The sequence below is a fragment of the Macaca nemestrina genome, chromosome 9, assembly GCF_043159975.1.
Source record: "Macaca nemestrina isolate mMacNem1 chromosome 9, mMacNem.hap1, whole genome shotgun sequence".
NCBI classification, from domain to species: Eukaryota; Metazoa; Chordata; class Mammalia; order Primates; family Cercopithecidae; genus Macaca; species Macaca nemestrina.
In genome coordinates, this window is record NC_092133.1 from 15758573 (window position 1) to 15830661 (window position 72089).

At 41.8% G+C, this 72089-nt stretch overlaps 1 long non-coding RNA gene across 5 annotated transcripts; it reads left to right on the plus strand.

Annotated features, from left to right (window-relative positions):
• The first annotated feature begins 13827 nt into the window (after positions 1-13827).
• On the plus strand, positions 13828-53579 carry LOC105467524 (uncharacterized). Of its 5 annotated transcripts, XR_011607611.1 has the most exons (10): positions 13828-15258; positions 18229-19960; positions 23717-23810; positions 32583-32965; positions 33077-33139; positions 33890-33963; positions 35938-36055; positions 44424-44546; positions 48193-48295; positions 52803-53579. It is a non-coding gene; the product is annotated as an uncharacterized lncRNA (long non-coding RNA). The 5 variants fall into 5 exon arrangements; XR_011607610.1 differs by lacking the exon at positions 18229-19960 and having other exon boundaries at positions 13830-14813; positions 15189-15258; positions 32583-33139; XR_011607607.1 differs by lacking the exon at positions 48193-48295 and having other exon boundaries at positions 32583-33139.
• Positions 53580-72089: the final 18510 nt, after the last annotated feature.

A 72089-nucleotide genomic window follows, 5' to 3' on the forward strand; every position in this document is an offset into this window, starting at 1 on the left:
AGTCTATACTTGGGATGAGTTCATATACTGTGTAGAGGAAAGGTGTGCTACCTGTATGGTGTACAGAGCACAACCCCTCCTGGTGCCCTTGGGAAAGGGGGTGGTTATCCATGGGAACTTCTACATGACTTGCAATGAATTCAGCCTAAGCCAAAGCCATGGAATACAGAATCTTTCTCATGACATAAAATCTAGGAAAGTACTGAAATCTAAAGACAAAATTCTGAATTCACTGTCTCAAGAGAAAAAAAGGAAAAAAAGAATAGAAGGGAGGAAGGAAAGGAGAAAGGGTGGAAGAAAGAGAAACAGAAATGAAGGAAGGAAAGAAGGAAGGGAGAAAGAGAGAGAAGAAGGAAAAGAAGAAAGAAAAAGAAAGAAAGAGAAAAAGAAAAGAAAGAAAGAGAAAGAAAAAAAGAAAGAAAGAAGTGAGAGGAGAAGAGAGAAGAGGGGAGAGGAGAAGGGAATGGAAGGGAAGGGAAGGGAAGGGAGGGGAAGGGAAGAAGAGCCCTAGCCTTTTGCTCATGTGTTTCCATAAGCTACATCTGTACTCTACCAGGTTCAAAAGCTTAGAGATGGCTTTAGTAAAAAAGTACATAATAATTCTCCTTGGTACTTGAGAAGCCAATCCAACAGTGCCTACCATGTGCTGAGAGACACACATCAGAGGTACGCACCTGCACACTCTTAACTTTGCTTGCTTTGTAACTTCAAGCAAACTCCGTATCTTAATTTCAAGGAACATAAAATAACTGGTTCCCATATGATTTTTTTCCTCCACAGTCTTATACCACTGACCCTTTCTAGCTATTAGAAAGATGCTGACTCTCAACATCATCAGAGATGAGGATCCTCAATCTTATTTTTAAGGAAAGAGGAGAGAGGAAGCCACTGTGAGGCCTTTAAGAAACCAGCATATGAGAAACAAAATAACCCTTTAAAATTCAACACAATACCCTGAATTCCTGTTAGTCATTTTTGAGTAGAAAAACAGGCATTGGTTACACAAAGATAAGGCCAAGATGCTTAACAGCAAGTAATTGAGATGCTCTGTAGCAAGTGGAAGGAGGAAATGGCAGGGAAGGCAGTGGGGGCAGGTGTCTAAAGATGACTTTCGATTCTGCCAGAGGGAAACATGTAATGTCCATCCAGCATGCATTCTGGGTTGTCCCTCTGTCGCCATCAATTTAAACAAACTCTTTAGTGTCCTTGTGAATTGGCATCATGAGATGTTAGGAAAGAATAGTGCTTCAGTGTATTCATGAGCAAGTGGTCAGGTCACCTCTGCAAGCAAATACTTCAAAAAATAATACAACCGTGACTCTGCCTCTGCCCTGAAGCAAGCACGCATTAACTCCTTCAGAGCAGGGACTGAAAAGCTTACATTCAGGATACATTAATCTGGAAACAAGTGTACTTTTGTGTCTGGGGAGGATTCTTTTCATTGCCATCAATTTAGTACATCGATAGACTGAGATTCTAGCTTCACTATCAGGTTGCCCTCCAAGCTGAGACCCCTCCATAGGCCACCCTACTTAATTTAGGCTAATCTGAAACTGAGTGGAGCTGTGTATCCGCTCCGGTTTCTCCCTGCCATCAGGAACAGTCTTATTGCCCTTCCCCTCATGACCCACTCTGAGTTTCTTGGCAGGAAGAAGTGACCTCCAGGTAACATGAACAGATATTCAACTCTGTTGATAGTATGTTAACTGAGGTTGAAAGAAACACACACGCATACCCACACACACGTGTGTACACATTCATAACAATTAAAAGCATGTAGCCTCTTTTGCACATCCTGATATAGTATTACAGATTTTGGCATTCTGGAAGTGACGGGCACTTGCCAGCCTATACCCTTTCCATGCTGCTGTGAGTTTTCTGAATATGCTACAATACGTTGAGCTAAATTCTGCTGAAATTGGGGGGAAAATGATTTTTTGAATGTGTACTCTTTGGGTGCTCAGAACCCTGAATGGCTATCCAGGACTGAATCTGGTTTTTAAATGTTTTGTTTTGATTTTGTTTTGATTTAATGCCTTTGTCTTTTTGGTAGCTAAAGGAGTTGGGAATTAGAAGTTATCTACAACAGTCCTGGCGTGGTGGCTCATGCCTAAAAACCCACCACTTTGGGAAGCCTAGGTGGGAGGATCTCTTGAGGTCAGGAGTTCAAAATCAGCGTAGGCAATATAGTAAAACCATGTCTCTAAAAGAATTTTAACTGGGCATGGTACACACACCTGTAGTCCCAGCTACCTGTGAGGCTGAAGCAGGAGGATTGCTTGAACCTTGGAGCTGGAGGCTGTATTGAGCTATGATTGCACCACTGCACTCCAGCTTGGGTGAAAGAATACGACATTGTTTTTTTTTCTTTTTTTTAAGAAGTATCTACATAGAAATTTCTGGCTGGGTGCAGTGGCTCATGCCTGTAATCCCAGCACTTTGGGAGGCCGAGGCAGGCAGATTGCCTGAGCTCAGGAGTTCGCGACCAGCCTGGGGAACACGGTGAAACTCCATCTCTACTAAAATACAAAAAATTAGTCGGGCATGTGGTGTGTGCCTGCAGTCCCAGCCACTTGGGAGGCTGAGGCAGGAGGATTGATTGAACTCAGGAGGCAGAGGTTGCAGTGAGCCGAGATCGTGCCACTGCACTCTAGCCTGGGCAACAGAGCGAGACTCCGTCTCAAAAACAAAAAAAGAAATTTCTACCTCTTATATTTGTAATATTGTGACAATCACATGCTTCTACTGTGTTATCATTAATAACAATACTAAAATAATAATATTATTGGATTGAGTATTTACCATGACTACAGGGCTAGTCACTTTACCTATGTTAGTGCTAATCCACTTGGTAGTCCAAGTTTTCAGAGGTGAAGAAAGGCAGGGCAGGAAGTTTGCTGGCCTGTTCAGGGTGAGCTCCTCCGGCCATGTACACAGCTTCAAAACTACATCCTGCCCACTGCACGTCATTACCCAAAGGGGACTGTGAAAGCGTCCACAATGTTTCATCATCCAGATGCCCTTCAAGCTCATGATTCAAAAAGAAGGATTTAAAATTATTTGTTCCCATTCTCTTGGGTTTTAGTTCTGTTTTTAAAAAAGCATAACAAGTTTGAAGTGAATTATGTAGTTAATTTCAAGTCTTTGTTTGAAACAACTATTTTCTTCTGAAATTATTCATATTTCCAAATCCAAGTTCTGGAAAACTCAAAGAAGTCAATCAAAGACGAGATTATCAGTTTAGGGTGTGCTGTGGTTCGAACTGTCCCCCTTTACTTTTAGAAGACATCAATGGTGTAAATGGACACCTCTGAGTGGGCCCCAGTCCTATCTAATGCAACCCCTCTGTTTCCCCCAGATGAGAAGTTGAGGGTCAAGGTTACTGACTGAGTTGGAGACAAAGCCAGAACTTGGACTGGGCATCCTGCCTCCCTCTCCTCCATTATCGGGATTGTTTGGGGACCACTCCTCAAAGGTCCTTGCCTCCCTCTGTCCATCTCAACTGAACCATCCTTCCCTTGCTTCAGTCTGTGATGTCCTCTGCCTGGCCCTTGCTCATCTCTGCCATGCAACTGAGGTACTGTTGGGAGCTTTCCTCATTGGCGAGGACCCCTGAGGACCCCACCAACCACAGACAGTAAGCCTGTCCCTCTACATCAGCCCGCCTTCTCAGGACTGGAAATCGAGTGTTTGAAGCACTTTGCAAGTCTTGTTTAGTAAGCCGCATAGTAGCTGGGAATGGAGGTCATTACTAATTCCCCCATTTCATTCCTCAAGTGAGGAAACCAAGAAGTTGAAAGATTCAATGGTTTCCTGGGATCGCTGGGTGCTGGGAGCCCTGGGTTCAGAAGCTTCAGGTGAGCATTTTCCTCTCCCAGCCCTGAGGAAATGAAGGCTGGAGAGGCGTATGAGAGCCAGCCTTCCGCTGCTACCTTCAGTACCTCCCCACCCTGGGTCCCCCAGGATGAGCTGGCATCTGCTCCCCTGGCTCACAGGAAAGTGAACTGAGGAGTAAATTCCTCCCTATCACCGCTCAGCGGACTTCCTGGGCTTTGGTTCATTTATTCAATAAATATTTGCAGAGTGTCTTCCAAGTACCAGGCATTGTGGTAAATGTTGAGGATGTAATGGGAGACATGCCCGTCACCCTCGTGTGTTTTATGAAGCTCCTCTCAGAGCGCTGGCCATTTATTCTTTCATTAATCCAGTCCTTCAGTTACACCCCAGTCACTCCTTGGGCACCTAATCTTTGATTTTCAAAGACAGCTGAAGGAAGGAGGAGGAGGTACGTTTATATTTTCACATGCACAATTTTCTCCAGTGCTGGGATGTATTTTAGGCATTGGGGAAGGATCCCCTTTGTCCTCCCCAACCCAACCCCTGCAAAATTATTTTCCTTGCCTTTTCTAATCTAGGTGATAAGTAATTTGGAGATGATTTAAAGTATGGGTGACAATATACTTCGGTTCTATGCCAATGTCTCAATATCTCTCAGCAGCAGGTTCACACCCATTCCCACGACCTGCCCAGGATAATTTCCTGCTGTTTTAGTCTGTTCAGGCTTCTATAACAAAGTACCACAGACTGGATGGCTTACAAATGACAGAAACTTATTTTTCACGGTCCTGGATGCAGAGAGTCTGAGATTGGGGTGCCTGCATGGCTGGGTTCTGGTTAAAGCCCTCATCCTGGCTGCAGACTGCAACATGGCCAAAAGATGTGAGAGCTCTCTGGGGTTCCTTTTATAAGAGAATTAATCCCATTCATGGGATTCTACCCTCATGACCTAATCACCTCTCAAAGCCTCCATCTCCTAATATTATCACAGTGGTGGTTTGGGTTTCAACATATAAATTTTGGGGGGGGACAAAAGTAGTAGCACCTGCCATTTAATTTAATCCAGCCAACACTGTATGCCTTCTGTATACAAGCCAGTTCTGTACATGGCATTCTTCTGCTCAGCTCACTTGTTCACAGCAAGATGGAACTGCACACTGAGCCCTGACCACTTGTCCAACTGCCCATTGTCAATCCACCAGTATGCGTGGACTGAGGCCCTAGGATACACTGTCCTAGGCACAGAGGGAACAGCAGTGAACAAGACAGACGCAGTCTAACTAGCTGTGCACAGTTAAAAGTCCAGGCCTCCAGGATCTTTGATTTTACCCAAAACAGTCACTAGGAAGTGGGAAGCACTTAACAAAACTACCAAAGGTACAGTCAGCTCTCATATCCATGGGTTCCACATCCATGATTCAACCAACTGCATATCAAAAATTTTTGAAAGATATTGCATCTGTACTCAACATGTACAGACTGTTTTTCTTGTCATTATTCTCTCAACAATGCAGTTTAGCAACTGTTTACATAGCATTTACATTTTATTATGTATTCTAAGTAATCTAGAAATGGTTTAAGGTATAGGCGAGGAGCACGTAGATTCTATGCCAATACGATGCCATTTTATATAAGGGACTTGAGCATCCTTAGATTTTGGTATCTGCAGAGGTTCTGGAACCAATCACCCATGGATACTGACGAACGACTGTACTTTCTCTTAAAAAAATTAAAAACGTCTCACTATAAAAGTAATGTGGTTCAATAGATTTTTGAAAAAGAGATGTAGAAAGAGAAAACACAATCTGCTCTAGTAATACCTCTGTTCTTTCCAGTCTATTTTCTGTGTACTTTTATGTAGCTGTGCTCATAATACCAACAACTTTTATTTTTAACCCTGTTTTTTAGAGACCATTGTAGCGTGATCATTTTTTTTCCCTGTGGTTACAAAGTCTCGTTGAATATTTTCAATGACACACAATATTCCAGGACTTCTCTCAAGGTTCTTACAGTCTATCTCCATTTCCTGTAGCTGCTGTAACAAATCACCACAGACTCGGTGGCTGGAAACAACAGAAATTTACTCTGTCAGAATTCTGGAAGTCAGAAGTCCAAAGTCACTATCACAGGGCTGAAATCAATGTATCAGCAGAGCTGTGCTTCCCCACAGAGCCTCTAGGGAAAATCAGTTCCTTACCTCTCCCAGATTCTGGTGGCTGGCAACAATCCTTGGCTCCTAGTTGTATCACGCCAATCCTCAAGGCAGAGTCTTCAAATCTCTCCCTGTTCCTTCTTCACATCACTTTCCCCTTTTTTGTGTACCAAATCTTCCTCTACCTCTCTCTTATAAGGGAACTATGATTAAAATTAGGGCCCACTTGGATAATCCAGGATACTTTCCCCATCTCAAGACCCTTAACTTGATCATGTTTGCGAAGACCACTTTTTCTAATAAAGTAACATTTTCAGGTCCTGGAAATTAGGACATGATACCTTTGGGGGCCATTATTCAGTCTACTGTGCAGGCATATGAGGAGACAAAACCAATAGAAGAAAAAGTAAACTACATGGTGTGAAGGTAATTAACCAAGGGAAATGAAACTCAAAGAAGGTGGGGATCGGGTGAGCTAAACTCCAGAGGTCAGTAAGGTCTTTATGGCACAGATGGCAGGAACAGAGGATTCAAGCTGAACCCCGATGAATGAGAAATAGTAATACCCCATTCTCTTAGCTTCTTAGAAACCTGCAGTGTGCTTTCATAATTATTTCTTCATCTTGTAGGTATTCCAGGTTGTTTATGGACTCAGACCTTGGTGGTAAGAGTATCAGGCTTCCCATCATAGCAACGCCACATCTTACTGGATAACTGTGGTAGGCAGAATTCTAAGATGCTCCAAGATTCCTGTCCCTTGATGGCCATGCCCTGCATAATTCCCTCCACTTGTATGTGGGCAGCACTTGTGAATGTGATGGGATTTCACCAGGCTGAAGAGGTGACGTAGACTTTTCATTGACAGTTCTAGCTGAGTTCAGCCTTGCAGCCATTTCCTCCAAGGCACCAGGTATGTGAGTTGAAGTTGTTTTGGACACACAGACCAGACCAGCCTCCCACTTAATATACCAACTAACCTCAGTCAATCCCAGGTAAGTGGAAGAATTGCCTACTTGAGCCTTACCCCAAATCTTGATCCACAAAATCATGATACTTAATAAAATGACTTGTTTTAAGCCACTAGGTTTTGGAGTAATTTGTCATATGGGAATAGATGACTGGTACGGTAGTGGTTCTGGAGCTTGGGTGGGAGTTTTCTAGTTCCTTTAGGGTTCCTTCCACTAGAACATGTTGGCTGGGAGTTGGAAAAGCAAAGGGCAAGCAAGAGAGTGCTCTAAGTAAATGGAGACTAAATAATTCAAGGCCTTGGGTTCAGAATGGAAATACTGGGGTCATGGAATAGGAGGAGCTGAGATGACTAGAGAAAGGGAGGAAGAGGCTGGCAAGGTTGGCTGGGCAGTTGGAGGCCAGGGAATGCAGGGACTTAAAAGGGACGGGGAAGTGTGACTTGATGAAGTGATCAACAGAGTCATTGTAGAATCTTGAACAGGAGGAGGAGAGATGAGCTTGTCCCTGGAAAATGAACCCGGCAGCAGGGCAGCAGTGAGAGGAACTGCAAGGATGCCTTGGTAATCCATGTATGAGGGAAGAGGAGCCTCGCTTTGGGTGTGGCCATGAGAACAGAACGGAGGAGAAAGTGATGGAGAAAGGATGACATGCAGCAATAGCGTAGGAAGAGACCTGGAAATAACAAGGATTTTAGGCCCTGAGACTGAAAGAATGGAAAGGTATAGAAAAAAGATGATCTGGAACTAACGCCTACTTAAACCAAAATATAAAAATAGCAGGAGATGCAAGGAGTGCTTAAGACCTCAGAGAAAACACACAAAAGTGAACCAGAAACCACAATTGTGGTTTCTTAACCATTGCTGATCAAGGGGAAAAAGGCTTTGGCTAATGCTTTTAATTAGAATGAGCAGTAGGAAGCAGCCATTGCTGAAGGTCCTGACACAATATTAAAAGAACTTCCCAAGCAGCTCGACCTGCAGGTTGACCTGACTGTTGGGTTTGCTGCGACTCATGAAATAATGACCACACAATAAATTCCAGTTTGTCCCACGCATCTTTCCAATGGGCATATTATTCAATGACTAACACAAAACACAGTTCTACCTCCTGTTTGTGGTAAAGCTACTCATGGGTTTTCCTGTGAATTCATCACCATATAAATTGTGATAATTTTAGGCCGGTTTTAATGTTAATTATGACTTTCAAGAGAACAGCTAAAAGTTTGCAGTATGAAATGTGGCCCCTGCACCAGCAGGAACTGCAGTTAAGTTGGCTTTCCTTTGAAGTCGGCACAAATGATAACTGTAAAACAGTCAGTTTCTCTGGCAGCTCTAATTTGGGATGTATATTAAATAGGAGGTACATTTAAAGAATAACAACTTCCATTCTATATAAAGGCTTAATAGCTTTCTCTAGTCATTAGATTCAGTCCTTACAATGCAATTTAAAACCCAGTAATAACTTTAATGAGGTTTATATTAGAAATCATTTTCTTTTTACTCTGTATGCACATGAGCTCATAAACCAGGAAGTCTTGTGTTTCAAACTCTTTCCCCAGTTTCATGGTTTTGTTGGAAAGAAAGGGTAAAGATTAGCAATCCTACTTCAGTACACTTTCATTGGGAGCCAGCTCGTGCCCAGGGGTGGGATGGGAAGATGAAGTTGGAAAGCTGCCCTCCGGCAGTTCAAAGGAGGGGTCCCGCAGGTGGGCTGCAGTGGCAGGTCGTGAAAGGCACAAGGCCAGGGGAAGCCCTGACGAGGGAGGGCATTCACTTTCCCAGTGTGAAGACAGCATTTATGTCCTTTTCTAATTACTGAGGCAGTTTTTCTTCGTGGTTAAGTTCACACTGGACTCTGAACCCTGACTATTGCTGGTCATGGTGGCTCACACCTGTAATCCCAACACCTGGGGAGGCCAAGGAGGGTGGATCACTTGAGCCTAGAAGTTCAAGACCAGCCTGGGCAACATGATGAAACCCCCTCTCTGAAAAAAAAAAAATTGCAAAAATTAGTTGAGCATGGCAGTGCATGCCTGTAGCTCCAGCTACTTGGGAGTCTGAGATGGGAGGATTGCTTGAGCCTGGAAGGTGGAGGTTACAGTGATTCAAGACTGCACCACTGCACTGTAGCCTGGATAACAGAGTGAGACACAATCAAAAAAAGAAAGAAAGCAAGACAGAGAGAAAGAGAGAGAGAAAAGGAAGGAAGGAAAGAAGGAAGGAAGGAAGGAAGGGAGGGAGGAAGGAAGGAAGGAAGGAAGGAAGGAAGGAAGGAAGGAAGAAAGAAAGAAAGAAAGAAAGAAAGAAAGAAAGAAAGAAAGAAAGAAAGAAGAAAGAAAAAAGAAAGAAAGAAAGGAAAAGAAAAGAAGGAAGGAAGGAAGGAAGGAAGGAGTTAAAAAAAAGACTGGCATTACCACACACAAGCTGTATGACTTGGGCAAGTTACTTGCCCATTATGTGTCCCAGTTCCTCATTTTAAAACTGAGCATAATAATAGTGCTGATTTTGGGTACAAAGGTGTAGTTAGTTAGAAGAAATAAGACCTCGTGTTTGACAGATCAGTAGAGTGACCCACAGTTAACAATAATCTATTGTACTTTACAAAAGAGCTAGAAGAGAATAATTCAAATGTTCCTAGCATAAAGAAAAGACAAATATTTAAGATGATGGCTATCCCAATTACCCTAATTTTATCTTTACACATTATTTGAATGTATCAAAATATCACAGAACCTCCAAAATATGTACATATATTATACATCAGTAAAAAATATAATCCCTCCAAAATACTACTGATGTCATAAAATATTACTTGCAAGGCTCAAATGAGTCACTTTACAGAAAGCACCTAGACCACAGAAGTAGCACCTCCTATGTTTCAGCCATGATTGCTCCTCTGATCAGACCATGCATGCTCGTTGAAATCAATGCAAAAGGTTCAGTAAAGGATGAGGGTAGAAAGTGAAAATTGCCTTCATTCCCTCTCCCCTGAGATAACACTCTTCCTATATGATGCCAGTCTTTTATTCATGTCTTAGTGAAGATAAATATGCCCAGAAATATAATTTTATGTTAATGGATATTATATGCTTTTCTTTTTTTAATCAGTCATTTTAAAAAAATAATTTATTTTTGGGTTATTTCTCTCTCTGTCCCCAACCCTCATCCACCCCTGTACCCAGGTCATCAGTGCTAAGAATCCAGTGTGCATCCTTCCACATCTTTCTGGACGTTTCTGTAGTTTATGCAAACCTGTGAGGCACGGCTTGCAAAACTCACTCTTTTGGTAAAATATGGTCACACTTTTCACATTTCTCTGCGTGTGAGTGTATAGGTTTTCTTTTCCCTTATTAATAACAGGTACCAACAAGCAATCCCTCCAGATCAGCTTGTAATAGATCTAACTCACTCTTTTTAGTGATTGTATAATATTTTGTGCTTCTACCATGAGTTCATCCATTCTGCCATTGATCAGCACTCAGTTGCCTTGTTTCCACGTGTATATGTGTGCATACAATCTTATATGCACAGAGCTCTCATTTTAGGTATAGTTTTTCAGGAATGAGATTGTGGGTCAGTGTGTGTATTTTTACCTTTATGGAGAGCTTGGGGAGGTGGCTCAAGGGGCCTTGGAAAACAGTCAAAGACATAGACACTATCCCAAGAAGGAATGAGATCAACCCATCCAGCTTTTCAAATCTGTAAACTTTGAAATCAGCCTACCTGGGAAGAGTGACTTATTTTATGTCACATATCCAGTGAATGGCAGAGCTGGACTTGAGGCTAGGGCTTCTGGTTTGTGGTCCATTGCTCTTTCCACATGGACAGAGGAAGTGACATTTGAACTCAGTCTTGAAGGATGACCAGAATATAAAAGGTAGAGAAGAGGGCAAGTGCATCTCAAGTAGAGCAAAAAGTATGGGCAAAGGCCAGGCCGGTATAAAAGAGCATGGTGCAGGAAGGAATGGTGGGTCTTACTGCTTAAGCCTAGGGATCTAGCTTAAGATGGTGGTGCCAGCTACGGGGAAACATCAGAGTTTTAAACTGATTTTATCATGAGTGTGTGTTTTGATTTTCCTTTTGTCTGTTTGTTTGCTTGTTTTTGAGACAGAGTGTTGCTCTGTTGCTCAGGCTGGAGTGCGGCGGCACGATCACAGCTCGCTGCAGCCTCTGCCTCCTGGGCTCAAGCAGTCCTTCTGCGTCACCCTCATGAGTAGCTGGGACCACAGGTGCACACCACCTTGCCTGGGTAATTAAACAATTTTTTTGTTTTTTTTCTTTGTAGAGACAAGGCCTCACCGTGTTGTCCAGCTTGGTCTTAAACTCCTGGCCTCAAGTGATCTTCCCACCTCAGCCTCCCAAAGTGCTGGGATTACAGGTATGAACCACCGTGCTCAATCTCACATATGTGGTTGAGAGAGATCGCTCTGGTGGCAGGTAGCAGCCAGGAGGCTTAATTTACCAGAGCAATTGAAGCTGCAAGTCAAGGAGTCCAGGCAGGAAATTGGAGTAGAGAAATCAAGACATTTTAGGGTAAAAGCCCAAGGACATGTTGACTAAACGCCTATGACATTGATTGTCTTGAGCACATGGTAGGCTCTCAGTAAATATTGCAGGAAAGAATCTCACAAGGGAAGCTGGTGATGATGGGGAAGGGTCAAATACGGACACTGAGGCTGAGTGAGTCATTGCCAAATTGCTGTGCCTTTCTTGAAGCAGTCACCCAAAGAAAGAGATACCATGGTGGCCCTTAGCCCCAGCACTTTGGAAATGTCTCCCCAAATTCTAAAGGATTACCCTGATCTCATGTTTATGAAGTAGGATCTGTTACATGAAGGACTATCTTTTACAGTCCCATGATCTTGGCAATGAACAAACATCTCAAATTGCCAAGAAGAAAGCCATGGTTCTATTATGAAATTAATTTTCCACTGATCCAGGACCAGAAGGCTGTTTGAAAGATAAGCGTTGATTGATGTGAGCATGAAGACTTCCATCCAGCTTTGCAAAATATGAGATCTGCAAATCTGCAAGTGGAAATAGAGTCTCTCTGGAAAAAATATTAATACTGTACCTTGGTGTTACTGGGTGATTGCTTTTCAACACCTGGTAGGACTTTTAAATGAACAATTCCTATTTATATCTTCCCCCAAATAGCGTTGGAACTCCCAGGCATCTTATAAAAGTTTGGAACAGGCCTGTGTTGCCAAGGTCATAACTTGATTAATCATACAGCAAGCGCAAGCCCAGGCATATTACAATTATAGAAGGATCATGTCGCAAATGATCCAGGCACCTGAATTGAGTGAATGTCTAAGTCCCAGGAGGCATTCTGAAAACAAAAATGCAAGGAATGAATCCAGAGGATGGTCATGAAATCTACAGCAGTTGGCGAGTTTAAGAAAGAATTGGGAAATGACAGAAAAGAAAGATAGAGGCAGGACCCTGAGAATGCATTTCCATGGCAGCTGTCAACTAGTGGGAGAGAGAGTGAACAGAACAGAATACTGAGATGACAACGGAGTGCAAACTTGCACGTTGCAGACTCTGGAGAAGGGGAAAACTGAACGAGGCTTTGGAGGCACCCAGAAAATCCTTTTTGCCTTCCCATCTTATACAAAGGAGAAAACCCAGTTTCGATCCTGAAAACCAACCCAAAGCCTGCTTACCAGGATTTGATTTGATTTCACCAGGCTGCTCTTCATGCGGCCCCAGCCTGATTCTATGCCTATGCCAGGGGCTGTGCAGGGAATTAGGTGAACACAGATTCTGTTTCCATTTGCCCAAACATTAAAATAAGACTAGTGGTTCTGTGGAACATTGAGGCACAAATAGTGATTCAAGAACAAAGCGACAGCTTTTCAGACAGATGCAGGAGGTTTTCTTTTGGTGTTTTACAAACTGGCTTGGGAAGACATGAGAGGGAGCAGAACTCACTGTGATGGGCAAAATAATAGACACATCCCAAAGACAGCCACATCCTAATCCTCCTAGTCTGTGAATATGTTACCTTATATGACAAAAGGGACTTTGCAAATGTGATTAAGGTTAAGGACCTTGGGATAGGAGATGATCGTGGATTATCCATTTGGTGCCAATGCCATCGCAAGGGTCCTGGTAAGCAGAGAATCTTTCCTGGCTGCAGAGAATCAGAGAGACAGCAGCCTGAGAGACACCTGGCCCAATGCTGCTGGCCTTGAAGGTAGAGGAAGAGCCATGAGCCAAGGAATGCAGATGTCCTCTAGAAGCTGGAAAAGGCAAGGAAATGGATTCTCCCGTAGACCCTCCAGAAGGAACACAGTCTTGCTGACACCTTGGTTTGAGATTAGTGAGATTCCTGTCAGACCCTGAGCTCCAGAACAGTAACATGATGAGTTTGTATTGTTTAAAACACTAAGTTTGTGGAATTACTTTTAGCAGTCACAGAAAATTAAGCCACTCATCAGGCTGGTGGAGAGAAAAGGCCCCCAAGATGAGAAGATCTCCCCCCAAATAGAAAGAAGCAGAGTTCTGCCAAGATTTAATCTCAAGATTTGCCTTAGTCAGCTTGGGCTGCTATAACAAAATATAACATGATATAACAACATACCACAGACTGGATGGCTTAAACCACAGACATTTATTTCTAACGGTTCTGGAGGCTGAGAGGTCCACGACCAAGGTGAGGGCAGATTCAGTTCCTGGTGAGGGTCCTCTTCCTTATTCTCAGGTGGCTGCCTTCTTGCTGTGCCCCCACATGGCAGAGAGAGAGACAGAGCAAAAGAGAGAGAGAGAGAGAGAGAGAGAGAGAGAGAGAGAGACAAAGACAGAGAGACAGAGAGAGAGAGAGAGAGAGAGAGAGAGCGTTCTGGCCTCTTCCTCTTCTTCTAAGAGCACTAACCTTGCCATGGGGGCCTCACTGTCACAACCTCATGTAAACCTAATCACTTCCCAAAGGCCTCGTCTCCAAACACCACCACATCTCATGTTAGGGATTCAACATGCACATTTTAGAGGGGCACAGACCTTCAGTCCATAGTAAGATTCTTAAAAACATCGATGGGCAAGAATGAAAAGCAAAACAAAATAGAATATTTATCTAAATCTACAAGCAGGTTAATTTTCCTCAGGGGTAGACATTAAATGTTGATTATGACTGGTATAGTAAACTCTCTGAGATATTTCTTTTCACGTTGGGTGTACCTTGAACTTGTTTGTCATTGGAGAGGCGTGTATATCCTGGACAAGCTCACAACTATCATGGCTGGAAGCGCACAAGACTATGTGAAGCCTGTGTGGCCGCTCATTGCGATGGAGGAGGCACAAGGAGAGAAACTCGACCTGACCCAGGGAGGTTCCAGCCGGGTCGTCCTGTTGGTTTTTGTGTTCATCAAAGTAAATAAGTAAAGCAACCCTGAATTTCAGTCAACATAAGTCAGTTTCTCAACTCAATAACAATCCTGTCAGTTAACAAACTGTCGGTTTGGCAGTTGACATTCTACATAATGGCTCAGGGACCCAGGCTCCTTCCCTCTTGTATCTCTGTCCTTTCCTAGGGCCTTGATAAACTTTATTCCTGGCCAGTGGATGAGGAAAGATGGTGGAGAAGACCCACCTGCTTCTCCTGTGTCCCAAAGTTTTTTACTTTTACTCACATTCCACTGGTGAGCCACTGGTGAGACTCAATCATGTTGTCTTACCTGGATACAGGGGAGGTAGGGGCCTGTCTCTGCACTAAAGAAGGAGACACAGAAACCTTTGGGGCAGCTGGCAGTCTCTGCCATAGAGTTAAACACATTTGGAATTACTTTTAGCAGCCGCAGAAAACTAAGCCACCCATCAGGCTGGTGGAGAGAGAAGGCCCCCAAGATGAGAAGGTGGGGTTTGTTTTTGTTTTTGTTTGTTTTCGAGACAGGGCCTCACTCTGTCACCTGGGCTGGAGTGCAGTGGCGTAATCCTGGCTCACCACAGCCTCCATCTCCTGGGCTCAAGCGATAGCATCTAGTAGGATGTTGCCCAGGCTGGCCTCGGGCTCCTGATCTCAAGCGATCCTCTTTCCTTGGCTTCCCAACGTGCTGGGATTACAAGCATGAATCACCATGCCTGGCCAGATACTAAGTATTTTTAAGAGTCAGGGATCTAGACCCTGGGAAATGTACTGATATTGAATGATAATGTCTGATTTAACTGTCCAGCTATGAGCTGCAGAGAAGATCACTCTTTTGTGGGTAGCGTGTGTGTTTTTCCATCAGGGAATGAATATTGACAAACTCAATCACCCTGGAAGGAGCTACTCCGGGAAGAGGAAGGAAGACTGGAGAGGTGAGACCAAGAGCTAAGAGTCAGAAAAACTTCTTTCTTTCTCTGGACCTCCCTGGTTGGGACTGGACTCTGAGGTGCAGAAGTAATTTTGATTTCAATGGCATAAGAGAGTGGTTGGTCACTGCCAAGTATAGACAGGTTGGGTGTTTTTCGTCTGTTTGTTTTTTGAGATGGAGTCTTGCTCTGTTGCCCAGGCTGGAGTGCAATGGCACAGTCTCGGCTCACTGCAACCTCAGCCTCCCGGGTTCAAGCAATTCTCCTGCTTCAGCCCCCAAGTAGCTGGGATTAGAGGTGCCCACCACCAAGTCCGGCTAATTTTTGTATTTTTAGTAGAAACAGGGTTTCACCATGTTGGCAAGGATGGTCGTGAACTCCCAGCCTCAGGTAATCTGCCTATCTCGACCTCCCAAAGTGCTGGGATTACAGGCATGAGCCACCACACCCGACCACGGTGGGTGTTAAGCAAGCTAATGTCCTTTCAAGTGGCCAGGGGATTTGGTCTAGACTTGCAACTTTTGAGAGCACCTCTGTGCAGAAGTAGTTGTAGCGGTGCTTTCTTCCATATTCTCCAAACGATTAGTAAAGCCCTCTTAAAAAGTGTGCAATGGTAGCAGTTCTGCTGTGAAAATTAAAAGAAGGGCTTGTGTTATGTGCTGCCTTGTGTCCCGCACCAATTCATATATTGAAGTCCTAACCTCCAGCACCCAGAATGTGCCTTTATTTGAAAATAGGTGCTTTAAGGAAGTAATTCAGTTAAAATGAGGTCATTAGGGTACGCCCCAACCTAACATGCCTGGCGTCCTTGTAAAAAGTGGAGATTAGGACACAGACATGCAGAATGAAGACCAGAGGACTAAGCAAGAAGGCAGCCACCTACAAGTCAAGGAAAGAGGCCTCAAGGGAAACCAACCCTGCTGACACCTTGAGGCCAGACTCCTGGCCCTCAGAATTGTGAGAAGACACACTTGAGTTGTTTAAACCACCTAATCTTCGGTCTAACAGTCCTAGCAAATCAGTATAGCCTGGTTCACACTTGGGGCAGAAGAGTGAAGAGGGCAGGCAACCCTCCCCAGGCCACAGTGCTGGTGTTAGGAGAAGTCACTGGCAGAGGCAGTGTATTAGTCTGTTTTCACGCTGCCAAGGCTGGGTAATTTACAAAGGAAAGAGGTTTAATTGACTCACAGTTTCATATGTCTGGGGAGGCCTCACAATCATGGTAGAAAAGCAAGGGATGTCTTACACAGTGGCAGGCAAGAGAGAAAGCAAGAATCAAGCAAAAGGGGAAACCCGTTATCAAACCATCAGTTCTCATGAGACTTATTCGCTACCATGAGAATAGTATGGGGAAACCGCACCTATGATTCAATTGTCTCCCACTGGGTCTCTCCTACAATACGTGGGAATTATGGGAGCTACAATTCAAGATGAGATTTGGGTGGGGACACAGCCAAGCCGTATCAGGCAGCCATGCCCAGTGTGCAGTAGCAGAAGTGGCGAGGTACTGGGCCAGGGGGCCAGGCAGGGGGACATGGGTGGATCTGCTCTTGAGAACACATAGAACTCATGGAACTTACTGGGCGACCAAGTTTTCCCATGGCCTGGTGGGCTGGAAGTCTTCATACATCCTATTAGTGGATATATGACCTCTTCTGGAAGTTTCCAGTTGGTAAAGCCAAGCCTGGTATGGGCTGCAAGAGAATGCTTGTTCTCAGACTAAACCATTCAAAGGAACTGACGGTGTGATTTGAATCCCCAACTCCCTCTCTTTCTGTGTGTTCTTTACTTAACCTCCATGAACTTGGCTTTCTCATCTGTAAAACACTGATGGCCGGGTGCAGTGGCTCATGTCTGTAATCCCAGCACTTTGGGAGGCCAAGGCAGGCAGATCACGAGGTCAAGAGATTAAGACCATCCTGGCCAACATGGTGAAACCCCGTCTCTACTAAAAAAAATACAAAAATCAGCTGGGCATGGTGGCGTGTACCTGTAGTCCCAGCTACTCGGGAGGCTGAGGCAGGAGAATTGTTTGAACCCGGGAGATGGAGGTTGCAGTGAGCTGAGACTGCATCACTGCACTCCAGCCTGGGCAACAGAGCGAGACTCCATCTCAAAAAAAAAAAAAAAAAAAGTTTATACTGACAGTTTTTGCTTATAATATAATATATAATATAACAGTCCTGCCATTCGACCTAATGACCATGACATAAGGTTTTTAGTATTGGGCTTGGCACATACCATGTGCTTAATAAATGGCAGCTGCTGTGTTTATTATAGGAAAATATCACTTGTGAGAGGAACAGAGTCCCTGGAGCCTGGGTTCCTTCCTCATGAGCAGAATGGATTACTATGAAGGCTGTTGGCCATTTGTGTGCTGGGGAGATATCAGCCCACTCTGACAACTTCCAGCATGGTGACCAGATTCCCTGTGGAATGAAAATGTCCTCAGAAAGGAGCAAGAAGACTGAACTACACAAAGATCTGTAGTTCTTTTCTGTTTCGAAAGCTAATTCTATTGCCACAGGGCCAGGTTCAAGCACATCGTCCCACCAGAGTCATGTGCCTGTGCTCACCTGAATTCTCTTTCTCACAGCTTTGATCATTTCTAAAGGAGGCCCTCTATGTCTCAGCATAAGCGTGTTAGCCATTACCAGAAAGGAGGTTCGTGAAGCCAGATCACAGAGGAAAGTTGTCCACGTGTTTAGCCTTTATACTGTGTTGGCTGTGTTTAGGATACACGGTGATGCATAGATACATAGGAACCAGAGTGGATTTTCTTTTTGGAAGGGGCAGTATTTAGTCCCTGTGCTATTAGAATATTTCACCTCTGAGCACGGAGATGAAATACTCTAATCCATATTAAATATGGATTATAAATTCAGCGGGTATTTGATTTCTTGATGGAGCTCCTGTCATCTCCCACCGTTTTCTTGACCCTAAAGACCTTCAGTGCTGTTTCCTTTCGCTTTTCAGACTGATAGAATTCAAGAAACTGTAGGAAACTTTGGAACAGAATGCTTGCCACGCACACTGCCCTGGTCTGCGCCTGATTACACACAGGCAGCTGCACCTCGCAAAGGCTGCCGGGATCACATCATCCTGTTATGAAATCGGACTTTTAAGGAGCTGGAGTTAAGTGGCAACTTTAGTGGCTGTCAAAACAGCCTCAGTTAAGGCCTGAGAGAGTGTAGTTTACTGGGCGAGGTTGTTCTGGGTAGCCATCAAAGGGCCTGGAATTGGTGGGTGAAGGAAGGAGGACGAGGGCAGGGAAGGAACCAGGAAGCCGGGAAGCTGCAGCACGAAGTTCCCCCATCTTGCTCTGTTGGTGCTAACCCCAGTGTCTCGGCTTCCAGTCTCCATTTGCTCCCTAAGCTCCTGCTGTGCTCATCTCTGGTCTGCTCAGGACTGGGTCTCTCTTTTATTTCCTCAAGCTGTGCTCCTAAACCTTGGGGCAGAAGGGATAGGGAGTCAATCAAATTAGGCCAGGATTAGAAAATCAGCTACTGAGTTGAGGGCCGCAAGAAGCCACACAGTAATTACATTACAAATGTCCTATCTCATCAACTCTGAGAGTGGGCATGATTTTTATCTTCATTCTGTAGATAAGTAAACTGAGGCTGATAGAGGCTACATGAATTACCCAAGGTCACACAGTCCACAGATGGTGAAAATTCAAATGCAGAACTTTTGGGGACCCAGGCTTATTTTGTTTCCTATACCACACTGATCCTCCATTCAAAAAGGAAAAATATGAGAATTCTTGGAGGTGGTGTTTCAGGGAATTTCTAATGTGGTGGTGTGTGTGCTTGCGCACCTGTGCGTGCCTGTGTGTGTGAGGGACAGAGGGAGGAAGGAGGAGATCCTGCTGGAAAGACAGAGAAGGATGAAACTGAGGAGGACTTTCAGTGTCAAGGGGAAGAGTTTGCGTTTCATTCTGAGAGAAGTGACTGCACAGGAGGGACGTCCTGAAGGCTTGTGAGGAGAGGAGGGGCCTACAGTATGGTGAGCCCACTGTTTCACTTATCAGGGATGGACTTGGGTGGGGACAAGAGGCAGCGAAACCACATGGTGTGCATCCACAGAGCCCCTGAGATGCTGCTGCTTATGGAACCACTCATTCCGTCAGCCAATACGAGGCTCTCCATGTGTGAGTTTCCAACTTCCATCTGGATTGTTAATTATTGGATGGCAAAAACTGCCTCGCACAGTTTTGATTTCCCACAAAACCTAGAATAATGCTGAGCACACAGCCAGAGCAAACTAACACATGTGTTAATTGTTCTTCCCTTTCGAATAAATCCTAAGCTATTGTCATACATCTATGTGTTACATATGAATCCCAAGAGAAAGGGTGCAATAACTCTTTTCATAGGGAAAATTTCCTCCCCCACCATTGTAGATCTTTTAGCAAATATGTTCTAAGTTGCTTTGGAAATTTCCCAGTCCTCAAAATAAGAAATGACAGAGAAGTCTTACTGAAAAGTCTTGTTTTGTTTTTTCTGGTATTTTTTTAATTTAATACTTTATGAAGATCTTCAATAAATACTGTGAAAACCCAGTGAGATCTCGACTCCTTACCCCAACTCTGCTGGATTCACTGGAATTTTCTGTCAAACACACCGCTGAATTCATGCATAAATGACAAACTCTAGAATCTGCTTACTATCTCTGATGGGCTGCTTCTTACTGATCACAAAACAAAAAGGTAAAAGAGGCATTTCCTTGGCTCTGCCCTCCCTTTCAGTTGGAGGGATTTACAGTGACCAAGGGCTTCACCTCATGCTGTGAGCTGATTTAAGCAAGTCAGCTATCAGAGCTGATTGGCACTTGATGAACCAGCAGGCTAAACACTTGAGGGGAGTTTTTTTGTTTGTTTGTTTTTTCTGAGATGGAGAATTGCTTTATCGCCCAGGCTAGAGTACAATGGTGCGATCTCAGCTTACTGCAACCTCTCCCTCCCAGGCTCAAGCGAGATCCTCCCACCTCAGCTTCCCAAGTAGCTGGGACGACAGGCGCACCAGCACACCCAGCTAATTTTTGTATGTTTAGTAGAGATGGGGTTTCATCATGTTGGCCAGGCTGGTCTTTAACTTCTGACCTCAGGTGATACTCCTGCCTCAGCCTCCTAAAGTGCTGGGATCACAGGTGTGAGCCACTGTGCCCAGCCAGGGATGACTTTTAAACAATGGGACTCAGCTTCCTGGGAACTTTGTTATCTCAAAGATTTATTATATTTATGCTTTTATTATTATCTGTAATTGACATAGTAATTGTATATGTTTATGGGGTACAGTGTGATATTTTGATATATATGTATACAGCATTAGTGATCAAATCAGGGTAATTAGCAAATCCATCACCTCAAACATTTATTATTTCTTTATGCTGGGAACATTCAAGATATGCTCTACTAGCTATTTGAAAATATACATAAATTGTTGTTAACTGTAATCACCGTATCCTGCTATAGAATGCTAGAACTTATTCCTCCTGCCTAGCTGTACTTGGTATTTGCTAACCGACCCTCGGCTATCCCTCCTCCCTCAACCCTTCCCTGTCTCTAGAAACCACTATTCTACTCTCTACTTCTATGAGTTCAACCTTTTTTGGCTTCCACATATGAGTGGGAACATGCAATACTGGTCTTTCTGTGCCTGGCGTATTTCACTTAACATAATGTTCTCCAGGTTTATTTATGTTGCCTCAAATGACAGAATTTTCTTCTTTTTTATGACTAAATAGAATTCCATTGTATATATCTACCACATTTTCTTTATCTATTCATCTGTTGATGAATAGTTAGGTCAATTTTATATCTTGGCTATTGTCAAACACGTATTTATTATGTATAGTCATGTATTCCTTAATTATGAGTATACGTTTTAATGAATGCATCATTAGGAGATTTTGTTCTTGTGCAAACATTAAAGAGTGCCCTTACACAAACCCAGATGGATTAGCCTACCACTCACCTAGGTTATATGATCTGGCTTATTGCTCCTAGGCTACAAGCCTGTATAGCATGGTACTGCACTAAATACTATAGGCAATTGGAACACAAGCATGACAGGGTATATCTTTGTTATTTAAATAAATATAACCATAGAACAGGTATAGTACAAATACCTATACAAGATAAGAAACAGTACACCTGTATAGGGTACTTACATGAATGACACTTGCAGGACCGGTAAGTTGCTTTAGGTGAGTCAGGGAGTGAGTGGTGAGTGAATGCGAAGGCCTAGGACATGACCCTACACTACCATAGCCTTTATAAACATGTGAACTTAGGTTACACTAAATTTGTTTATTTCTAAATGATTGTGCTATGACATTTTAATGGCTATGATGTTGAATTTTTCAACTTCATTATAATCTTACTGATACACCATTGTGTATCAGTCCCTAACAACCAAAACCTAATTATGCAGTGCATAACTGTAATTCAACTTACTTATAACCCAAATCATCCTGTCAAGGATTTGAGAGCTTATGGCAAAAACACATAGAATGAACTGGTAACCTCAAAATCAAATTAAAAAATCAGATCCAGGGAAAATGGAAATTAAAGGAGGAAGTCAAACTCAGGGAGGAAAATTGAATGCAAATATCTGGGCCCCACAAGAGATTTCAAAATGGCAGCACATAAGCAAACTCAGCTGAAGTGGCATTTTGTTTGGCCCACATCGTGTTTTTTAAGTTTTTTATCCTGTTTTACAATCCAGTGAGAGGAGAGACTGTTATAGGACAAAAGCAAATGAAGAGGTGTAACTAATAAATGCAATGTGTAGGCCTTGTTTAGTCCAACTGCAAAACTAACATTGGTTTTGAATTTGGAAGATTTGAATGTGGATCAAATATTAGAGGATATTAAGAATTATCGTTAATTCTCATAAGTATGATAATGATATATGTGCCAGTAAAACCACAAAACATCCGAGATGTATTTTTAAATATATAAAATAAAATATGTTTTAAAATATATAAAATTAAAAACAAAGTGGGGTAGGTAAATAAGATTAACAAAATGTTGACAATTTCTGAATCCAAATGACAAGTTTATGAAGGTTCATTCCACCTCTCTGTTTTTATATATGTTTGAAAATTTCCATAATGAGTACTTTTTTTTTTTTTTTTTCGAAACAGAGTCTCGTTCTGTTGCCCAGGCTGGAGTGCAGTGGTGAGATCTCAGTTCACTGCAAGCTCTGCCTTCCAGGTTCACGCCATTCTCCTGCCTCAGCCTCCCGAGTAGCTGGGACTATACAGGTGCCCACCACCATGCCAGCCAATATTTTTGTATTTTTAGTAGAGACGGGGTTTCACCATGTTAGCCAGGATGGTCTCTATCTCCTGACCTCGTGATCTGCCCGCCTTCGTCTCCCAAAGTGCTGGGATTACAGGCGTGAATGAATACATATTTTTTAAATGTAGGTATAAACGTCTTGAGATAGGTTATATGCTTCCTAGTGTCATAGAGTCTCCAGGCCTCCAACATTCCCCCTGCCCAGACTCAGTCTCTTAAATTAATTACTGGCTTGGGCTACATTATTATATAATTAAGATTCTTAGAGTCAGATAGAAAAGGGAGACATGGTCAGTTGTTGAAGAGCAATAAACATAGTTTTCTTAACTGGGAAGGACTTAACTAGTACTTAACAGCAAAATAAATGTCTTTCAAGGAGCTTCACAAGGGACCAGAGTAATGTTGCTGGTGTCCTTTGCAGTAGCACTTCTCAACCCACTTTGGTGAAGGATCCTCATCTTTGGGGACTGGTGAACATGCAGTTTGAGGAATGACATCCATCTGTGGGCCACACTTGGAGTAACACTCCTCCACTTCAGCACCCCTCAGCAAGAATCAGTCGAAACTGATCGAAATCCCTTTCTCAGGAAAGCCTTTCTGGGAGGATCCAAAGCAAGAAGGCCTGGGGATGCAGCTTTTGATGGTCTTGCTGAACCTAAAGACAAAATATGAACTATCTGAGACTTGAGGAGAATGGGCAGAAGACATTTCTTCAAATAGCCCTCCATAAACATTTCTCATTGCTGTGGGTTACACTGTAGTCCCTCTCAAAATATGGTCAAGTCCTAGCCCCCAGCACCTGTGAATGGGATGTTGTTTGGCAGTAAGATCTTTGCAGATGTAATCAAGATGAAGTTTGTGATTATTAACGTTATGTGTTAACTTGACTGGGCCGCAGGATGCCCAGATAGCTAGTTAAACATTGTTTCTAGGTGTGTCTGTGAGAGTGTTTCTGGAAAAGATTAGCATTTAAATAGATGGACTAAGTAAAGCAGATGGCCCTCCTCAATTTAGGTGGGTGTCAGGAAACTCATTGAGGGCCTAAATGGAACGAAAAGGCAGTGGGAGGTTTGAATTATGTTTCTTTGCCTGACTGCTTGGGCTTCTCCTGCCCGTATAGCATGACTTACTTTTACCATTGGCACACCTGTTTCTCAGGCCTTTGGATTCAGACTGGCTCTCCACCACCAGCTCTCCTCAGTCTCCAACTTGCTGACTGCAGATCTTGGAACCTCTCAGTCTCCATAATCATGTAAGCCTATTCCTCATTTTGTGTGTGTGTGTATGTGTGTGTGTGTGCTATATATATATAAAGACAGACAGGCTGTGTATGTATAGATTTATACATATATATAGAGAGAGAGACCAATAGGCTATATATGTAGGGGACACAGTTGACATGTACTAAAATGATGGGTCTGAGGTTACGATGGGAAACCCACAGCTCCCACCATAGGGTCTGTGGTAGGCTGAATAATGCCCTGCAGGAGACCAACATAAATAGCCTATTGGGGTGTGTGTGTGTGTGTATATATATATATATACACACACACACATACATATATACACACACACCCACACACACACACATATATGTCTATACATAATATATATTAGTCTACTGTCTATTATATAATAGTCATATTATATATAGACTAATATATACATCTATATATAGAGATTAATAGGCTATAGATATATATAGAGAGATATATATGCTAGTCCATTAGTTTGTATCTATTATATAATTTTATATATATGCGCCTACATATAGGCTATATATGTAGTCTAGTATATATTTTAAACTATATATAGTATATAGTTATATATAACATATACAAACTAATATATATGAGTATATTATATATAATATATACGTCTATATATTAGTCTATTATAGTCTATATATATTTTATATATAGACTTATATATTAGACTATAATATAGATTAATATATATTAGACTGATATATAAACTATATATAACATAAACTAATATATATTAGATTATATATATTATATATATATTATAATAGACTCTACATACAGAGAGAGAGCCTATTAGTCTGTTTTGCTGGGAAACCCCCATTGGCTAATACAAAGTCACACTAGGTTACATTTGGCTTTAGTTGATCACTGGTGTCTTTATAAGGAGAGGTAAATTTTGGCACAGAGACACAGACACACAGGGAGAAAAACACGTGGCGATGGACGCACAGATTCTAGTGATGCATCTAGAAGTCAGAGAACACCAAGGATCACCAGTAACCACCACTAGCTAAGAAAGAAGCATGGAACAGCCTCTCTCTCAGAGCTTCCCAGCGGAATTAACCCTGCCAGCACCTTGTCGGTAGACTTCTGACCTCCAGAACTGCGAGAGAATAGATTTCTGTGGTTTTAGACCACCAGTTGGTAGTAATCTGTTACAGCAGTGTCAGGAAGCTAATACATTCCTCTCAATCAGGCTTTTGGTAAGTTTGGATCTCAAACAATTCTTTCCTGAGGTGAGTTTCTTGAGAACAGGCATCCTGTGCACTTGCTGAGGGCAGCTCCCTGCTGTTTGCTGTTCGAGAGAGTGGGTAGACACAGGTTGCCCCCATTCAGGGGAATGAAGCTGCCCACCTAGACCGTGTTAGGGAACAATTTGTCTGCAGGTAGTGCCTGCAAGCTCCAAGCCATGATTTTTTCTGGAACAAACTGTGAAGGATCCACTTTAGAATGAGAAAACTGAGGGGAGTGGGAGAAGCCTTTTGGAACGCCCTCAATGTCTCATAAACGTTAGTGTGCATGAGACCTGGAAATCATATTTCTAACTCAGATTCCCGTGGCTCTCTCTAGAGATTCAGAGGCCAAGGTGGGACCCGAGAATTTCTGGGTTTCCAAAAGCTGCTGGTGATGCTGATGAAGGGGTTTGGGGAATGGTGCTTTTAGAAACACAGACCCAGGTGAATCGGTTTTGCTTGAAGTACTTGTTCCTGGAACAGACCGGCTGACATCACCCCCTGAAGAGACAGCAACCTATTTTGGCTTTGTTTTCTCCTGGACAGACAGAGAATAATGAAATGCAGAAGATGAAAATGGCAGTAATTTAATTCTCTGAACAAGGTGTGGCTTAGGTAGTTTTATTTTATTTTTTTTAAGTAAAAATTCCCCAAGAACTGTGAAAATATCAATGGTATGAGAAAAGGATAGAGGCAGACACTGGACGGTTGCGGTTTTTTGTTTTTTAATCTGTCACTTAGCAACAACATATGTATGGCTGACAGTTGGACTAATCTTTGAGTTGGCAACACCGAATTGTTAGGAAGTTTAAAATTGTGTTTTATCATTGTTAGCGGTGTTTTAGCAAATCGTGTAAGGTACAATATGTGCTTTCTGCTGTTTTGGAAGGCAGACATTTTAAGCCAGAAATATTTGACTATAAACATATTTTGTACTGATCCCTATTTTCCTTCTACATACAAGAAAAACCAAAGCTTACCTAAGCACAGTAAGAAACCCAGTTAATCACTGCTATAGGATTAGGGGGAAATGTGCTTCAAAAATAGTTTATGAAAGTTTTAATTACACACACAATCATAAAATGTTCAGTAATTGCTGCATATTGATTCCGTTTTTTTTTTCTTCTGGAAATGCTAAAACTATTTCAATATACACAGAATCAATAAACATAATTAAAATATGAGCTCATCAAAACAGTAATTAAATGTACTTAACAGCTTTTGTGGCTTTTCCCCATATGGTTACTGTGGGAGTGTGAATCTGGCGCGCTAGATAAATGTAACAAAATAAAGTGAAAGCCTCAGCAAAGATTACTGTCGTATCATAATACAATAAAACCCAGCTCTGCAGCAACTCGTGCTAAATCAAAAAGTTGACAAAAGGAGTGGTGTATGCAATTATTATACATTTTGGGGCTGTTTTCTATTTATAGGAGATTAACACTATCATGGTCTGCATTCAGAAGGAACAGTAAAATCCTCCAACATGAAAGGAATTTGGGAACAGCACCCTGAGCTCTGAATAGGAAAATTCCTTTTTTAGGATCTTGCCGGCAAAGAGTTTGATCTTCAACCTCTTATCCCCCTAGACTAGGTCTGACTTTCAGGGGCCGAGTCACATGACTCCAGAGGCCCTAAACCATGTGGTTCTCAGAGTCATCTTTTGGTTTTGCCCTTTCCTTAATTCATTTCAGCAGACCCTGGCAATGGAAAGGTAAATTAGCTACGGCCCTTGCCGTGAAGGGGTGTGTACAACCCATGCTGCCTGAAAATGGGGTTGAATCAGAAGGTAAGAACATGAGCTGTGTCTGAGGTTGGTTTCCTCCAGGAGGAGATCTTGAGACAGGCTTTCACTGCAAGTAGTTTATGTGGGAGTCCATCCTTGGAAACATGGCCAAGGGACAAGAAAGTCCAGGAAGGAGAGGAAGCAATTAACGTGCATCACCAAGCAGGCTACCATGGTGGGCAGCCAGAGCTCTACCCCAAAAGAGAACTCCGAGAGATGGTACAGAATATCTCTGAGCTGATCTATGTGAACTGGGATATTTATCCTCCAATTTCCATATGCCTTTGCCAGAACTAAGTATATGCCTTTGCACTAACTCCCTGGTCCTCTGACCTGATTCTGGCGGCAGCTGAGGGCCAACACCACATGGAGAATCTTAAGCACTTGCAGGGACACCACTGGCATGTACAGAGGGTTGGGGGGAGGTTCCCTGTGGTGGAACCCACAGCTTCCATCATAGGGTCTATGATAAGCTGAATCATGCCCTGCCAGAGATGTCCATGTTCTAATCCCTAAAACTTATGACTGTTACATTACATGGCAAAACTTTGAGGATGTGATTCCATTGAGGATCTTGAATGAAGATTTTACCCTGGATTATCTAGATGAGAAATAAATGCAATCACAAATGTCCTTATAAAAGGGAGGCAGAGGGAGATTTCAAGCAGAAGAGGAAAAGGCATTGTGACCTCAGAGGCAGAAGGTCAAGTGATGTTATCATAAGCCAAAGAACACCAGCAGCCACCAAAAGTTGAAAGAGGCGAGGAATGAACTCTTCCCATGAGCCACTGAAGAGGGTGTGGCCTTGTTGACACCTTGTTTTGGCCTGAAGATATTGATTGGGACTTCTGGCTCCAGAACCAGAAAAGAAGACATTTATGATGTTTTAAATCACCAAGTTTGTGATAATTCATTACAATAGTTACAGGAAAACAATACAGGGTTGTAGAAAGGAAAGATTCTTTTGAAGGGGAAGGATAATGGTAGATAGAGAAGAACCAAAGTCAGCAATCATGTAATTATCAATAGGTAATTGAATCTGACAGGGTATTTTTTGTTGTTTGTTTGTTTTGGAGATGGGGTTTCACCATGTTGCCCAGGCTGGTCTTGAACTCCTGGGCTCAAGCAACCTGCCTGCCTCTGCCTCTCAAAGTGCTAGGATTACAGGCATGAGCCACTTCGCCTGGCCTGCATCTGAAACTGAGATTGATTTCAACGTAATCCCAATTTCCTGTTCTCTCTCTCTCCCAATACCCTACTTCCTGACAAATATCCTGCAGAATGTTTTTTTGTTTTCGTTTTTTTGTTTGTTTGTTTTGTTTTCTTAGCAAGTTCATCTACACTTGATGGCTGGACCTAGTTCTTTCTTAAACTGAAATGTCTAAAATTAAGCCATTCTTATTCTGTATTTTCCTGTATCTTGGCCATGGAGGGTTATCCACATGGGCTGTCTTTTTCTGAATCATCTGGAGGCTTTCTACCAACACCTGTGGAACATGTTCTCTATGTGTTTTCCTGCATCCCTCAGCACACCTGTTGTAGAATTCTACCCAGGTGATAAATGAGTGGGATCACTCGACTCTGAAGCCATACATGAAATTTCCCCAGACTGTTTGGAAAAAACAAACTGTACACTGTGATTCCTCCAAAGAGCCTGCAATTAGACCTGGTTTTTAAAGTTGAAAAATACCTAATCTATGAAAATTAAAGAAGATGAAGGAAGAAAAATGCATGAAAAAATAAACTCTAAAACCTCTTGATTATTTTGGACTTGGGATACAGATGGGAGTTCCTCTTTGTGCCAAAAAAATCCATTGAACAACACCAGCTGTGGGGGTAAAGACAATCTGAAAGGATCACACATGGCCATTCACGGAAGGAGCTGTATTAAGGAAGGAGGGAAAAGTTTTGCAGATCAGTTGATTTCTCAGCGCATCATGTGGCCAGATGAAAAGCCTAAGACTACATCTGCAGGCGGATTGTACTATTATTAATATTCATGCAGAGACAATCTAGAAAGCTGTTTCCTCTGCATTTTTAGCAGTATGGTAGGTCTGGAGGAAAAGCGTTTCTTTTGTGTTAAGGAGTTCGTGCTGCATTACTTTAGAGCTTTATGAAGATTAATTTTAAAAGCATTGGGAGTGAAAATATTAGGCCTTATGCAAGGGTAATATTCAAAATATTATACAGTCAGCAAAACCAGGCTGACCGGTCAGATGCTGTCCTGGAGCCCCTGCTGGGGTATTAACCTTTCTTCACTTCCCGGATCCTGGGGAGGTCTGGGGATTTCTGGTGGCCCAGAGACTGGGAGAGGGTGCCAGGGGACATGCAGGGGCTCAGAGGAGCAACTATGTACAGCATGGCCATACCAGTATGCACCAGCTAAGTGTGAACCCTCACCATACCATGTATAAAAATACCAGGCCCTCCTCTCACCTCTTCTCAACAGGGAGAGGTAAGAGCAGGCATTAGAGAATCAGTTCTTTAGTGAATGTTATTTGTGCTTACTATGTGCTAGGCATCATGCTGAGCGCTAGTTATAAAAGCGCTTGCCAACTGAGGAGCAAGGGGGGAAGTGTCATTGTTATGATTCATTTGAGATGTCCAAACACTTGTCTTCTTTGGGGTTTCTTTAGCTGCAAAGTGGTGAGAAACTTGATGCTGGCTGCCTTCAGTAGAACAGGAAAAGGGAAGGGGATTGGGTGGCTCAAATGATGGAAATGTTCAGAGGCAGTTGCTGCTGGGCCCAGGGGATCGTGAATGTGTGTGTGAGTGTTAGTGTGTGTAAGTGCCTGTGTGTGAGAGTGTATGTGTGTGTGTGTGAGTGCTTGTGTGTGTGAATGTGTGGGGGTGTGTGTGTGAGTACATATATGTATGTGTATGTGTGTGAGTGCATGTGTGTGTTTGAGTGTGTGCGCTTGTATCTGTTTTCCCACTTTCCTTCTACTGGCTAATATACCGTTTGAGTTTCCTTGAAAGCAGAGCTTGAGACAATAACTTGGGAGCAAATAGTTTATTTGGGAAGAGATTCCCAAGAGGCAGAAGCAAGGGAGAGGGAAAGGGACAAGGCAGGAAGAAAAGCCACCACGTGCTAGGGTAATGAGCTGAACACATGAGCAACTGGGGCTCAGCCCTGCTGGGGCACCTCTGAGGAACCACAAAGAATTCAGAATTTCTACAGAACTGTCCAAAATGGAAGATGGGAGAGGCTAGGACATTTATCTACAGATCTTTGTCTCCCATTGGTGGAGGGTTGCTCCTGGGGACATTAAGTCCCTGTACTTCTGGGCTGTACCTGCTCATGCCTGGTACAGGTGGCACACTTGACACGGGACACCCCACAGTAGGGGTGTGAGTGTCCACTCCAGTTGTCTTCGAAGTGGGTAGACCAAGGAGATGTGGCACGGTGCTTCAGATACATCTGCCCAGCTGGGCTTTCCTCAGTGTTTCTGCCAGTCCCAAACTCCACGTGGCTGCCCCCATCACATAATACCAAATGTAGCAGCCTTGGTGGGAACAGGCGCTTCCTGGATCCTTGGAAAGACCAGCTGAGCAAGCCCTCTTCTCTCTGGTGTTCACAGAGGTTATTTAGCATAGAATCTAAACTCTGAGCTCCTACATAACAATTTCAGAATGTCACCCTGAGGTTAAACTTAGAACCATCTCATCATCCATGTTCTGGATTTGTTTCACTTTATCTTAAATGTGGGTAAAATTCCCCAGGCCTTTACTGATTGCCCACCAGGCACCTTGAGAGTTCCATTGGTGAATTCCCGCAATCTATGAAGATAGCAAGTTAGGCGCCCAAGAAATGGTGATCAGGCTTCCTATCTATAATTAGGTAACTATAAATCAACTTGACTCTAAATCTCCAAGCTCAGCCTCTTAGTAGCCCCCTTTGAAAAATACTTGCTGTGCTGCATTTGTGTTCCCTTAATATTGTTTTGTATGGTTTAAATGTCATGTTATGTTGGCACTTTAGCTATATATTGGAAAAGAATGAAGTGAAAATTGTGGAGTTTTGCCTCTCATTGAAGCTTCATTTGCTAGGCAGGGATATCTACCTGGCTCCAAGGCATAACGTGACTCTTCCAACCTGATTCAATTTTAAAGTTGACCTTACTCATGGTGAAGTTCCCTGTGGGGTGTCAGCCATTTCCATTAGGTTCCAGTCAACCACTCAGCAATGCAATTCTTGTAACCTTTAGGTCCCTAGATCATGATCCCCGAGGCCGTTTTCCCTAGAGTTTCTGGTGAGGTCAACTGATGTAGATGGTGTGAATTATTCTAGTCAACTTTTTTTTTCCTTACGAGCAACATTTTCATCTGCAGGGGTCTGTTTTGGTCAGAATTCAGGGAGGCGTGTTGGACTTGAATGATCTTAGCAACTGTCTTCACTCTTCACTGTGTTTGGTCTCTGTTGACAAAACCTGCTGATACTCGTAAGGACTTTGAGGTCAAAATAGTTGCTTTCTGCCTCTTACCTTTGTGAGCCTGATCGCGTTTGAAAAATAGATTTTCCAGATGGACTGCAGGTCGCAGAGCCTCATGGTTGTGGAAGGGACACTTAAACTGTTTTACCTGCTGCCAAAAGCCAATAACAGAGCGCAGCTTTTTTCCTCCTGCGGGAGAAGGTGATGGGCTACAAGAGCCCATGCCTCTCACTCTGCATTAGGGCATTCCTGAAGACCATATGTGCAACGTCGTTCCTCTTTCACTCCAAAGTCATTCAAGGTGGAGGGTACTTCCTCTAAAAACTCTTGAATTAATCTCTTGGTACCAATACCTTTTCAAATTTGTTTCTGGACTTTTATTAACTTTCACTTCAAACGCAATAGTCTAAGGGCTATGAAAACCCACAGAGAAACTTGAGTGAACACCTACTATATCTTGGAGTGGTTCTAATTTATATCCTGTGAGGAATGGCCTGCTGAAAGTGCGTATTCATTTCCATTTCTAGGTTGGCTTTTTGGCTGATCTAATTCTTTATCACCATTTAGCTTATGAAACACCTATTGGTGCAGCCTGAGTTGACCTTCTGCATTCCTACTGACAGTTGAGACATAGATAGGCATAAATTAGAATATAGAAGTTTCCTTTTTGGATATCAGTGGCTTTTAACCCTTCAGAGATTAAGTAAGCAACTAAAATAAATAATCTTTCCTTAACATTTTTTCTCATGCCCTAGTGTGATATTTATTGGTGTTTTAGGTAGTGCTTTTTATATAATGTAGTATTGGTTAATGCTTTCTCTGACTATACTAGTAAAGAGCTGCTAACATAGGCAACAGCTGTCGTGTCCTCGTGCCCTGTTGGGTTGAAGGAGGATGTCACAAGGAGAAATTTTTGATGACAATTTCATGAATTGTTTATTTATTTAAAGTGGTTGACAGCACATAGTCTGAAGTTAGACCTCCTGGTTTTGAATCCTGATGGCTTTACTTACTATGCATGTGACTTTGAGCAAGTTACTTGAATTCTTCGTCCCTCACTTTCCCAATCTGTGAATAGGAATAGTACCTGCCCTACATAGTTGTTGGGAGGGCTAAATAATAGTATATCTCAAGAGCTGAGAACAGTACCTGGCACACAGTCAGTGCTAGATATGTTTTTAAGCTCTGTCTGTTATTTTAAAATCACTTTTAATATTATTATTGTGTGCCATATACTGTTTGAGGCTCTAAAGATACAATGGTAAGCATGACACAAACTTATTAATTAAACAAATATATTTCAAGATCCTAACATAGGAGCTGGATGCTGGGGACACAGCAGTGCGTCAAAGAAGATCCCTCTTCCTCCCTGCAATCTAGCAGGGTAGACAGAGAATAAAAAAATCAGAAAAAGAAAAGAAAAGAAATGGAAATGCTAAGAAGAGGAAAGTAGGATACCAGGATGGAGAGGGAAGGGTGTGTGAATCACAGGCTTCTCTAATGCATGATGTTTAAGCAGAAGGAAGTGTGGGACTCTTGTGGATATCGGGGCCAAGATTCTTCTGGATAGAGCAAAAGCAAAGTACAAAGCTCTGATCTGCAAGCAAACCAGGGTGCCCGGAGCACAGTGGTAAAGGGGAGATGGCAGAAGATGAGGGCAGGAAGGTGCGAAACCAGACCAAGAACTGGTGAGTGATGATAAGGACGTGGGTATTGACTCTGCTGCATAAGGGAGCATGAGGCAGGGGCAGGAGATGTTGAGTAGAGGAGCGGCTTGATCTAACTCATACTTTTACAAGGTCCCTCTGGATACCATGAGGAGAGAAGGGGGCAGCAGTGGAAGCAGAGAGAGCAGCGAGGAGGTGAGCGCAATCATCCGGGTGAGGGGTGCTGCTAGCTTGGGCTCCGATGAGGGCTAGGTGGTGGGAAGCAGTGGCTATCCACAGGATACATCTAAAAGTGGCTCTCAGGGATTAACTAATGTTGGATGTGGCACTCACATTCTAGTAGGAGGTGCCAGAGACTAAACACGCACAAACAAAAATAAATAAGATAATACAGATAGTGACAAGTGCCAAGTAGAAATGAGAGAGGACCGTGGGATAGTGGGAGCCAAGGAGACCTCTCAGAGAAGAAACCATTTGAATCAGACTTCAGTGGCAGCCAGGTGTTGTAAGCTCACTGTTGGCAAGGGAGGGATTCCCACCCGAGGATGATGGAGATAGGCAGCTACGTGACACTGGGCCCTGGGCAGGTGAGATGGCATTTTATTAGTCACACATATTCACAGCCTGGGACAGGGGGGCACCACATACCATGCAGGGCTGCCCGGGGCTTGCACTTGGGAACAGAGTGAATATCCAACAGCTGTATAGTAGCAAGTGGGTGGGGTGACCTGCAGAAAGATGTCATTGGTTTGTCTGAATAATTCTGCAGGTTGGCAGCAAACTGAAACCTGCTACTCAGGAATAGGCAGGAGCTAGTTGGTCCCTGGATACAGCGGTTATTTTGGTAGTGGGTCTTATCCGCAGGAGAAGGAGGGGAGCTTGGGATCAGGCCATTTTAGACCCTCCCAGTTTTAACAGATGTCAAAATTTGGGCCTTAAATTTAGGTTTTACCCCACACCACATTGGGAAGGAGATGATATGGACCTGGACCAGAGGATAGCAGCACGGATTGGGAGAGGTAGGGGTTCATTGAACATTTCTGAGGTGGAGGTGATAGAATTTGCTGATGAACTGAATGTGATTGGGTGTGAGATAAAAATATAAATCGAAGATGTCATCTAGATTGTTTTTACTTGAACTACTTGTGAATTGTGGCATCATTTACCTTCTGGGCAAGTCATGGGATGGTGAACAGACTGCCTGGGAGTAATGAAGAGTTTATTTTGTATATGTTATGTATGAGATGCTGTTATACATACAAGTGGAGCTACCAAGTGGGATTTGAATGTATCTAAAGTTCATGGGAAAGGAAGGAGCAGAAGAAATAAATGGAGGAATTATCAGTATATAGATTGTATTTAAAGCCAGTGGACTGGATGAGATCAACTTAGGGTGTATAACAGAACCTTGGAATCTTCAGCATTTAGAGATTGAACAGAAGAGAAGCCAGGGAGGGAATCAAGGGAGGTTCAGTGAGGTGGGATGAAAGCTTGGAAAATACGATACTTAAGAATTATAGAGAATAGAGGGTTTCAAGAAGGAAGGTGTAGTCAAATGTGTCAACAGCTTGCTCCTGAGAGGTGGAGAAAGATGAGAATAGACAGGCATTGCATTTGGGAAGATGGTGGCCGTTGGCATTCTTCAGAAGAAGCAGAAAGCTGGGAGTGAAAGAAGACAAAATGAGGGAGCAGAGAGCAAATTTGGACAACTCCTTGGAGGAGCTTAGCTGTAACAAGAAGAAATAATATGAAGAAATAATGTGGAGGAAGAAATCTTTGAAAATTGGCATAAACTGGTAAGAGTGATTAAAAAAAGATGAAACTTGTGATGCCAAGGAGATCAGAGCCACAAATCTAGGAAAATCTTGGGTAGCTGATATGGTGTTTAACAAAGGGGACAGGCACTTCCACTGCACATTTCAAGCTGATAATATAAGTTAGAACTACAAATAGTATTTGTGAAATTGAGGACTATGTGGTATGTGGATAGTCCTAAAGAGAACAGGGATTCTGTAGGACAGGCCCCGAATAGAAAGATGGAGATGAATTATTCTAAATATATAGGACAGAGAAAGATGGCATGACACGCACACTATTTCTGTATAGCTGATAATTTTAAGACTTAGAAAAATATGGAAATGTTATGAGATATTATTGGAGAAAAGCTGTTCTATACTGACAATGTGAAAGACAATTTTAAAAGTACCTTCTTTGTATACGTTCACATTCTAGTTTAATCATTAACCCCATACCACCAAAGAAGGCCACGATGGTAGATGGTTAGAGCAGTGCACTTCAAGTCAGATATAGGTCTAGGTTGCACTTTTCTGTGACTCAGTTTCCCCATCTGTACAATGGAAGTACCATTACCAGCTTATAGTGGGGATCAACTAGAAAAGGCACTAATGTCCCGTTTGTCATTCATCAGCGTTTTACATACGTTAAAGGAACCCTAAAAAGGTATCACAGTTATCAAGTGTGAAGTGGAGAGAATACCAGATGAGAAAAAATTTGATGGTAACCTCCTCCAGCTACATGTAAGGTAGCAAGACATAATGGAGTCTGCCATTTTTATGTTTTTGTACAGGAGCTCTCTTAACCTTCCTCAACTTCATGAACTCGTTAAGTAAGGTTCTCTATTTCCTCAGTAAAACCTTCTGACTGATGCCCAAAGCATGTCAGGTGCTTATGGCGACGACTACTCTCTCTCAAGCCCTGACACTTCTATTCCCACCAGTTGTGATGAGCAAGAGTCAGCCAGGTGTCTCCCCAAACCTATTTCTGTTCGCTGGTCTAGCACCTGTAATGCAAATATTATATTCTTATTATTTACATAAATATTATGTAAACTGATGAACTATTTGATAATGACAAAGTGCTTCAATAAATTACTATCAGAGTATATGTAAAGGACACATAAAAGATGAGAAGAGAGTAAAAATGTAAGAAAAATTGCTTTATCAGCATCTTAAAGATCTCATTCTGCCTTACAGAAACCAAAATGGAAACTTCTGGATGATGCATTATGGGTGGTTTTGAAAGAAAGACTGCTTAGAACTCAGATCAGACCCCGGCACAAAGAAAGGGCCTTGGCTCAACATCAAAAGAGTGGTACGTGAATGAACATCCATATGTTTTAAGTTAAAATTAAATCTTTAAGGTATGTATATATCACGTTTTATGATTCACTGCCTTAATTAACTTTTGCAGTTGACTTGCCAAGTGCCAACCCAACTTCACTGGATAACAGTAAAACTGTAATGTTTATTTTTCAGTTATTATAAATGTATACTCATAGCTTATACAAAATTGTAAATGCATAAAGAAGAAAATAAAAGCTATTAATCCAGAGACAAACACCAGCAATAATTTAATGTAGCTCCTTGCAGTCATTTTTTCATATACTTTTGAAAATAAAATTATACTATGTTCTTTAGTTTTTGTCTCTGCTTTTAAATGTTATATTGTAAGTATTCCTCATGTTAATATTCATCTGTATTCACCATTGTATTTGTTTTGTTAAAATTTAGAATAATATTGTTGGTAATTGATTACTCCATTCTCACGCTGCTAATAAAGACATACCCGATACTGGGTAATTTATAAAGGAAAGAGGTTTAACAGACTCACAGTTCCACATGGCTTGTGGGGGCCTCACAATCATGGCAGAAGGCAAAGGAGGAACAAAGTAACATCTTACATGGTGGCAGGCAAGAGAGCTTGTGCAGGGGAACTCCCATTTATAAAATCATCAGATCTCGTGAGACTTATTCACTACCATGAGAACAGTATGGGGGGGAAACTGCCCCCATAATTCAATCATCTCCACCTGGCCCCACCCTTGACACATGGGGATTACTATAATTCAAGGTGAGATTTGGGTGGGTACACAGCCAGACCATATTAGTAATAAACATGATAATCAGTTGTTGTTAACTTCCATCAATACAAAAAGTATACAAGGCAAAAGCAATGAATCACCCTGAAGCCAACTACCCAGAAATAGCCACTGTAAAATTTTGAAAAACATGATCCTAGGCATCATTTTTCACAAAGATTTAGATAAAAAGATAGGTAAATATGACACATACTATTTTGTAAGAGACTTTCTATATTGGAATTAATTTAGATTTACTGAAAAGTTGCAAAGATAGTATAGAAAGAGCCCAACTACTCCTCACCTGGGCTTTCCTAATATGAACATCTTATATTACCATGGTACATTTGTCACAGCTACTTAATTTGCTATTAACTATAGATTTCATTTAGATTTTACTAGTTTTTTCACTGATGTCCTTTTTTATGTTCCATGATCCAATCCAAGATACCACATTGCGTTTAGCATACTATTAAAAAAATTAGGTTGGTGCAAAAGTAATAGATAAATTTTAATTTTATTTTAACAGAATAAAAAGAAATTGAATAAACATAAAGAACTTCTAAACCACAGATAAACATTCTCCATCATAAGAGAGTGTTTCCTAAATGAACACTATACATTTTAAAATAAATATTATGAAAACATTAAGAAGTTAGAGTCATTAATTTTTTTAAATTAGATGTTATTTTTGAACAATATTCATCTGCTATGAAGATAACATTTGTTCCTTTCTATCTTTTCCTATCTCCCTCCCCACTTTCATTGGTTATATTGCTTTGTAGAATTTTTCCAGGTTTCTAATGTGCATATTCTATTCTGCAATCAAATTTTCACTTTCTATCTTAGCCTATAATTAGTTGGCTTCATCATTTTTCACCAGTCTCTTTAACTATGACTTACCTATTCCTAATTCTATATTTGATTCATCTCTTGGTTGGCTGGTGTACTCTGTTGGAAGGTTAAGGGTGCTATATTCTACTAATTTTTGAGAATGTTGTCTGTGATCCTTATAAATTATCTCCATATTAGATTGTAGCAAATCTTTTCTTTTTTACTTAGAAAAGAATTACAGCATGTCTGAGATCAACCTCATAGTTGCCCTTTGATGGTGGATTGCTTTTACTCCCTGACAGTTTGAAGAATTCTTTATATATATGTTTTATGTAAAGCAATAATAGTCATTTATTATATTATCATTATCAAGTATTATGTACTGTACATAATTGTATGTGCTATACTTTATTATTGGTTGTCATTGATGCATAATAATTGTCCATGTGTATGGGGTACAGTGTGATATTTCAATGTATGTGTACACTGTATAATGATCAAATCAGGGTAGTTAGCATGTCCATCACTCCAAACCTGTATCATTTCTCTGTGGTGATAACTTTCAAGATTCTCTTTTCTAGCTATCTTAAAATATATGATAGGATTATTATTAGCTATAGTCACCCTACTATATAATAGGACACTAGAAAATATTCCTCCTATCTAACTGTAACTTTGTACTTGTCAAATGACCTCTTCCCATTTCTCCCTCCTCTCTCCCTTCCCCAAGCCTCTAGTAATTACTATTCTAGTCTCTACTTCTGTGAGATCAACTTTCCTAGATTCCACATATTAGTAAGATCATGTGGTATTTGTCCTTCTGTGTTTGGCTTATCTCACTTAATATTATTTCCTCCAGGTTCATCCATGTTGCTGCAAATGACAGAATTGTATTCCTTTTTAGAGCTGAATAGCATTCCACTGTGTAGATACACCATATTTTCTTTATTCTTTCATCTGATGATGGACACTAAGGTTGATTCCATCTCTTGGCTATTGTGAATAGTGCTGCAATAAACATGAGAGTGCAGATATCTTTTCAACATATTTACATTCTTTTGGATTTTTACCCAGTAATGGCATTGCTGGATTATACGGTAGTTTTATTTTTAAGTATTTGAGGAATTTTCATACTGTTTTCCAGAATAGCTGTACTAATCTATATTCCCACCAACAGTATATAAGAGTTCCCCTTTCCCTATGTTCTCAAAAGCATTTGTCATTTTTTTTATCTTTAATAATAATGATTTTAACTCGGGCGGGGGCAGTGGTTATCTCATTGTGGTCTTGATTTACATTTCCCTGTTGATTAGTGATGTTGAGCATTTTACCATACACCTGCTGGCCACTTGTATGTGAAAAAAATTTTTTCTTCCTGAGTTTACTGTTTTCACCAGAACACATTTCCATCTGGACTCATATGTCAGCTTTTCCCTAGAACACAGTGTACCCTTTCAACCTGCAAACCTAGTTCCTCCTTTGTTTCAAAGATTTGGTTTTTCACTATTATGTCTCAAAAGAACAGAAGTTCTTTTGCAGTGTTACATCAGGGATACCAATTATTCTTGTGTTAGATTATCTTCATTCTCTTTCTTCTTTCTAATTGCTTTACTTTCTGCTTTTTCCTCTGTATTTACTATGATTATCCTCAGATTTTCTCCACTCCAGCAACTTAATTTTTATTTTCATCTCTTTTCTTGCTAATTTTGGTTTGTTGTAATATTGTTGTTTTAGTTCTCAATGTTTTAATAATTGCTTCAAAATTCATTTTTGTCTCGTGTTATTTTATTATTCTCACTTTACTTTCTTTTATTGACTTAATGTTTTTAAGTTCTATAGCATAAAGCACTTAATCACTTGGAATGCTTTCGTCTGTTTTTTTTTAAGTTGTTTTCTTTCAGATGTGGTTGCTCATCTATGTTCTATACCATAGATCTTTTATTATATAAATAAAAGAATAATCTAATTCTTATTGTGTAAAAGAATAATCTTCTATTATCCTTCAGCTGGCCAACGATCTCCCTCTCTCTCTATCCCTCTCCCTCTCCCTCTGCACCACCCCCCACTGTTTTTTCTTTTCTTTTCTTTTCTTTTCTTTTTTTTGTTTGAGATGGAGTCTCACTCTATCGCCCAGGCTTCCAGGCTGGAGTGATCTTGGCTCACTGCAACCTCTGCCTCCTGGGTTCAAGTGATTCTCCTGTCTCAACCTCCTGAGTAGCTGGGATTACAGGCATGCACCACCATGCCCAGCTAATTTTTGTATTTTTAGTAGGGACGTGGTTTCACCATGTTGGTCAGGCTGGTCTCAAATTCCTGACCTTGTGGTCTGCCCTCCTAAGCCTCACAAAGTGCTGGGATTACAGGCGTGAGCCACTGTGCCCAGCACATCTCTCCCTTTTCTAAAAGATCTTGGCGTGGTTGTCCAGACCTTGTATTTGCTGCAATATAATGTGTATGACTCCTTCTTTATGGCTTTCCCAGCTTATCTGAAGTTGTGTGTGTGTGTGTGTGTGTGTGTGTGTGTGTGTGTGTGTGTGTGTATGTGTTTTCCTCTGAGTTTGAGGACAGGGTGCTACCTCTTAGCTACTCTTATCTTTTTTTCCTCTCTCTTAACCTGACATATGGAATGGAATGTGGAGATGCAGTAAGTTCTTGTAGGGGGAACACAGCTCTCTTTCTTCTGAAGTTTTGTTAGGTATCTTATGTTCCATCTTTAGCCTGTCTCCTAAATTGACACAGTAGAATAAAAGGCCTTGGCATCCCTCCTTTGCTAACCCCCATGTGGTATGAAGGGTAATTTGCAGAGTTTCTTCAGGATTTTCCCCATGTTACCTGTTCAGTCTTCTCTCCAAATTAGAAGCCATTAATGAGACATCTCAACATTTCATTAACTCACTCTTTCTTCAGTGCTAGTACTCAGTCTTCCCTCCAAGTTAGAGGGCATTAATGAGACATCTCAGCATTTCACCCAGGCTTGAGTGCAGTGGTACAATAACAGTTCATTACAACTTCAGTCTCACAGGCTCAAACTATCCTCCTGCCTCAGCCTCCTGAGTAACTGGAACTATAAGCACATGCCATCACACCTAGCTGAAAATTTTTAGTAAATATGAGATCTTGTTATGTTGCCCACCTCAGCCTCCCAAGTAGCTAGAAACACAGGTGTGAGCCACCACACCTGGCTAATTTTTTAATTTTTATGTTTAGTAGAGATGGTGTCTTGCTATGTTGCCCAGGCTGGTCTCAAACTCCTGAGCTCTAGCAAGCCTCCCACCTCTGCCTCCTACCTCTGCCTCCTAACATTCCGGGATTACAGGCATGAGCCATTATGATAGGCCAGTGGATTTCTAAAAGGGGAGTTACTGGGTCAAAAGGTATGGACATCTGTTTTTTAAGATTCTTGATACAAATTGTCAATTTGCTTTCCATATTTGTTATGTTTCAAAATATTATTTAAAAAGTTCATATCAGAATTCCCAAATTGAATTTATTGCAATGGGTTTCAGAAGAAATGGAAACAAATCAATCCAAGAAACAGAGCACTGTTCATGTGAATATGTAAGCTACCAAGAATGAGGATGTTTTGGCACCAAAATGGTATGAAGGTTGCACTCAACGAGGTCTGAAGAGATCAGTTCTGAAACCTGGTGAGAATAAGATAGGTCCCGAGGCAGTTTGGTGGTCTTCAGATCAGTCAGCAAGAAGGAAATGTGGGGTGTCACAAAACATCCCAAGTGGACAACATGTTAACCAGGTCTATAAAAAGTGCTTCAAGGTAGCACCCTTCATTTTTTTAATTCTCACAAACTATCTGCTATGCTTTCTGTCTGCTGCAACAACAAAATAGTTTATTTTTACTCAGTTTTTCTCTCCTATAAAGAAGAATCAACAAAGCATTATCATGTTTCTTCAATATAACTGACCTCATCTTATTAGTAAAAAACAAAGAAGGATGTGTCATCTTATTAGAAATGACATGATGTATATACAGCCGTATGTTTTCAAAGGGTTTTCTGTCAGTGTTAATCAAAACTCTTCCAAATTTATGAACCTACAGTGCAGCGTGTCAACCATATGGTAAGTATCTCCCCTTCAATATCGAGAATTTGAATTAATAATAAACATTACTTAGCGAACCTAAATGAGAAAAACATCAACATTAAATTTAAGAAAAGTAGAAACTTGTAAAAAATTTCCCCAAGCATTAATATTCTTAGCTTGCTGTTTAATACCTCTATCACACTGCTCTTTGGTTTTACTGTCTACTCACTTACTGGACATTGCAGAGAGGGCTGCAATCTATTTCATGATTGCTACAAAATTGTCAAATATCCACTATGCTATATTTTCCCCTTTGCTTTGCATTATGTGGGAAAACATTTGAAAAATTTGGACTGCAAGAGAAACTAGGAAGGCTATTCAACTTACAGTTTAGTGTCTGAAATCTGTCCAGTGAGACCTTCCCTAATCTTTATCCACGGCCTTCCCCCGGCAAATTAGTAATGTCTTTTGTACCTAGCAGTCACCTCCAGCCCCTTTGTTATCTTAGGAGACAGTATCATTCCAGGATCTGTGTTATTTAACTTAGGTTGATTTCTAGCATGAGGGTTGGATGGAGAATCTGTTAGGGTCTCTCATTAGGCAAGTGAGTACTTCTTAGTTGGAGGAAACATCTTTGATTCTTACACATGGATCTTAAATACAAATTTTCACAAGACTTAGGGTGGGGCGGGGGGCAGTCCTAATTGGGAACAGGCTGAATAGGAGCCAGAAATGTGCAGCTGCTGACCATAAGCCCAATGCGATGGGCAGGGGATAAGAAACTAAGGGCAGGAAAGAGAGGCTAATCCATCTTTACAGTACTTTCTCTGTCATTCAGAGGGTGATCTGGACAAGACAAAGATGTTGATGGTGATGATGATGATAATGTCTAATTTGAGCCATTATAATACTGAAAAAATATGCAAAAAATTATGGGGGCTTCCAAAAAAGATGTGGCAGACACACACTAAAATGATCCCTCAACAATCCTCTACTGTTGAGTGTGGGTGGGACCTGCAATTTGCTTGTAGTGCATAGACTTTGGCAAAGGTGAAGGCAGTTTCTAGCTGTAATTAAGGTTCTAAATCAGCTGATTTTGAGTTAATGGAAAGAGAGATTATCCTGGGTGGGATTGACTTAATCAGGTAAAAGTCTTAAAAGAGACTTTTTCCTTCGGGCCTTGAAGAAGTCAGCTGCCTTGTAGAGGGAGGACCTATAAGGGACCTGTGATCCTGTGATGCAGGAAGAAATCTGTATTTGGTCTTCATCCCAGGCTCATGGCACAGAGCTTCTAAAACACTTGTGATATCCTGAGTGATAGGAGTGTCTCGTTATTCATAAGAAGTCCCTTTTTATTATTCCTGGGTTCATGCTAATGAAGTGACTTAGGGTAGGCGCCCCCAGACAAACTCAGGACAGAGCTGGTCACCAGCAAGACCAAGTACTTAGACGGTGGGAACCTTCAGCTCCATCCACTGACCCCCCAGGAAGGAGATGAGGTGCTGAAGATTAAGCTCCATAAAAACTCTTCAACAGTAAGATTTGATGAACTTCTGGGTCAGTGCCAGGAGGTGGGAGCACCCTAACGCCATGGGGCTGAAGTTGCTGTGTTAGGGATCCTTCTAGAATTCACCTTATGCACCTCTTCATCTGGCTGTTCACCTTTACCCTCTAGAATAAACCAGCTAATGTAAGTAGAGTACTTTCCTGAGCTCTGTGAGCCATTCTAGAAAATTATTAGACATGAGGACAAGGTTGGGAAACCCTCTACATGTATAACCTATCAGTCAGAAGTCAAGGACTTGCCACTGGCATCTGAAGGGCAGTCTTGTGGAACTGAGCCCTCACTTGTGGAATGTGATGCTAACTCCAGGTGGATAGTTCAGAATTGAATAGAATTGTTGGACACTTCAGTGTCCAGAGAGTTAGAGAATTAGTCAGTGTGAGGAAAAACCCCACATATTTGGTGTCAGAAATGTCGGGTGAGTAAAAGCAGTTTGTAGGACTATGTAGGAAGACACTGCAGGTAGACTGTACGAGCTGAACACAACCCCTGGGTGAGAGCCAGCAAGAAAATGAGGACCTGGTCCTACAGTAGCAAATAACTGAATTCTGCCAACAACCACATGAGCTGGGAGAAAGACTGAACTCCACAAAGGGAAAGAACTCAGTCAGCACCTCGACTGCATATTTTTTAAATCCTAAACAGAGAACCCATCTAAGCCGTGCTAGCCTCCTGAATAGAAACTATGAGACAATAAATGTAAGTTGTTTTAAGCTACGAAGTCTGTGATAATTTGTTACACAGCAATAGATATCAAAAACAAAGGACAACCAAAACAATATAAAGGTTAGAGGTTTGGTTCAGCCATTTGGTAATGAATTTGGAATTACTTATTACAGAGAAAACTGCGACATAATTCTTTCTTCAACTTTACTTAGAAACATGGGGAGTTTCTAGGAACATAATTATCTTCAGTTATTTTCTAAGACTATAGATGACAAAACAAAGAGATGACTTTGCTAATTGTTTTCAGAAACTCTTATCTCCAGAGAGTCTGATCTGGTTGATTTGGGGTGGTACCTGAACATTAGTATTTTTCAGAGTTTCCCAAGGGATTGTAATGTGCAGCCTGGGATTAACATCTACTTGCTTCTCCCTGGGAAGAAACATGCCCTTCTCATTCTGTTATGAATAATACTAAAATCTCTCTCTTTTTCTTGCAGGCCAAATGTCTTAAAAGTGGGCTTCAGAAATGCCAGTGTCATAACTACATGAAGGGAGAGAGAAGGCCAGACTTGCCAGGATAGATTTGGAGATTTTAACCAAATGGAAGATGTGGGTGAGAGGTGAGAGGGAGAGGCGAGGGAAATTCAGGTAGGACACCCAGGGGCTATTGATTTAATCTGAAGGGCTGATATTACTCAGCCCCCTTCTTGTTAAAATTTTGATTCCAGATCAACCTACCCTCTTCAAACCTGCCTGAATCCCTTTTGAGTAGTTTGGGCATTCATTTCCTCCGCCTCCATATTTGGTCCAGCATGCTTTACTATTGTTGTTAGCATTTATTTCCTGTATCCTTTCTGTCCACTAGAAAATATTAGCTACGTTAGCAGCCAAAATCCTTTCTGGCTAAGGTAGAAAACATTTCTAAAGATTAAAAAAAAATCCAGAGCCATAGGGGATGGCAATTCCATGCTTGGAAATACATTTGGGAATCTTCTATGAGCCCAGAGATGGTGACAAGGAAGATCTTAAACTAATTGGGTAAAATATACTACTTTGGAGTAAGTCATTGAGACACTAAATTGGAGGACCACAAAGAACAAATAATTTCACCCTGAAGGACTGTGCAAGTCAGGATCAGCCCAGTTATGCTGCAGTAATGAACAGCCCTAACATCCCAACACAACTCAAGAGTTATTTCTACTAACGCTCCATCATCATTTCAGTATGGCCAGGGTGGTTGGAGATTTTCCTCTAGGTCATTCTCAGTCAGAGACTGGTCAGTGGAACCTCTGACTGCTAGAACTTTGCTAGTAGAAGGGCAAACCATTTATTGACTCTTAAAATCTCCTGCCAGGAAGCTGCATATGTCACTTTCACTCACATTTTAACAGCCTAGGTAAGTCCCATGGTTCTACATAATGCAAAGGATCAGGGAAGTGCAATCCTACCCTGTACCAAGGAGGAAGAGAAGCTGATCTTTTGGGGAAATCACTAGTAACTACCACAATGATTTAGTTCAGAGTCTTCCTGAGGCCATAGACTTTGGCAGGGCCACAGCAATACTACAAGAGGTCCATGAATCCACACTGTCTAAACGTACTGTCTACAGACCCACAAATTACTAAACATTGGACAAATGCAATTCTTCTTGAAGTAGGTATAGATGTGTTTGTGCAGAATTTCATTACTGAATTCATAGTAGCTTTTCGTCTTAATGTATTTTTTCAAAGAACTTGCATTAAAATTACAACTATTATATTGAAGAAGGGTTTTGAAGTGAAAAAAAAAATTGTCCTTGTGTTCGAGAAGATTGGGAGCCACTGGATTAATGATTTACTTGACTCAGTGCAGGGAGTCATCCAGATGTTTTTCTCCTAGGTAGTATCCTTGATCATCCAGCATCTGGGATGCATGATGATGCTGCGAAAAGTCTCATGAATATTGAAAGAGTTGGTTAAAATATACACTCCACCTATGTACCACATATTACTGCTGCTACCATATAATCATGCATGAAGGTTTCATTCATCAATTTTTCCCACGCCCTCCAGAATCCGTCTGAATATACAGTTGCCTTTGAAACTGCAATGCAATAGAGAAATTCTTTATTGTGAAGAAATATATAACTTCTTTTTGTACCTTTTAGATGGAATCAGTTGTCATTAAATAACTAATGTACCCAAATCTCTGTGGCCAACTCTGTAAAAATTAATTTGAATTAAGAAGTTGTTGCTTTCGGAATGTCCACCTGTAATTTACGGTTTCTGCTTGTGGGGAGGGAGGAAGGGAGGATCTTTGTTCTTAAATCTTTTGAGAAATAGTCCATCATATTATTTGCTTTCTGCTTTTGAATCCACCCTGCATCCCGTTTCTTTCATTGGTGTTGGTTGAAAAGACGTTGAATACAACCAGCGTACTCTGAGGGGACACTCCCCCTGCACCTGTTCTTTTCTTCTGGTAAAGACTGGCCACAAAGAAACCAAGTACGAGGAGGAGAATTCTCAGCTCTTTTCCCTATTTACCATTTCGTCAGTCTCTGGAATTTTCTTACACTATTGGCTATGCCATATGATATCCTGCAGAAGTTCTTCACCCACGAGATTTTTCCCTAGGCTTGGAACTCACCATCCACCTGCAAACGGCCTGATGATTCAAAAACAGTGTTCCTCTTTTGAATGGCTATTTACAGTTTTGAGAACTCCTGCCCGGGATGTAGAAAGAGAGAGCAGTCCCATGAAATTGGCATCTTTGAATAATTTCTGCATCAGATGAAAATGAAGAATTTTCCAAATACTACTGGACGTGCCACAAAGAGAAAAATAAACTGGAAAACAACTTAAGCCCTCCACTGCAGGTGTGCTGGCAAAAATTTCCATATAACTTTCACATGGTTCCTGGCACGAAAAAAAATGTTCACACTGAGGTCTCTTGAACCAAGAAAAGGAATATTAAAGAATGCCCTCTAGAATTCTTTTTTTAAAAAAATTAGCTCTTATTTCTAATTATAAAGGTGATCTACAAATTGTAAAAACACTTGACAAGTACAGAAAATAATAAAAAGAAAATGCTTCCCCCAAGTAATCACATTACTCAGGAATGATAACTGTTAACATTTTGCTTATATTTTTCCAACACTTTTTTATCCATAAAAGACATATTTTATTCAGATTGTATAATGCCAAATTTTGTGTTAAAGATACAAGATATATAGCCATCAATTCAACTTTATTGAGTTTATCATTGAAATGCTTTTTCTTTATTGATTTTTAATGTACTTAATCAGGTAACAACCAAGAGTGGCAATGTTAAAAACACCCAATCCAAAAATTAGTTGATAATTGCTTATTATATTTTAATAGGTTTTGTTTTCTGTATTTTAATTTTTAGTCGTTAAAGGTACGTGACCAAGGTAACTTTACTGTATATTTTAACTCTAAAAACAATCTTGAAGGTGTTTTACAAACTACAAAGCCTTTACAAATTATTTTTCTTGTCTGTCTAGTAAAGGGAGCTTATTTGAAGAAGAAAATGGAACGCAGAAGTTATATTAAGGATTGTTACTTTTGCCAACACAGAATGACCTCCATTTCCTCATTTAATTTTTGGGATTTAAATTGTCCTTTGAGACTAATATTTTATCCTTGATTTATTTTATTTGATATTTACTCATTACATTTTTGTTTCTACTTTTCTTTTTACGTATGCTGTCATTTTTGGGGGGCGTGGTGCTATATGTCTCGTAAAAGGAGAGAGTTGGGTTTCGTTTTTTAACTCAGTCAGAGGCTTTATCTTTCACAAAGGTGTTAAACACTTTCACTTTTACTGATTGGAGCTGCACAATACAACACCTCCATCATTCTGTTTATATTTATTTTTTCTTCCATGAATTTTCTTTTTGCTCCGATTTTTCCTATGTGTACTGTTTTCGTTGATATTTTATCCTCTAGGACAGGGATTCTTAGTCTTAGTTCTCAGAGACTCTGATTAGCAGGGCTTTCTAAGGATTCCCTGAAATTGTACAGTCCTCTGTGTGTGTGTGTGTGTGTGTGTGTGTGTGTGTGTATGTGTACTCACCTGTGCACATATACATGTCTGTATGAGCTTTTGACAAAAAGATCCACACCTCTCATTATATTCTACTCTCCTCAAATCTCCAGTACATCCTCCACTGTCTTCACTTTTACCTGTTTAGAAAATATAAGCAAGCACAAGAGAATTGACCCCACCCTCCCCATCTCATCTCCCAACCTGTTTTTGTGCCCACAGGCCTGAAGGTTGTGGAAATGGAACCAGCCTCTCCTTGGAGGTCCTTGGTCCATTGAGAGTGGGAAGGTGGAGGATGTAGAAGGGGTGCTGAAGATGGCTGACTGTGAGTTCTGGGGGTGCAACAGAGCAGTGTTGAGGGCTGAAGAGGGGAAGGAGGGGGATGGTGTCAGCCAGGGCAGGTACAGGACCACTAGGCAGATGTATGAGGGACAGGTGGGCTCCAGTGGCAGCTCCCTTTTGCTTCCTGCCAATGCAAGTGTGGAGGCCAAGGGAGCGGTGATCATCAAAGAAGGGTTTTTCTGATATTAAAAAGTACACAGTGTTACCATCTTAAGAGGCTAATTTCTTGTTTTGGAAAAAGCTTTCACAGATATGCATTTTGCATGTTCCAGGATGGTATTAATATTGTTCTAACAGATTAAACGTATTTGACATACCACTGAAGGACTTTTCCCACACTTTCACAGGGTTTTCAAAATTCTCCTCATAATGGCTCTATGAGACTCCCTGCTATTTGATGGGCCATGCTAACTGCCTGAGCCATCCCCCCAGATGCTGGACACTTAGCTGGTCTTAATGCGTTTGGCATTATGCGATGGCATTGCCCGAACCCCACTGAGCACACAGCTTCTCTGCAGACATCAGGGGCTGGCCTGTGGGAACCACGTCATGGCCCTGCCACTGCCCTTCTAGTGCCAGCTTTGCTCCAGGACTTGGCCTGTCTCCCCTGTCACCCTTTCATCAGCATCTTGGACATGCAGGGCATCCTGCTTCAGTTGCTCAGTTTTCTGGGCTGAAGGAGGCCAGAGCCAGGCTTGAGCTCTGTCTGCAGTGGAGATGGGAGTGGCATGGGGTGGAGGCTGAAGTGTCTGACTCCTGCTTAAGGAGGCAGGGCCCACAGAGCTGAGAATTTCCCAAACACAGCAAGAATTCAGCCAAAGTGCCAGGCAGGCAGTGATATGGCAAATGTTGAGTGGAGGCTATACAGGCATGAGATGTAGCCAATAACAAAGGTGCACGCAGCGTAGGTACAAGCTGGTTGGCTTTGGGGCTATGTCATTTGGAAAAATGTAAAAAGCCACCCTAATAGCTGGGAAATGGTATCTCAAGTTATTTTCTTTAATCATTACAGAAGAAAACAATTTTTCCTTTTTTCTTTTTCTTGAGTTTCATTTGGCCTCATGAGAATCCATTCATTCCTCATCTTGGAATCCCCAGTGCCTGGCAGAGTACCTGACACATACTAGATGCTTGACAAATATTTGTTGTATGGATTGAATGACATTCAAAGAGACATTGATGTAGCTGACAGAGCCTGTCCCCGCTGAGTTCCAGAGCTGGGTGCCGCTGCTTGCTGGGCATGGGCTTCCCACTCCCCACAATGAAACTCAACATGAACAAATTCCAAATCATCACCTCCCCATCTCTGCCCCAGTCTCCTAGTACCTAGTCCTCAAATGCCTGGATGATTGTCATAGCCTCCTACTAGGTCATCTGCTCCCAGCCTCTCCCTACTCCACCATCCTTTCCTCTTTTAAGCCACCTTTCTTACATGCTGTTCTGATCATGTTACATTTCTGTTCTAATGTCTTTCCTGGTTCTCTATCATCTGCAGGAAGGATCTCTAAATCCATAGTTTTTCTTAAAGAGTCTTTCAAAATCCACATTTATTACCCCTATATTTCCTTAACAAATCACTACCCTGGTGTCCCACCCCCAATCTTTGCACGATGCACCCCACACTCCAGCCACATGAAAAGCTCAGTGATGCCTAAGAACCCAAACCCATCATGCCTTTTTTGCATTGCTTATGTCATTTTGTTTCCACGTGGAATATGTCCACTTGCCTCACCTAAGTTATTGACTTTTACTAAATCTGTGAAATAGAGATTAAACACTGCTTCTCTGAACCTTTTCTCCTTTCTTCTCCTTTATTCCGTCCCAGTTTCAATCCCACAGAATCAACTCATCTGAATCCCCTTAGCCTTTATATCTAGTACATATGTGGATATTCTCTGTATGTATGTGTCTGTCTCAGAACTCCTTGAGGACTAGATGGATAAATAATTCACATTTTCATCACTAGATCCTTGTTCAGTATCTGGAACACAGCCAGCACTGTATTTTGTAGAACTGAATGCCATGTCTTGGGTAACAATTTTACCTGTGGCAAAATACTCACGGGGTTTTTCATCACCAATGTCTGTGTTCTCTTCCTCCATATGCCCCAGATAGAGCTAAAAAGAAAATGCAAAGTCAAATGTTTCCCACACATTAGGCCCAGCATTCCTCTTTAACAAAGAAGAAAACTCTTCTCCTGATTCTCTTTTTGAATGGCACATGACCTCTCAGGACAAAAAAAAAAAAAAAAAAAAAAAAAAAAAAAAAAAAATTCCATTGTGTGGCAAAAGTCAGAAATGCTTCATGCTGTCTGAATGCCAACCAGGCCATCTGTGTTCCCAGTCAGACCTAGGATCCCCACGCACAGGACGATGTTGGTTTGACCTCAGCAAAAATCAGATCTGCTCTACATGGTGATGATGATAGCAAACATATGGAATTGATTAAATGAATAAATAACCTTACTTACTTTTGCATAAGAATATGTGGTACCCAGGTCAAAGATAATCCCTAATTTTTCTATGCATAATAGATTCCAAAGTGTAAACATCACCAGTAGCCTGAACCAAACTAGATGCTTTAAGTCAACAGTCAAAGGTGCGATTGTAAACTCGGAAATATTGACAATGTTTGTGAATATCACTTCTCTAAATTAGGTGAGAGGTCCACAGCTGATGTGGGTGCCTAATTTATCTGACATCTCAGTGTCGGGTCCTGGTCAGCTTCAGAAATTTGATCACAGCTTTCTTCCTACATCTCAACTGTAGATAATTTTTCTAGATGTTGTCTGCTGTCTTTTAATTTATAAATGTAGTGCAGTGTCAAATAATACATCAGAATCTGGTAATTCTTTGCCAAAATTCCTTTGGTCATGTCTCTCCTTTGAAGCCAGGGCCATTGAACAAAATTTGTTAAGGTCTCAAGGTGATTTCTGTCAATGGAAATTTTACTTCACTCTTTCATTTCACAAGATTTTAAGAGACATTCACTCAGTGATCACTGGTTTTGTTATCTGTATGCATTCCCTGTGTCTGAATCTGGCTGGTTAGGGTGCCAGGACCCAGAACCAGGGTAGCTTGGGCATGCCAGGTTGGGAAGGTCTGAGTAGCAGGTCACAGGAGGAAGGCCAGGAGGGCACGATGTCAGAAAATGGACCAACGGCCACTGAACAAGAAATCAACATTATGAGGACTGGTGGTGAAATTCAGCAAGACTTCCTGTGGTTGGGTGAATTGCATCCCTCCATGATATGGTCTGGCTGTGTCCTCACCCAAATCTCATCTTGAATTGTAGCTCTCATATTTCCCACTTGTGGGAGGGACCTGGTGGGAGATAATTGAATCATTGGGGTGGTTTCCCCTCTACTGTTCTCATGGTAGTGAATAATTCTCATGAGAGCTGATGGTTTTATATGGGGAAATCCCTTTCGCTTGGTTCTCATTTTCTCTCTTCTCTGCCACCATGTAATATGTGCTCTTCACCTTCCACCATGCGTGTGAGGCCTCCCCAGCCACAGGGAACTGTGAGTCCGTTAAACCTCTTTTTCTTTATAAATTACTCAGTCTCAGGTTATGTCTTTATCAGCAGCATGAAAATGGTCTAATACAACCCAAAAGATATGTTCACTCCTAACCCCTGTCCCTGTGAATGTGACCTTATTTGAAAATAGGATTTACCTATGTAATTAAGTGAAGGATTTCAAGATGAGATCACCCTGGATTTGGGTGGTCCCTGCATCCAATGATGGGTGCCATTAAGAGAAAGGAGATGAAAAACTGAGACAGACACACAGAGAGGAAGGCTGCATGGAGACAGAAGAAGAGATTGGAGTGCTGTGTCTACAAGCCAAGGAGCACCCAGGGTTGCCAGCAACAGCCACAAAGTAGACTAGAGGTGTGCAACAGAGTCCCCCACAGAGGTTCCAGGGGAGCAACCCTGTGAACACCTTGATTTCAGACCTCCAGACTTCACACCTGCAAGAGAATAAAGTCGCCAAGTTTCGGTAATTCGTTACGGTGGCCCTAAGAAATAAATACACTCTTCCATGTACATACACACTTCCCATACACAGCATGCTCAGAAATTTACGCGGGCAGGGCCTGAATCTTGTTTACTCCATGGTCTCTAGTCCTACAGCAGTGCCTGGCATTTAGTAGGTGCTCAATCAGTATTTGTGGAATGAATGAATGAAATCTGTTCTGCCTGCTTCCCACTAAAACAGATTGAAACATTCGAGGTGAAGAATGATAGGGCTTTTCCTACAGATTCTAAAAATATACATGCTTAGGCTTGATCATTTTTTAATATAAGAATCAGCATTTAGAGAAGGTTAGGTAAGGTTTTTATCATATTTAATTATGAAAACATAAATAATTTAAAAAATCATTCTATTATATTTCAGCTCAGGTACAATGTTGGAGGTGAATAAGATAGGTTTATGACATGTCTAGAATAAGACATTCATTCATTCATTTTTTTCATTTAATCAGAAAATACAGTTCACCCTTGAAAAACATGGATTTGAACTGCACAGGTCCCAATAAGTGGATTTTCTTCTACCTCTCCCACTCCAGAGACAGCAAGACCAACCCCTCCTCTTCCTCCTCCTCCTCAGCCTATTCAATGAGAAGACAATGAAGATGAGGACATTTATGATAATCTGCTTCCACTTAATGAATAGTAAATATATTTTCTCTTCCTTAATAATTTTCATAATAACATAACATTTTCTTTTCTCTAGCTGACTTTATTATAATAATACAGTATATAAAATATGTAACATACAAAATATGTGTTAATCAACTGTCTATGTTATTGGTAAGGCTTCTGGCCAACAGTAAGCTATTAGTTTTGGGGGAGTCAAAAGTTACATGCAAATTTCTGACTGCACTCGGTGGGAGGAGGAGGCAGTGCCCCTAACACTGTGTTGTTCAAGGGTCAATGGTATTTCAAATATTCCTTAAGCACTATAGAAGTGATGAGCACTTTGCTCACAATATAGATCCAAGGCACAAAGAGTCAGAGACTTGTGGAACCTAACGAGAAGAGGAAACAGCAGCTAATCAAATTGCTGCACTAGTATATCACTGCAAACATAGTAAGAGCACAAAAGGGGAAGATAGTGTGCTCTGGTCACAGGTAATTGCCTAGTGTATGTTCCTGCAACCCATCTGTAGAGTCAGTGGGGCGGGGACCATTTCTCTTCTGGCTTCCCTCTATTTTCCTAGAGCTTAGCTCAGCTCATAATCCAGATATATTTTATTAAATAAGTAAATAAAGGTTATTGTTCTAGCCTCTAGAATCCCAGGTACAGAACTTTTCTTCCTCTTCTAATCGACTTTGTTGTTGTTGTTGTTTTTGTTGTTGTTTTGAAACAGAGTCTCACTCTGTTGCCCAGACTGGAGCACAGTGGCTTGATCTCAGCTCACTGCAACCTCTATCTCCCAGGTTGAAACACTTCTCCTGTCTCAGCCTCCCAAGCAGCTGGGACTACAAGCACGTGCCACTGCACCTGGATAATTTTTGTATTTTTAGTAGAGACAGGGTTTCACCATGTTGACCAGGCTGATCTCGAACTCCTGACCTCAGGTGATCCGCCCACCTCGGTCTCCCAAAGTGTTGGGATTATAGGCATCAGTCACCACACCCGGCCCTAATTAACTTTCATCATAGGGAGAAAAATGTATCCTTTTACCAAGATCAGAGATGCTGAATAAGCCAGCATCCCAAGCAGCCAAAAATCAGTAAGAAACCAAAAAAAAAAAAAAAAAAAAAAAAAAGTCTGTACTCAAGGACACAGCTTAGAAGTGAGGACAGTAGGCAGAATAACAGGGTTTGGCTTCTTCACAGTGAAAGGAAACTTCATCTGGGGAAACCACCAGCATCCTGCCCAGCCATCTGCTGTGGCAGCCTCAGGCACCTGTTGAAACATGTGCTTACACAGAGCCCGTGTCTACAGGAACAACCACTGGGGGCTGGATGGTGTTTGCCAGTCAAAATAAAAGAATCATCAAGGCAAGGTTTTGATTAGCCATTGTTTAAAACGTCTTGATTTTCTTCTGGCTTTGGCGATATTAGTCAAAAAGTTTACGTGAGTAATTCTCAATCTCTTGATGCCATCATAAAGTACTTGTTGGATGTAGGGTATAGTGCTCAACCTAAAATAGCAGCTGAGATTTCTGTCCTCAAGTTAGCCTACAACTGGGTAGGGGGGCAAGGCTCTAGGGGACATTCACATCTCTTCTAACAGTACTCTGTCTTCTTCCCCTGTAAAGTGACAGCTCCCCCCCTCCCCGCCCCACCCCTTAGTCCCTGTGCTTCTGAAGGATTTGACTCCACCCTCTGTTTGTGATTGGAACATGTGGCTCAAATCAAGCCAATCAGCTCATCACATTGTCCTCTCCACGGTCAATGAGATTTTGGCTGGGAATGTGGCACCAAAATCTCCCTGTCTCCTATTGTATGGGAAGATGGAAGGATAGAATCTTGGGAGCTACTGGCAGCCACCTTATGCCTAGGAGGGACCACAGAATGATTTCAACATCAAAGATACGGAACTGAGAAATGGAAAGGAAAACTGGGTCTCAGGCACAGCATTTGAACCCTGGATCAAGCCAACAACCATCCTGAACTCTGTTCAGTTACAAGAACCAAAAATTTTCCTCCCTCCCTCCCTCTGTCCCTCCCTCCCTTCCTTCCTTTTTATTTTTTTAACCCAGTTTGGTTTGCACTTTTTGTCATTCGCAACTGAAAGAATCTTAACTGACACAGTCACTATGAAAGGGATGTTGGCAAGAAGTGCCTGAGGTCAAGAGAGTAGCCAGGATGGGCTACAGATAGAATAACAGAAGAGGCAGAAAAAGAACATCCTGGGCTCAGCCAGCTGTGCTCATGAGTAGAACAGTGTGACTGAAGGACGGTTCAGAGGGCAGAGGTGGGAAATGATTAAGGCTGATGCCAATTCAGTGAGTGGCTGATGCCAGTTCATTGAATGGCTGAATGATGAGTTTGGAATTCAACCTGTGGGCCTTGAGGAGCCCTTGGATCTTTTGTGCTGAGAAATGACCTGATGAGGAGGAAATGTTTCCTTAAGGATCATCAATTTTGTCAATCAGCTCTTCAGGCCAGGCTGGCTTGAAAGGCAAGTGAATGCTTTGTTTGCTTAACCATCTTTTTTAGAGGCTTTTAGCACATCAGAGAATACTTTAAATTGTACTGGTTCCCTTTGGTGACAGAAGAGCAAACACAGCAAGGAACCCTGAGGACAAAGAGCCAGGTGAATACACCATTAGCCCCCAAGGAAGATGGCCTGTAGCCTCTTAATAACCATCTAGGCTGCTTTGAAATTTTCCAGGTCTAACAACCAACCACTAGGCTGACTATATATGAATCTTAGTCTTGAAAGTGCATCTAGGACAAAGGGACATCAACCAGAGAAATGACCCAGGTGGTAGCGTCTTTAGTCTAACAAGTTAAAGGATCTAAAATAAGAGCTTCTCAATGCCTCTTTCCCAGAAGGACACAGAGGGTATGTTTTGGGCACTTGTGGCTCAAACACACCTGATTAAAACCAGACCTACAACTTGTCTTTAGAACAGCCTTAAGTGAGTCTACTCTCTCTACAAAGTCCTGCTTATAAACTGGGTGCAGAAGTAGAAAAATCAAGGGAATATTTTTATTCCCTTTTAGAAGATCTGTAGACACTCTGACTCCACCATTGGGGTAATTATCTTTCAACAGCAATTAATTTCAAAGTTATAAAACATATGAATAAACCGTTCTCTTTCTACATAGTTTTCATTTTAATATACCATTACAAATAGTGAGAAAAAGGCCTGCTTGAAGATAAAATTCCAAAGAGGAGGAAGTTATTTCAGAGGGACTGTCTAAAATTTTGTAGGGTTTTAAGGATAACATGAGACTCACAGTGGTATTATGTGAAAAAATGCCAGAACATCTGTTATGTGAAGTATAACAACAACAAAACCAAAATAAATCTCTAGTGAAGAAAAAACTCGTAATAGATTACTGTGGGGCTTCTGCCTTGTTCAAAGGGAAACTGGCAAAAGCATTGCAGTGGGAATATGACGGGTAAAAAGTAATAATATGATATGAATGAAGTGATGCCAACTTTTAGGGTCTGCTAGCTCAGCCCTCTCATGCTTGGCATATTTGTGCAAGGAGTCCTCAGTTACCCCAGCCAGCTCCCAAGGAAACCCACTGTCAGTCACATACAACTTTGTTCTTTTGTGTTCTCTTCATTGTTTTCAATATAAGCATTTTTTCTGTTAATAAGAAAAGCGTGATCTGATTGGTGACAAAAAAAAAAAAAAAGAAACACACACACACACACACACGTTGTCAAGTCAGTTTCCCTTCATTCATTTCAATGCGTAGCCATGCTATCTGGGATGAAAAGACTTTAATCTGGCTAGATATTAAGAAATAAACAGATGAAATGCTAAAATCTTAGCAAATGTTTAAAATCCAGATTGGCTCAATTTGACTTATAAGGAAGTTTTTAAATAATTTTCAAAATGCAGCTAACACAAGCAAACTTTCATATCCTCAAGAAATAAAATGTCCCTGTTCTGGCTGAATCTGAGAAATCTTAGCAGCACTGCAATGCATTTAGAGTTTTTGTGAAAATTTAGAAGACCGTACTGTGGAGGGTATAAATCAGTCTAAACAGTAACAAAGTGATACATTCCTTACATCTTTTTTTTTCTTAATTTATTTTATTTCATTAATTTAGACAGAGTCTCCCTCTGTCACCCAGGCTGAAGTGCAGTGGCGAGATCTCGGCTCATTGCAAGCTCTGCCCCCGGGTTCACACCATTGTCCTGCCTCAGCCTCCCGAGTTGCTGGCACTACAGGTGCCCACCACCATGCCTGGCTAATTTTTTTGTGTGTATTTTTAGTAGAGACGGGGTTTCACCGTGTTAGCCAGGAAGGTCTCGATCTCCTAACCTCGGGATCCACCCGCCTCGGCCTCCCAAAGTGCTGGGATTACACTTCACATCTTAAAACACAAAAACCTCTTAAACAATTGGTTACTGAGCATCAGGCATCTCCAAGTCAAATGTGAGCACGTGATGTTGTGCCACTTTTAATGTAAAGATAGTACGTCCCTTTTGGAACAGAGTAGCTGCTATCTCAAAAATTTAGTAAATCTACAAAAGAGGAGAATACCTAAAAGATCTCCAAAGAAATTTGTCTCACGTTATGAAAAGGAAGAGTCATAATGGGTTCTGTGCTTTTGACCTAGAATAGTCTAGCGATCTAACCCCTGCTGCTCTCTCCAAACTCATCTCAGTTCACCGGTACCCTGGCCCCCTGGCTCCCCACGCTTTAAGAGACACTGACTTTCTACTGGTTTCTTTTATGTGCCAAGTTTTCCTGCCACTCTCTCCGTCTGGAATGTTCCTTCCCACTCAACTCTTCGCGACTGGCTTTTTCAAGACCTATGTTGTGTATGTCTTCTGGACATTTCTCTCCATTTCTTGTGATAACAAAAATCCAAATCTTCATTGACAGGACGAGCCTGCACCCCTCCGTCTCTAAGATTTTGGAGGAAGAGGCCAAACCCTTTCCAGGAAGCTGAAGGCACATGACAGCTATGGCCACAGTGATTGGTTCAAAGATTGACATGTGACTTATGACAAGCCAATCAGGGCCAGCCCCTGAAGTCATTCTGGAGCCAATGAGAAAGAGGCACTCCTTTACTTCCATCCCTCCCTTCCTTCCTTGTTCGCTCCGTCTCGGTCACTCTGTCTTGCTCTGTGTCTTTCTCAATTTCATCCTCTCTCCCTCTCCCTCCCTCCCTTCCTTTCTTTCCTTTAACTGGTTTGAATTTGCTTTTTGTCACTTGCAAACTAAATATTATGGACTGATGAGCTTCCTCAAAGAGGTCACCTCTGAGTACAATATCGAAAGCAATTGCCTGTCCCCTTCTCATTATTTTCTTAGCAGGCTGAGTTTTTTCAATAGCTCTAACCACTATTTGAAATTACATTGTGGTTTACATTTTATTGTCTGTCTCCCCATGTAAGATATAAGCTGCATGGGGTCTCAAATTCCAGACTAAGGAGGACATTTTATTCAGTAGGCACTAAGGTGCCACTAAAGGACTATGGACAAAGTAATAATCAAATCTGAGCTTGGCTTAGAAAAAAAATACACAAGTGATAAAAATATTAACAGCAAGACATGGTTGGATAGTAAGAGAAGTGTGTGTCTTAGAAGTCTGTATCTGCTGCTTCTATCATGGAAGATACTTATTAACTTAAGAACCAATGTTTCATGACAGGGGTAGTTCATAAACATGCTGGCTGAGCCTTGAACTGCAGACCATCTGCTGGAACACTGAGGAAAGGACCATGGTGAATGGTTTCAGTAGTAGTAGATTATACTTAATAGTCCAGCAAATGAGCTGGAAATTGATGTGTAAGTGGCTTCCTAATAATTCCCTGATGGTCCTGCTGAGTTGCAGTCTTTAGTTTGTTTGTTCATTTGTTTGTTTGTTTTGAGACCAGTTCTCACTCACTCTGTTACCTAGGCTGGAGTGCAGTGGCGCAATCTCAGCACACTGCAGTCTCCACCTCCTGGGTTCAAGCGATTTTCTGCCTCAGCCTCCTCAGTAGCTGGGATTACAGGAGTGTGTTACCACAGCCAGCTAATATTTGTATTTTTAGTAGAGACAGGTTTTCGCCATGTTGGACAGGCTGGTCTTGAACTCCTGACCTCAAGTGATCCACCCACCTTGGTCTCCCAAAGTGCTGGGATTACGAGCCTGAACTACTGTGCCTGGCCTATTTAGTTCTGTATTTAGTTAGGCAACTCACTGAATCAAGAGATAGGGAGGATAGCATGGAAATGGTCATGAGTTTTCCATGTTGTCAACTTGGGAACTTTTAAGGGAGAGGTGAGATTTCAGAAACCATTTAAATGATGTGAATATTGGAACTCTTACAGGTGCTGAGGAGGCTGAGAAATTCTAGGCCTCCAGTGTTGTATTAGAATGGGGATGGGACATTCACTTGACATTCCCCTGCCCTCTTCCTATCAGCACCACTCAGGGTGGATACATGAACTGAATTATCTCACCTCTATTGTGCATGAGATATTTGCTCAGTGTTTTAAAAGTTTAGTACACATCAGAATAACTTGGGGCCAGGGCCAGCTTCTCCTAGGAGGGCCCCTGCTTGGTTTAATCCCCTGCTGTGGCTGTCTTGAAATTCTTAATAACTTTTTGACAAGGAGCTTCAAATTTTTATTTCACTGGCCTCCACAAATTACATAGTCGATCCCGCCTGAGGGAGTTAGTAAATTCAGATTCCCAGGCTCTACCCCAGAGCATGTGATTCAGAAGGTCTTACATGGATTTCTGAATTGTCATTTCTAGACACAGCCTAGGCAATTCCTTTACTGAACACCCTTTGAGAAATATTTTTACAAATGCTAAGGTATAGATTCATTTAGTGTACCACAACAGGGAGTTTAAAGACATTTTCCTAAGGAAAGCTGAAGTCTGAGAGCATGGAGAGGGCAGGCACCAGCATTTCCAATAAACGAGAGAAACCTTTTTCCTGTTCTCCCTGGACACAACTTCTTTCTGTCTCAGCTCTATCATTTCTGTAATGATCACTCTTAGAAATCCTTGGGTCCCTGGCTTTTTAAGAGTCCTTCTAGAGAAACTCAGAAATACCAGGGTCATTTTCCTCTGTTATCCAAAAGAAGAAGGGGTAAAGAGTGCGTGAATTTACGAATGAGTGTCATGAAAACCAACAGAGATGTTTAACGTGAAAGATTAGTTTTTTCTAGTCCTTTGCCTAGCAGACATCACCAATCATGGCCCCAGACATCACGAATCAATCACGACATTCATCTCCTCTGAGTCCAGGTATGGCCTCAGATCACCTCTCATTCCAAGCAGCGAACCAATGAACTAGATTTGACAATGTGGGTGAAAACTATTTCCCAGGTATGTCAATTGGGTCAGGGACTGGAGAGCTGAGGTGAAGCAAGTGTAAGAGAGTTACTTTCTTCTAGATAAAGCAGAACCATTAAAAGGGTCACCACTTTAAAGGATAACTTCACTTACCAGCTTGCCTGTGTTGAAAATAAACAGAAGCCCAACACTTTCAGGGGAATGATATTATCACTGTCAGCTCCTTCCTTTGGGATAGTTAAAACTCTGGGGCACTAGAAGTAACTTGATGACTTTTGATAGGGAAAGTACTGGGTAACATTTTTGAACATATTTAGCTCAATTTTACCAATGGTATGTGGGACCTTTGTGAGCTGAGGGAGGCTTCTCCCCTTAGCTAAATTCATTAACTACTGTGATTTCAAAGAAAATCAAGGAATTTGCATCCTTAAACAGGAGGTAGCTGCTACATTACCTCTGAGATCAGGATCTCATTAAGATACAACAGCACATCTTGAAAATTGTCTCACCAAATTGACATTTCTCTGAACTCAGTTTTTGGCTCAAAAATGTCACACATACTAAAACTCACTTGAAAGTATATTAAATTCCAAGACACTGCTGTCGGCTAGAGAGGCGGGTGCCACGAGCCAGCTGATTCTGGGATCCAGAGCTCTGGTTCCAACCACAGCATTATTGAGCACTTCATCAGGGCACAAATAATTTCTCTCAAACACTAGCCAATCAGATCACTTTCTCGTAACATGTTGGGAAGTGGGGGGTGGGTAGGGCTGGCAGTAAATCCAGCCTTTCCAGAGGCATGTACCACACTTGATAGTGTTAGTATTTGAAATGGAAAAACAAATCCCCTGAAGAGGCAACAACAAAAGCCCCCTTGTCACTTTCTATAATGTCGTAAACATTGCATTAGGACATTAGGACATTGCATTAGGATATGTTTTCTGTTAAGAGCAAAACTGGAGGAAGGATTACAAAGACACTGATCAACCGTTTAGTAAATTTCAAACAGGAAGTGGCTCAAGCTGTGAAATCCATCACGTTTGTCTTTCAAAGAAAGAGGAGACATTTTCCCCACATCAGCCACACCAAAAACCTGTGAGATGTGTGTACACACACACACACACACACACACACACAGACACCCAACATAGACAGAACAAGGCATGGAAGGCAACACAGTTCCTTCTGCCACACAAACACACAAATATTAAAGTGATCATCTTGGGGGTGGGGACCTGGATTAGGAATGATGCCTGAAGAAGACTTTGGTCATTTTCATACTTCTGTTTTTCTCAAGGAAAATGGACGCAGGTGTGAGTCGTGACATTAAAAATATAAAACTATTCTCTATGATCTTCAGATGGACGTGTTAGATCTAAACCTACCCTTTGTGTGGCATCATCCTGGGTTTTACAGGAAATGGAAAAGATATTGCGTCTACAAATTACATCACATGACAAAGAGAGGAGTGAGTGGCAGGAAGTCAGGCTGGCTGGGTGTGGTGAAGGCAGCTTGAAAACCAGGCAGAGAGTTGAACTCCTCTCTCTTAAGCTGTGTGGTTCCTGGTGGAGAAGGAGAGAAGGGTAGCTGGTGAAGGTGGCATCCAAGACTGATCATTCTACAAGTAGCTGTGGGCTGTTGCTGGGATCAGAGAGCCCACATTAGAGAGTCCTGGCAGGACTTGAAGGGAGCCTGTGTCAAGCACCAGGATAGAGGAGAGGGGAGAATGGATGGATGTGAGAGATGTGTCCAAGTAGTTGTCTGGGTAAGACTCAAAGCTGACACCCTGGTTGTGAGTCTAAGAGACATGGAGATGGAGCAATGCCATCTAACCCAACCACGTGGGAAAAGGGAGCTTCTGGGAGTTTAGTAGGAAGGAAAGCCAGTGAGGAAACCAAACAGGAGCATTTAGGAAGCCCTTGGAAGAGTTATGGGTCTCACAGGCAGGAGTCTCGGAATGAGAGATGTGGGAAGGTTTATCGGCAGTTCCGTTCTACAGAGAGATCATGGAGAAAAGACAGAGACTTTTGTCTCCAAATAACAAGATTGAAACTCATGCTAGTAGGTCCCTGGTACAGTAGCTGGGTAGTAGAAATATTGACTTAATTTGTTGATATGTCAATTACCCAAACCTTAATGGGTCAATTCTTCAAAACTAAGATAGGACTAGCCTTCTCAAAAGTCTACTAAAGTAGTATTTCAGTCTATGGCAAGAGTAAGCTGACAATTGGCTGAAGATGGGTGGGGATATATTTGTGTGTATATATACACACACATACATATACATATATTTTTAAATCTAGGTTAATCAAATATAGCTATAAAAATTCCACATATTCCCTCTGAAGTAATAATATAGCACATTTTATAGCATTAATCTTCAGGATTATGCAAATTTCATTAGATGCCATTTCCAGTTAGGAAGGGGAAGGAGGGTAAAAGCCAGACACATGACATTTCTGCTTGCTCAGTGAACAATTGAGATATCCGAGGTCTTATTCATATATTTTATTCTCATGAAATCAATTGAGCTCATTGCTTAAACTGTCAGGTCTGTAGGTTATGTCTGTATTTAAGAGACTTAAATATTTATCAGTATTTTTATTGAGTCATCTGAAAAATTGGCTTGTACAGCTGGATATCCTTGGGGGACAGAATCCTGCCCACCTCAAATGAACTAGGAATATTCCTGCATTTCCTCCTTTGCCCCCTCTCTACCTTAACCCTTACCAAGAAGTACATGTTTCTGAAGAAAAAGCCTCAAGGATGTCAAATATGATATTATATTATCTCTGATGAGAAACATAAGGTGTGGGGAATGGCACAGTGGCTCATGCCTGTCATCTCAGCATTTTGGGAGCCCTAGGCGGATCAATTGAACCCAGGAGTTCAAGATCAGCCTGGGCAACATGGTGAAACCCCATCTCTACCAAAAAAAAAAAATTAGCCAGGCGCAGTGGAGCACACCTGTGGTCCCAGCTACTTGGGAAGTTAAAGCAGGAGGTTCACTTGAACTCAGGAGGTCGAGGCTACAGTAAGCCATGATCATGCCATTGCACTCCAGCCTGGGCAGCAGAGAGAGACCCGGTCTCAAAACAAAAAAGCAAAATAAAACAAAAAACGAAGGTCGGAGGGTGCCTGAGACAGACATTCTATGTTAAAGCTGAGGTAAAGCTGCTAAAAGCTGCTCTTTCTCCTTTCCCTCTCAAGAAGAATGATTCTAATTGTGAAGGCAGCTCTATTTTTATATATTTTTTGTTTTGTAAGCCTTTGGTAAATATAATATTGTTTCAAATAATGTAACATACACTAGGCGATAAAACTAAATTAGCACCTATTCTATTTAGCCATCACTGCATTTAATGCAAAGATTACAGTGATTCTGTAGACCCACACCTTTGTGTGTGAGTACATCCATGCACTTAAGGCTAAGATATCAATGAAAAGCCTACAGCCCAGGGAGCATGCTCAGATAAAAAAAAAAAAAAAAAAAAAAAAAAGCTATCATCTCTTAAGTGCCTACTATGTGCCAGATAGGTACAAGATATTTTATAGCCATTATCTCATTTTATAGCACAGCTGTTTTAAGGTAGACATCTCTTTTCCTTTTTTTTTTTTTTTTTTTTTTTTCCCAGATGAGCTCCAAGTGGTTAGCTGACTTACTCAAGATCACACAGCTGGTGAGTGTTAGGACAAAGATTCAATTCTAGGTCTAGGCACAAGAAGTCATGCTTTGTTTGTTTGTTTGTTTGTTTTTTGAGACAGAGTCTTGCTCTGTCTCCCAGGCTGTAGTGTGCAGTGGCATGATCTCAGGTCACTGCAACCTCCGCCTCCCAGGTCCAAGTGATTCTCCTGCCTCAGTCTCAGCCTCCTGAGTAGCTGGGATTACAGGCATGCACCACCACGCCCGGCTAATTTTTGTATTTTCAGTGGAGACAGGGTTTCACCATGTTGGTCAGGCAGGTCTCGAACTCCTGACCTTGTGATCTGCCCGCCTCGGCCTCCCAAAGTGCTGGGATTACGGGCATAAGCCACTGTGCCTGGCCCATGCTCTTTCTATCTCCTTTCCCCACCTCCCCACCCCATTGTAAAGAGGAATTTCCCAGGCACCAATAAGCTTCTTACAACCTGCAGTTGACTGTCGAACATTTCCAGATGCTTCCAACGAGATCATGCCAAGAACATAACACATCCTTGATCAATGGTTTTAGACCATATTTCCCAAAGTTTGTTCAGTAAGGTGACTTCCCCATCAATATACTCTTAACTGTCAGCAGAGTGAAGAGCCATTATCAGGTCAGGGAAGGTTTTTAGAGACTCCACAGTCACAGATGCTCTTCGTCCTTCAGCTGATTCTCTAAGGCTACAGTGGTGGTCTCCATCCACAGTGACCATCTCATTCTCCTTTTTTTTTTCCAGAAGAAATAGAACATATTCATTTCTAATGGGTGTTAACTTTTTCTAGACTTGAGCCTATTTGTAAAAGCACACAGCACTATAAAATGGCCAGAAACCAAGAAAAATCTCGGTCCTTTATTACATTTGCTTAATGATCAAGGATTCCTAACTAGACGTTTTTTCCTGCATTGGCTGTTTGCATTGGATATGCAAATCTTCTCTGTTCCCAGGCCAGTCTTGAATATATTTACAAGGTTATGGATGTCCATTATTCACTTAAGTATAGATTAGGAATACCGACAAATACTTTTATTCAAAGAGTTAGATCATTTTCAGATCACTCTTCATTCTAGGACTTAACCTTCCTCTACTCCCACCAACTTTCAACATTCCCACAAACCCAGAGTTTCATAAAAATGTACTAAGTAACCTTAAAGCCCTTTATGAATAATTATGAGTTTTTAAGTTTTTGTGAATCTGCATATTAATTCTGTCCCATAAATAAAACATGAAGCAAAAATCCAGCGTGTTGAGTGTCAGGGGGATAGAAGAAAAGAAGGAAGGATAATTATCAGTTTAATGTGGGAACATACTTAACCTAAAAGATTACCTCCAAAATTGGTGACATCCGAAGTATATAGAATGTACAAGGATGTTTTCATTTAAATAAAAGGAGGAAAAGCTTTATATTAAGTTTCTGCCATTTCCAGAGCTCTCTCAACAGCCCATGTTTGAAAATGCAATTGTCAAAATTTGTATTTGCTAGGGATTAGGCTTTCTCACTTATTCAGTGTCTTTCATCTCTAAGCAGTGTATGCCTTGTTGCCATATAATTCACATTTTCCTACTTGGTGTGTACAATTTGGTTATCTATCTATAATTACAGGTTTTCTTGGGGGGTGTTAATGAGATGTCATTGGTAACCAAATTAACTCCATTTTTCTCACTCTCAGACCTTATGCATGGAAAGGGCAGGAAGAAGCAGAGCTGGTGCCCAGAGAATTCCATGTCACTCATGCCTGAAGTTCCTGGGGTGGGCATATGGCAACTAAAGTGGAGTGGGTGGGGAATCTATGAATATCTCTTCTAGAACATAATGCCCATGGGTACCATTTTCATACCTTTAACCAGTTTGCAAATAAGGGAGCTGCTGACTAACCCAAGGCTCTGTGGGCCCACCATGCCTGTTTGATCATTAAAACCAACCCAACTAAGGTATCTAAGTCTGAAATGCATTTTTTCCATGCCTCTGAAGCTCACCATGTTTATAAATGTCATCTGTGAAGACCTTGAAACCCTCCACAACTTGCACTAATCATGCTTGCTTTCATGCTTTTTTTTTTTTTTTTTTTTTTTTTTTTTTTTTTTTTTGAGACAGTGTCTCCCCACCTCTGTCACACCCAGGCTGAAGTGCAGTAGTGTAATCACAGCTCACTGCAACCTTGAACTCCTGGGCTCAAGGGATCCTCCTATCTCAGCCTCCCAAGTAGCTGGGATTAAAGGTGTGTGTTACCACACCTGGCTAATTTTTTATTTTTCTGTAGAGACTGAGTCTCACTCTGTTGGCCAGACTGGTCTTGAACTCCTGGACTCAAGAGATCCTCCTACCTGTTATCCCAGCAATCCCCCTTATTGCTGGGATTACAGGTGTGAGCTACCACCCTGGCCCTACCTCCATGCTTAATACTGGTTTTCAGCAAACTCGTGCTATCACCTGTGGTGGCTCCAAGCTGCCTACCCCAGGGCTTCTGATCCCCAGAGTCACGGGGGGTGGAAATGGGTTTTGCCCAGGGCATTCTGCTGCTTAGTTGGTTGAAAACATTTCCAAAGACTTTTTGAAAGTTTGGAAAGGGCTAGCCAAGTGATGGTAATGGTACTATGGGCCTCATAATTACTGAAAATGTTTCTTTAAAGGCATTTCTATTTAAAATGTCACTTTTATGTTCCATTTCCAGATTCCCACAGAACTGGTTGGGTCAGGTGCTAGGAAGGTCCTGTTGTAGGTGAGGACACCAAGACATGGAATTTGGTAGAGTTTTAAGGGCCTCCAGTTATCTCATGCAAATGTCTGCAATCACTGACACTCTATCACTAGCCTATACAGTGTAGAACACCTTTCTGTTCTCTTTGCTTTTTTCCCTCTCTTCCTCTCCTGTGTTTTTCTTACCCAACTATGAGGAACTTGGATGCTTTAAAGTTTGTGGAAAGGATAGTTTAAAATAACACACATACCAATGACTCAGTTTTACCAACTCTGTCTGCCCCCTGTAGTAAGACACGTTCTCTATTCAGTTGAACAGCCAAGACAGAATCAATATAGAAATTCACACCCACTAGGAATTTCTCACAAGAAGCCATCAAAATGGTGATTTAATGTTAAAGCTCAAAAATTATACTCAAAGTTGACAAGAAGAGCATGAAGTTTGACCTGATTTCAAAATGGGTTCGATTCCCACCACTGTACTACCTGAGCACAGAGGGCACGTTACTTAACTTCTTGGAGCTTCAGTTTATCTGTCAAATGGGGATGTTTTGAAGAGCATTATGGGGACTAGAGGTTAAGTATGTAAGCGTGTGACCTGTGTGTATTCCTGCCACCTCTCTGAAAGGACTGTGTGCTCTCTGTTGTGGTTACTTATCGTAGAGTTCCCTAATGAGAGACAAGGCCTTTTCCTTAAAAATAGAATGATAGTTTAATTGTTCCATTTATTTATTTTTGAAGACTTAAATTCCTGACATTGGGCTTGGTGTGTGAAAAGTTCAAAGTAGAATTAGACAAAGTTTCTTGCCTCTATGAGCTCACAGGTTAGTCAAGGAGACAGAGAGATATAGAATCCATACGAGCAGGCCAGGCGCGGTGGCTCACGCCAGTAATCCCAGTACTTTGGGAGGCTGAGGCAGGCAGATCACGAGGTCAGGAGATCGAGACCATCCTGGCTAACACGGTGAAACCCCATCTCTACTAAAAAAATACAAAAAATTAGCCAGGCATGGTGGCGGACGCCTATAGTCCCAGCTACTTGGGAGGCTGAGGCAGGAGAATGGCGTGAACCTGGGAGGCGGAGCTTATAGTGAGCCGAATAGCACCGCTACACTCCAGCCTGGGTGACAGAGCGAGACTGTCTCAAAAAAAAAAAAAAAAAAAAAAAAAAATCCATACAAGTCAGTGGCCAGAAGTTTAAACCTATTGAGAGGGGAAATATACATTCTGCTTTGTGAGACTGGAGAAGGCTGGGATGAAGACAGTGACAGCACCTTCAATAGAGTCTTGAAGCCTGAGCTGGGTTTCCCAGGAGGGAGAAGGGGAGAGGGCAATTTGGCAAAGAACACAGAGGAGCAAAGTCACCGAGGTGCACAAGTCCAGGCTCTGGAGGGAGCATCTCATGTTCCCTCATGCCCACCTTCATTCTGCAGACATGGACTGAGCCCCTACTGGGTACTGGGCCTTGCTCCATCTCCTGGGAATACAGCAAGCAAGGTCTTTGTTCTCAGGGAGTTTAGGGGCCAGTGGAATGCCAGACAGTGAACAAGCACCAGGAGACACACCAAAGACAGGGAATGAACTAACCTTGGCTGATGAAGCAAGGGGGACTGGGGGCTGCCTCAGGTGACCATGCAATCTGTGGAAAGTGTCATTTCAGCTGAGACCTACTTGGATGATAAGTAGGGGTAAGATCCAGGGAAAGGGGATTCCAGGAAGAAGTAATAGCGAAGAATAAAGAAAAGGATAGGCCGGGCGCGGTGGCTCAAGCCTGTAATCCCAGCACTTTGGGAGGCCGAGATGGGCGGATCACTAGGTCAGGAGATTGAGACCATCCTGGCTAACACGGCGAAACCCCGTCTCTACTAAAAACACAAAAAATTAGCCGGGCGAGGTGGCGGCGCCTGTGGTCCCAGCTACTCGGGAGGCTGAGGCAGGAGAATGGCGGGAACCCGGGAGGCGGAGCTTGCAGTGAGCTGAGATCTGGCCACTGCACTCCAGCCTGGGTGACAGAGCGAGACTCCGTCTCAAAAAAAAAAAAAAAAAAAAAGAAAAGGATAAATATCTTCACCCCTTTCAAGACTGGGACCTAGAGAAATTCTATGTAGAAGAAGGAAAAAAGGGTATCCCTGACTGATCCTGAAATCCAGAAGGAGTTAGAAGTTTGAAATTTGGAAGAAATCATCTTTCTGGCAACTCCTTACAACTGTCAAGCAACAACCAGTAATTTTCACTACCTCCCTCCCACTAGTTAGAAAGTGATCAACTGTCATTAATCTTGAAACTTCATAGAATGCACAGCAGATTGAAACTACTCATAGGCACCAGTGGATTCTAGCTGTTGAAAAAAATGAATACACAAAAGTGGGATGAGCCAGGATATTGTCCGAATTCAGATAATCTGTTTCATAGAGTGATAATTCCTTTGAATTTCACAATAGCCATTCTATACTTTTTGTTTTTAAGCGAGGCTTTAGTATGGATCAATACTGGGCAACACCAGGTCTCTTCAATGAGTGAGTTGCCAATTCGTTAGTAAAAAGGAAGGTTTCTAAGGATCTGAGTTGAGAAGAGAGTTTGGAATTTCAACTAGAAGTGCCTTTCCTACCCAGGTGAGGGGAATGATAGCAGGTGGAGTAAAGAAGCATGCATCTTAATAGAAACCTTTTAAAAATCATGCTTTTGTTTATAAAATCTGTCGATTAACAGCTAGAAATAGACAATAAGATTTCTTCTTTGATCTGTATTGTTGTTTTCATTGCCGAAATCCCCTTCATTGAATCACCATTTTATTGACAGCGCACAAATCATAGTCGGACTGTTTTTTCTCTTTGTATTCTCAGATAAATCTTAGGTGATGAAACTTCGGTTTTGCAGACATTTTTAAGCTATAATAAATTGCAACGGTTATGCTCAGGACCCACCCCCCCAACCCAAAAGCAACATGCTTGCCACTGTCACATTAAAACAAAATCCAAAATGCATTACTTAACTCAATCAACAAATATTGTGCTTCATTTGGAAGGATCTGAAGCCGTATTTCTCCCCCTGAATTGCGGTATTTTCAGCTAGACCTCGTCTTTAACAGCTTAAGTTAATTCTGCCATGTGTCAGACATACATAAACGCATGGACATTATATTACAAACTCAGCTGCAGTTTAAATTATTGGGTAAACTCTTTTCACGGAGCTCAAACACAACAAAATCCACAACAAAAATAGCAGGCCAGCTGCCCACGCTACCAGGAGAGACCCTCATTAGATGTCATTTGCATTCCATTAACCACCAAGCAGTGGGTCAGTCATTGCCTGTCAGACGTTCAACTCATTCTTTTTGTGTTAATTAGCAGAGAAAGAAGGAGTTAATGAAGATCTTATGATCTGTGATGACTCATCTGGTTGTTTGAGCCGAATCACCACTCTGGGCCACTTCATCGGACCCAGCTCGGGCTGCTCTGAGCAGGAGAGGGAGGCTGCTGAGGGGCGCTCTCAGGGGTCTTTGGCGTGGTGGGCTTTGTTAGCTCAAGATTAGAAGGAGTTAATTGCTTCAAGATTGCTGGGAGATTAGGTTACTGGGTAGGATGTATCTATGTAAGCATATGTCAGCGCTAGTTAGAAGATAGGAGACGCTTATTTTAATAAACTTATGAAAAGAAGAATTAATTTGTCATTACATTGGAAATCTTATTTTATTAACTTAATTTGAAAATGTAAAGCTGTCTGAAACGTCGGTTTTTCACTCACTTTCCTTCTGAATATGTATGAATCCCGGATTAGTTGATGTGTAACACTGGTCATTCCAGGCCTTTTTCCTGGACGTTTCACCCAAGTCAGTTTGCTGGTGGTGTCTGACTCTAGGGGAGTGGGCTGGTTACCATGAACCCTGGGTTCTTTCTCCATAGTGAGTTGCACGTGGCCTCCGGGAGACTCCTGGGCAATTCTGCCAAGAGAAGAGAAGGACCTGCTTCTGTCTGCCTTGCTTCCTCCCCTCTGAGTACTATTCGTATACAAATGCTGTTTGTATTTGGGGCCCACGAACAGGATGGGGCAGAGACTATGGAAGAAACCCCAAGGATCCTTCTCTGAACTGGAGTCATCGAAGGTGTTTTCCAAATGCTCAGTTTACATTTCATGGTTGAGGCAAATGACCTAGCAAGGCAGGCTGTTCCAAATTGTCCTCATCTCCTAGAATCTTACAGGAGAATATAGGAGAAGGAGTCCTGTTTATTCAGCATTTACTATGTGCCAAGGACTGTTCACTTTGTTCTTATTATCCTTTTAAATCTTTACAACAAACATACGATAAGGACTCTTAATATGTCCATTTTTCAGGGGAAGAAACTCAGGCACAGGGAGATTCAGTAACTTGCCCAAGGGAACATAGTAAGAAGTGTCACCCACCCACCCCAGAGCCCTCCCTCCCCACTACACCCCTGTGTGTCTGTGACATAATTGAGGGAGCTTGGCTGTGTGACATCGGGAAGGGCGGGTGACGGCGGTGGTGACTCACAGAGCTCGTTCTCTGTCTGAATAGGGCAGGGGCTGTCCCAGCAGAATGTGGCCAGGTAGCGGGAATGTGGGCCCGGTGTCAAAAAAGCTGCTGAGGTTTTTGGTTTTATTTCTCCAAAGAGGTTAAAAACCTGAAGTTTTAAATAAAATCTCCGGATTTAAAAACATTTGTCTAAATTAAAAAAAAAAAAATACTGTGCAAGTCAAACAAGAAACTTCTGAGGACAACTACTGGTGACCCTTGTGGAAGGTGGGAAGCCCTTTGAGATAGGTTTTCCCTCCAAAGTGCCTTGCACGTAGGTACTCAGTAGTCACAGTCGAATACCTCGGTGAATCCAGAAACGGGTCCCTGGTCCCGTCGGCACATCAAACCGCTGAGTTACAGAGAGTCGTCACCCAGTGACTTCAACTCACTGTACCCAGAATTCCTTTATCAGATCAGCCAAATGACCCATCCCCGATCTGACCTTTCTTGCGGAAGACAGCGTGTTGGGATAATGGTGATTATAATTTCAGCAGAAAAAAATTGAACCCTCTTCCTGGACCGCTTACAGGGTCCCCTTTCCTGACTGGGGTTAATATGAATTGGGCCAAAAATAATCATTAAAATATTTAACAACTCTATAGCCAAGCGAGTGGTAACACCTGGCTCAGCAGGGCCTCTGAGACTCTGCTACAATACGGCAGCCTCTCTGTTGGACAGTGCCCCGACATTCTGTTGTTAAATATTTTTAACATCACCTCTTCAAAACAGTTTTAAATGCAAAGAAAAAAGGTGCATGATGACAACTCTGGGACCCTCTGTCATCATCAGAACTAAAGTTACAGCTCAAATTTTGAGAGTCCTGTGATAAGGATGTATAAGCATTGTTGAATTCCATAAACACTATAAAGTGGGTATTTTAATATTATTATCATGATCCCATTTTACAGTTGAGG